This window comes from Colletes latitarsis, unplaced genomic scaffold (genome assembly GCF_051014445.1).
Source record: "Colletes latitarsis isolate SP2378_abdomen unplaced genomic scaffold, iyColLati1 scaffold0013, whole genome shotgun sequence".
Taxonomy (NCBI): Eukaryota; Metazoa; Arthropoda; class Insecta; order Hymenoptera; family Colletidae; genus Colletes; species Colletes latitarsis.
This window is the reverse complement of record NW_027488368.1, coordinates 4,271,458-4,343,546: the sequence shown is the minus strand read 5'-3', so window position 1 is coordinate 4,343,546 and position 72,089 is coordinate 4,271,458.

The window sequence follows — 72,089 nt, the reverse complement described above, 5'->3', positions numbered from 1 at the left end:
GCGTTATCCTCTAAAATATTGATTGTAACCAGGTTTAATTGACTGCTTCAGCGTGGTACCACATTACTACGTGATAAAATCCAAAAACAGCCCAGGATCTAGCCATGAAGTATGAGAAATATGCGAAAGTATGAGCCTGATGAGAGCAAATCCCAGACCTAACCTAGACCTAACATGAATTATTCTCTAAAATATTGATCGAAACCAGGTTTAATTGACTGCTTCAGCGTGGTACCACATTACTACGTGATACAATCCAGAAACAGCCCAGGATCTAGCCATGAAGTATGAGAAATATGCGAAAGTATGAGCCTGATGAGAGCAAATCCCAGACCTAACCTAGACCTAACATGAATTATTCTCTAAAATATTGATCGAAACCTGGTTTAATCGACTGTTTCAGTGTGGTACCACATTACTATGTGATCCAAACCAGAAAATAACCCAGGATCTGTTCAACGAGTATGTGAAGTGTGCGAAAGTATGAGTCTGATGAGGTCAAATCCCAGACCTATCCCAGACCTAACTTGCGTTATCCTCTAAAATATTGATCGAAACCAGGTTTAATCGACTGTTCCAGTGTGGTACCACATTACTACGTGATCCAAACCAGAAAAAACCCAGGATCCGTTCAACAAGTATGTGAAGAATGCGAAAGTATGAGTCTGATGAGTGAAAATCCCAGGCCTAACCTAGACCTAGCATGCGTTATCCTCTAAAATATTTATCAAGACCAGGTTTAATTGATTGTTTCGGTGCGGTTCCTCATTACTACGTGATCCAAACCAGAAAAAACCCAGGATCTGTTCAACGAGTATGTGAAGAATGCGAAAGTATGAGTCTGATCAGTGAAAATCTCAGGCCTTACCTAGACCTAACTTGCGTTGTCCTCTAAAATATTGATGGAAACCAGGTTTCATTGACTGTTTCAGTGTGGTACTTCATTACTACGTGATGCAATCCAGAAAAAGCCCAGGATCTAGCCATCAAGTATTAGAAATATGCGAAAGTATGAGCCTGATGAGGGCAAATCCTTGACCTAACCCAGACCTAACTTGCGTTATCCTCTAAAATATTGATCGAAACCTGGTTTAATCGACTGTTTCAGCGTGGTACCACATTACTACGTGATACAATCCAGGTACAGCCCAGGATCTAGCCATGAAGTATGAGAAATATGCGAAAGAATGAGCCTGATGAGGGCAAATCCTAGACCTAACCCAAACCTAACATGCGTTATCCTCTATAATATTTATCAAGACCAGGTTTAATTGACTGTTTCAGTGTGGTACCACATTACTACGTGATCCAATCCAGAAATAGCCCAGGATCTAGCCATCAAGTATGAGAAATATGCGAAAGAATGAGCCTGATGAGAGCAAATCCCAGACCTAACCTAGACCTAACATGAATTATTCTCTAAAATATTCATCGAAACTAGGTTTAATTGACTGTTTCAGTGTGGTACCACATTACTACGTGATCCAATCCAGAAATAGCCCAGGATCTAGCCATGAAGTATGAGAAATATGCGAAAGTATGAGCCTGATGAGGGCAAATCCTAGACCTAACCCAGACCTAACATGCGTTATTCTCTAAAATATATATCAAGACCAGGTTTAATTGAATGTTTCAGTGTGGTACCACATTACTACGTGATCAAAACCAGAAAAAACCCAGGATCCGTTCAACAAGTATGTGAAGAATGCGAAAGTATGAGTCTGATCAGTGAAAATCTCAGGCCTTACCTAGACCTAACTTGCGTTGTCCTCTAAAATATTGATGGAAACCAGGTTTCATTGACTGTTTCAGTGTGGTACTTCATTACTACGTGATGCAATCCAGAAAAAGCCCAGGATCTAGCCATCAAGTATGAGAAATATGCGAAAGAATGAGCCTGATGAGAGCAAATCCCAGACCTAACCTAGACCTAACATGCGTTATCCTCTAAAATATTGAGCGAAACCAGGTTTAATGGACTGCTTCAGTGTGGTACCACACTACTTCGTGATCCAAACCAGACAAAACCCAGGATCTGTTCAACAAGTATGTGAAAAACGCGAAACTGTGAGCCTGATGGGGGCAAATCTTAGACCTAACCCAGACCTAAGCTGCGTTATCCTCTAAAATATTTGTCCAGACCAGATTTCATTGAATGTTTCAGTGTGGTACCACTTTACTACGTGATCCAATCCAGAAATAGCCCAGGATCTAGCCATGAAGTATCAGAAATATGCGAAAGTATGAGACTGATGAGGGCAAATCCTAGACCTAACCCAGACCGAACATGCGTTATCCTCTAAAATATTTATCAAGACCAGGTTTAATTGATTGTTTCAGTGTGGTCCCACATTACTACGTGATCCAAACCAGAAAAAACCCACGATCTGTTCAACAAGTATGTGAAAAACGCGAAAGTATGAGTCTGATGAGGTCAAATCCCAGACCTATCCCAGACTTAACTTGCGTTACCCTCTAAAATATTGATCGAAACCAGGTTTAATCGACTGTTTCAGCGTGGTACCACATTACTACGTGAACCAAACCAGAAGAAACCCAGGATCCGTTCAACAAGTATGTTAAAACTGCGACAGTATGACCCTGATGAGGGCAAATCCCAGGCCTAACCTAGACCTAACATGCGTTGTCCTCTAAAATATTGATGGAAACCAGGTTTAATTGACTGTTTCAGTGTTGTACCACATTGCTACGTGAACCAAACCAGAAAAAACCCAGGATCCGTTCAACAAGTATGTTAAAACTGCGACAGTATGACCCTGATGAGTTGCAAATCCCAGGCCTAACCTAGACCTAACATGCGTTGTCCTCTAAAATATTGATCAAAACCAGGTTTAATTGACTGTTTCAGTGTGGTACCACATTACTACGTGATCCAATCCAGAAATAGCCCAGGATCTAGCCATGAAGTATGAGAAATATGCGAAAGAATGAGCCTGATGAGAGCAAATCGCAGACCTAACCTAGACCTAACATGCGTTATCCTCTAAAATATTGAGCGAAACCAGGTTTAATGGACTGTTTCAGTGTGGTACCACACTACTTCGTGATCCAAACCAGAAAAAACCCAGGATCTGTTCAACAAGAATGTGAAAAACGCTAAACTGTGAGCCTGATGAGGGCAAATCTTAGACCTAACCCAGACCTAAGATGCGTTATCCTCTAAAATATTTATCCAGACCAGGTTTCATTGAATGTTTCAGTGTGGTACCACTTTACTACGTGATGCAATCCAGAAATAGCCCAGGATCTAGCCATGAAGTATGAGAAATATGCGAAAGTAAGTGTCTGATGAGGGCAAATCCAAGACCTATCCCAGACCTAAGTTGCGTTATCCTCTAAAATATTGATCGAAACCAGGTTTAATTGACTGTTTCAGCGTGGTACCACATTACTACGTGATACAATCCAGAAACAGCCCAGGATCTAGCCATGAAGTATCAGAAATATGCGAAAGTATGAGCCTGATGAGGGCAAATCCTAGACCTAACCCAGACCGAGCATGCGTTATCCTCTAAAATATTTATCAAGACCAGGTTTAATTGATTGTTTCAGTGTGGTCCCACATTACTACGTGATCCAAACCAGAAAAAACCCAGGATCTGTTCAACAAGTATGTGAAAAACGCGAAAGTATGAGCCTGATGAGGGCAAATCCTAGACCTAACCCAAACCTAACATGCGTTATCCTCTAAAATATTTATCAAGACCAGATTTAGTTGAATGTTTCAGTGTGGTACCACATTACTACGTGATCCAAACCAGAAAAAACCCAGGATCTGTTCAACAAGTATGTGAAAAACGCGAAAGTATGAGCCTGATGAGGGCAAATCCTAGACCTAACCCAAACCTAACATGCGTTATCCTCTAAAATATTTATCAAGACCAGATTTAATTGAATGTTTCAGTGTGGTACCACATTACTACGTGATCCAATCCAGAAATAGCCCAGGATCTAGCCATGAAGTATGAGAAATATGCGAAAGTATGAGCCTGACGAGAGCAAATCCTTGACCTAACCCTGACCTAACATGCGTTATCATCAAAAGTATTGATCGAAACCTGGTTTAATCGACTGTTTCAGTGTGGTGCCACATTACTATGTGATCCAAACCAGAAAATATCCCAGGATCTGTTCAACGAGTATGTGAAGTGTGCGAAAGTTTGAGTCTGATAAGGGCAAATCACAGACCTATCCCAGACCTAACATGCGCTATCCTCTAAAATATTTATAAAGACCAGGTTTAATTGATTGTTTCAGTGTGGTCCCACATTACTACGTGATCCAATCCAGAAAAAGCCCAGGATCTAGCCATCAAGTATGAGTAATATGCGAAAGAATGAGCCTGATGAGAGTAAATCCCAGACCTAACCTAGACCTAACATGAATTATTCTCTAAAATATTGATCGAAACCAGGTTTAATTGACTGTTTCAGTGTGGTACCACATTACTACGTGATACAATCCAGAAACAGCCCAGGATCTAGTCATGAAGTATGAGAAATATGCGAAGGTATGAGCCTGATGAGGGCAAATCCCAGACCTAACCTAGACCTAACATGAATTATTCTCTAAAATATTGATCGAAACCAGGCTTAATTGACTGTTTCAGTGTGCTCCCACATTACTACGTGATCCAAACCAGATAAAACCTAGGATCCGTTCAACAAGTATGTGAAGAATGCGAAAGTATGAGTCTGATGAGTGAAAATCCCAGGCCTAACCTAGACCTAGCATGCGTTATCCTCTAAAATATTGATCGAAACCAGGTTTAATTGATTGTTTCAGTGTGGTCCCACATTACTACGTGATGCAATCCAGAAAAAGCCCAGGATCTAGCCATCAAGTATGAGAAATGTGCGAAAGTATGAGCCTGATGAGGGCAAATCCCAGACCTAACCCAGACCTAACATGAATTATTCTCTAAAATATTTATCAAGACCAGGTTTAATTGAATGTTTCAGTGTGGTACCACATTACTATGTGATCCAAACCAGAAAATATCCCAGGATCTGTTCAACGAGTATGTGAAGTGTGCGAAAGTTTGAGTCTGATGAGGTCAAATCCCAGACCATTCCCAGACTTAACTTGTGTTATCCTCTAAAATATTGATCGAAACCAGGTTTCATCGACTGTTTCAGTGTGGTACCACATTACTACGTGACCCTAACCAGAAAAAACCCAGGATCAGTTCAACAAGTATGTGAAGAATGCGAAAGTATGAGTCTGATGAGTGAAAATCCCAGGGCTAACCTAGACCTAACATGCGTTATCCTCTAAAATATTGATCGAAACCAGGTTTAATCGACTGTTTCAGTGTGGTACCACATTACTACGTGATCCAAACCAGAAAAAACCCAGGATCAGTTCAACAAGTATGTGAAGAATGCGAAAGTATGAGTCTGATGAGTGAGAATCCCAGGGCTAACCTAGACCTAACATGCGTTATCCTCTAAAATATTGATCGAAACCAGGTTTAATCGACTGTTTCAGTGTGGTATCACACTACTACGTGACCCAAACCAGAAAAAACCCATGATCTGTTCAACAAGTATGTGAAAAACGCGAAAGTATGAGCCTGATGAGGGCAAATCCCAGACCTATCCCAGACCTAAGTTGCGTTATCCTCTAAAATATTGATCGAAACCAGGTTTAATTGACCGTTTCAGTGTGGTACCACATTACTACGTGATCCAAACCAGAAAAAACCCAGGATCCGTTCAACAAGTATGAGAAGAATGCGAAAGTATGAGTCTGATCAGTGAAAATCTCAGGCCTTACCTAGACCTAACTTGCGTTGTACTCTAAAATATTGATGAAAACCAGGTTTCATTGACTGTTTCAGTGTGGTACTACATTACTACGTGAAGCAATCCAGAAAAAGCCCAGGATCTAGCCATCAAGTATGAGAAATATGCGAAAGAATGAGCCTGATGAGAGCAAATCCCAGACCTAACCTAGACCTAACATGCGTTTTCCTCTAAAATATTGAGCGAAACCAGGTTTAATGAACTGTTTCAGTGTGGTCCCACATTACTACGTGATCCAAACCAGAAAAAACCCAGGATCCGTTCAACAAGTATGTGAAGAATGCGAAAGTATGAGTCTGATGAGTGAAAATCCCAGACCTAACCTAGGCCTAACATGCGTTATCCTCTAAAATATTGATTGTAACCAGGTTTAATTGACTGCTTCAGCGTGGTACCACATTACTACGTGATACAATCCAGAAACAGCCCAGGATCTAGCCATGAAGTATGAGAAATATGCGAAAGTATGAGCCTGATGAGGGCAAATCCTAGACCTAACCCAGACCTAACATGCGCTATCCTCTAAAATATTTATCAAGACCAGGTTTAATTGATTGTTTCAGTGTGGTCCCACATTACTACGTGATCCAAACCAGAAAAAACCCAGGATCTGTTCAACATGTATGAGAAATATGCGAAAGAATGAGCCTGATGAGAGCAAATCCCAGACCTAACCTAGACCTAACATGAATTATTCTCTAAAATATTGATCGAAACCTGGTTTAATCGACTGTTTCAGTGTGGTACCACATTACTATGTGATCCAAACCAGAAAATAACCCAGGATCTGTTCAACGAGTATGTGAAGTGCGCGAAAGTATGAGTCTGATGAGGTCAAATCCCAGACCTATGCCAGACCTAACTTGCGTTATCCTCTAAAATATTGATCGAAACCAGGTTTAATTGACTGCTTCAGCGTGGTACCACATTACTACGTGATACAATCCAGAAAAAACCCAGGATCCGTTCAACAAGTATGTGAAGAATGCGAAAGTATGAGTCTGATGAGTGAAAATCCCAGGCCTAACCTAGACCTAGCATGCGTTATCCTCTAAAATATTTATCAAGACCAGGTTTAATTGATTGTTTCGGTGCGGTTCCTCATTACTACGTGATCCAAACCAGAAAAAACCCAGGATCTGTTCAACGAGTATGTGAAGTGTGCGAAAGTATGAGTCTGACGAGGGCAAATCCCCGACCGTTCCCAGACCTAACATGCGTTATCCTCTAAAATATTTATCAAGACCAGGTTTAATTGATTGTTTCAGTGTGGTCCCACATTACTACGTGATCCAAACCAGAAAAAACCCATGATCCGTTCAACAAGTATGTTAAAACTGCGAAAGTATGACCCTGATGTGGGCAAATCACAGACGTAACCCAGACCTAACATGCGTTATCCTCTAAAATATTTACCAAGACCAGGTTTAATTGAATGTTTCAGTGTGGTACCACATTACTACGTGATCCAATCCAGAAAAAACCCAGGATCTGTTCAACAAGTATGTGAAAAACCCGAAAATGTGAGCCTGCTCAGGGCAAATCTTAGACCTAACCTAGACCTAACATGCGTTATCCTCTAAAATATTAATCCAAACCAGGTTTAATGGACTGTTTCAGTGTTGTACTTCATTACTACGTGGTCCAATCCAGAAATAGCCCGGGATCTAGCCATGAAGTATGAGAAATATGCGAAAGTATGAGCCTGACGAGAGCAAATCCTTGACCTAACCCAGACCTAACATGCGCTATCCTCTAAAATATTTATCAAGACCAGGTTTAATTGAATGTTTCAGTGTGGTACCACATTACTACGTGATGCAATCTAGACAAAGCCCAGGATCTAGCCATCAAGTATGAGAAATATGCGAAAGAATGAGCCTGATGACAGCAAATCCCAGACCTAACCTAGACCTAACATGCGTTATCCTCTAAAGTATTGATCGAAACTAGGTTTAATTGACTGTTTCAGCGTGGTACCACATTACTACGTGATCCAATCCAGAAAAAGCCCAGGATCTAGCCATCAAGTATGAGTAATATGCGATAGTATGAGCCTGATGAGAGTAAATCCCAGACCTAACCTAGACCTAACATGAATTATTCTCTAAAATATTGATCCAAACCAGGTTTAATTGACTGTTTCAGTGTGGTCCCACATTACTACGTGATCCAAACCAGAAAAAACCCAGGATCTGTTCAACAAGTATGTGAAAAACCCGAAAATGTGAGCCTGCTGAGGGTAAATCTTAGACCTAACCTTGACCTAACATGCGTTATCCTCTAAAATATTTATCCAGACCAGGTTTCATTGAGTGTTTCAGTGTGGTACTACTTTACTACGTGATCCAATCCAGAAATAGCCCAGGATCTAGCCATGAAGTATTAGAAATATGCGAAAGTATGAGCCCGATGAGGGCAAATCCTAGACCTAACTCAAACCTAACATGCGTTATCCTCTAAAGTATTGATCCAAACCTGGTTTAATCGACTGTTTCAGTGTGGTACCACATTACTATGTGATCCAAACCAGAAAATTACCCAGGATCTGTTCAAGGAGTATGTGAGTGTGCGAAAGTATGAGCCTGGTGAGGGCAAATCCTAGACCTAACTCAAACCTAACATGCGTTATCCTCTAAAATATTTATCCAGACCAGGTTTCATTGAGTGTTTCAGTGTGGTACCACTTTACTACGTGATCCAATCCAGAAATAGCCCAGGATCTAGCCATGAAGTATTAGAAATATGCGAAAGTATGAGCCTGATGAGAGTAAATCCCAGACCTAACCTAGACCTAACATGAATTATTCTCTAAAATATTGATCCAAACCAGGTTTAATTGACTGTTTCAGTGTGGTCCCACATTACTACGTGATCCAAACCAGAAGAAACCCAGGATCCGTTCAACAAGTATGTGAAGAATGCGAAAGTATGAGTCTGATGAGTGAAAATCCCAGGCCTAACCTAGACCTAACATTCGTTATCCTCTAAAATATTGATCGAAACCAGGTTTAATTGACTGTTTTAGTGTGGTACCACTTTACTACGTGATCCAAAGCAAAGAAAACACTCGATCAGGTCAACATGCATGTTAAAACTGCGAAAGTATGACACTGATGTGGGCAAATCATAGACGTAACCCAGACCTAACATGCGAAATCCTCTAAAATATTTATCAAGACCAGGTTTAATAGAATGTTTCAGTGCGGTACCACATTACTACGTGATCCAAACCAGAAAAAACCCAGGATCTGTTCAACAAGTATGTGAAAAACCCGAAAATGTGAGCCTGCTGAGGGTAAATCTTAGACCTAACCTTGACCTAACATGCGTTATCCTCTAAAATATTTATCCAGACCAGGTTTCATTGAGTGTTTCAGTGTGGTACCACTTTACTACGTGATCCAATCCAGAAATAGCCCAGGATCTAGCCATGAAGTATTAGAAATATGCGAAAGTATGAGCCCGATGAGGGCAAATCCTAGACCTAACCCGAGACCTAACATGCGTTGTTGTCTAAAATATTTATCAAGACCAGGTTTAATTGAATGTTTCAGTGTGGTACCACTTTACTACGTGATCCAATCCAGAAATAGCCCAGGATCTAGCCATGAAGTATTACAAATATGCGAAAGTATGAGCCTGATGAGGGCAAATCCTAGACCTAACCCAGACCTAACATGCGTTATTCTCTAAAATATTTATCAAGACCAGGTTTAATTGAATGTTTCAGTGTGGTACCACATTACTACGTGATCCAAACCAGAAAAAACCCAGGATCTGTTCAACAAGTATGTGAAAAACCCGAAAATGTGAGCCTGATGAGGGCAAATCCCAGACCTAACTCAAACCTAACATGCGTTATCCTCTAAAATATTTATCAAGACCAGGTTTAATTGATTGTTTCAGTGTGGTCCCACATTACTACGTGATCCAATCCAGAAAAAGTCCAGGATCTAGCCATCTAGTACGAGAAATATGCGAAAGAATGAGCCTGATGAGAGCAAATCCCAGACCTAACCTAGACCTAACATGAATTGTTCTCTAAAATATTGATCGAAACCAGGTTTAATTGACTGTTTCAGTGTGGTCCCACATTACTACGTGATCCAGACCAGAAAAAACCCAGGATCCGTTCAACAAGTATGTGAAGAATGCGAAAGTATGAGTCTGATGAGTGAAAATCCCAGGCCTAACCAAGACCTAACATGCGTTATCCTCAAAAATATTGATCGAACCCTGGTTTAATCGACTGTTTCAGTGTGGTACCACATTACTATGTGATCCAAACCAGAAAATAACCCAGGATCTGTTCAACGAGTATGTGAAGTGTGCGAAAGTATGAGCCTGATGAGGGCAAATCCCAGACCTAACTCAAACCTAACATGCGTTATCCTCTAAAATATTTATCGAGACCAGGTTTAATTGATTGTTTCAGTGTGGTCCCACATTACTACGTGATCCAATCCAGAAAAAGTCCAGGATCTAGCCATCTAGTACGAGAAATATGCGAAAGAATGAGCCTGATGAGAGCAAATCCCAGACCTAACCTAGACCTAACATGAATTGTTCTCTAAAATATTGATCGAAACCAGGTTTAATTGACTGTTTCAGTGTGGTCCCACATTACTACGTGATCCAGACCAGAAAAAACCCAGGATCCGTTCAACAAGTATGTGAAGAATGCGAAAGTATGAGTCTGATGAGTGAAAATCCCAGGCCTAACCAAGACCTAACATGCGTTATCCTCAAAAATATTGATCGAAGCCTGGTTTAATCGACTGTTTCATTGTGGTACCACATTACTATGTGATCCAAACCAGAAAATAACCCAGGATCTGTTCAACGAGTATGTGAAGTGTGCGAAAGTATGAGCCTGATGAGGGCAAATCCCAGACCTAACTCAAACCTAACATGCGTTATCCTCTAAAATATTTATCGAGACCAGGTTTAATTGATTGTTTCAGTGTGGTCCCACATTACTACGTGATCCAATCCAGAAAAAGCCCAGGATCTAGCCATCAAGTATGAGTAATATGCGAAAGTATGAGCCTGATGAGAGTAAATCCCAGACCTAACCTAGACCTAACATGCGTTATCCTCTAAAGTATTGATCCAAACCTGGTTTAATCGACTGTTTCAGTGTGGTACCACATTACTATGTGATCCAAACCAGAAAATTACCCAGGATCTGTTCAAGGAGTATGTGAGTGTGCGAAAGTATGAGCCTGGTGAGGGCAAATCCTAGACCTAACTCAAACCTAACATGCGTTATCCTCTAAAATATTTATCAAGACCAGGTTTAATTGACTGTTTCAGCGTGGTACCACATTACTACGTGATACAATCCAGAAACAGCCCAGGATCTAGCCATGAAGTATGAGAAATATGCGAAAGTACGAGCCTGATGAGGGCAAATCCTAGACCTAACCCAGACCTAACATGCGTTATCCTCTAAAATATTTATCGAAACCAGGTTTAATTGACTGTTTCAGTGTTGTACTTCATTACTACGTGATGCAATCCAGAAAAAGCCCAGGATCTAGCCATCAAGTATGAGAAATATGCGAAAGAATGAGCCTGATGAGGGCAAATCCTAGACCTAACCCAGACCTAACATGCGTTATCCTCTAAAATATTTATCAAGACCAGGTTTAATTGAATGGTTCAGTGTGGTTCCACATTACTACGTGATCCAAACCAGTAAGAACCCAGGATCCGTTCAACAAGTATGTGAAGAATGCGAAAGTATGAGCCTGATGAGAGCAAATCCCAGACATAACCTAGACCTAACTTGCGTTGTCCTCTAAGATATTGATGGAAGCCTGGTTTAATTGACTGTTTCAGTGTTGTACTTCATTACTACGTGATCCAAACCAGAAAAAACCCAGGATCTGTTCAACAAGTATGTGAAAAACGCGAAAGTATGAGTCTGATGAGTGAAAATCCAAGACCTAGCCTAGACCTAACATGCGTTATCCTCTAAAATATTTATCGAAACCAGGTTTAATTGACTGTTTCAGTGTTGTACTTCATTACTACGTGATGCAATCCAGAAAAAGCCCAGGATCTAGCCATCAAGTATGAGAAATATGCGAAAGAATGAGCCTGATGAGGGCAAATCCTAGACCTAACCCAGACCTAACATGCGTTATCCTCTAAAATATTTATCAAGACCAGGTTTAATTGAATGGTTCAGTGTGGTTCCACATTACTACGTGATCCAAACCAGTAAGAACCCAGGATCCGTTCAACAAGTATGTGAAAAATGCGAAAGTATGAGTCTGATGAGTGAAAATCCAAGACCTAGCCTAGACCTAACATGCGTTATCCTCTAAAATATTGATCCAAACCAGGTATAATGGACTGTTTCAGTGTGGTACCACACTACTACGTGATCCAAACCAGAAAAAACCCAGGATCTGTTCAACAAGTATGTGAAAAACGCGAAAGTATGAGTCTGATGAGGTCAAATCCCAGACCAATCCCAGACTTAACTTGCGTTATCCTCTAAAATATTGATCGAAACCAGGTTTAATCGTCTGTTTCGGCGTGGTACCACATTACTACGAGATACAATCCAGAAAAAGCCCAGGATCTAGCCATCAAGTTTGAGAAATATGCGAAAGAATGAGCCTGATGAGGGCAAATCCTAGACCTAACCTAGACCTAACATGCGTTGTCCTCTAAAATATTGATGGAAACCAGGTTTAATTGACTGTTTCAGTGTTCTACTTCATTACTACGTGATGCAATCCAGAAAAAGCCCAGGATCTAGCCATCAAGTATGAGAAATATGCGAAAGAATGAGCCTGATGAGGGCAAATCCTAGACCTAACCCACACCTAACATGCGTTATCCTCTAAAATATTTATCAAGACCAGGTTTAATTGAATGTTTCAGTGTGGTACCACATTACTACGTGATGCAATCCAGAAAAAGCCCAGGATCTAGCCATCAAGTATGAGAAATATGCGAAAGAATGAGCCTGATGAGAGCAAATCCCAGACCTAACCTAGACCTAACATGAATTATACTCTAAAATATTGATCGAAACCAGGTTTAGTTGACTGTTTCAGTGTTGTACTTCATTACTACGTGATGCAATCCTGAAAAAGCCCAGGATCTAGCCATCAAGTATGAGAAATATGCGAAAGAATGAGCCTGATGAGAGCAAATCCCTGACCTAAGCTAGACCTAACATGAATTATTCTCTAAAATATTGATCAAAAGCAGGTTTAATTGACTGTTTCAGTGTGGTACCACATTACTACGTGATACAATCCAGAAACAGCCCAGGATCTAGCCATCAAGTATGAGAAATATGCGAAAGAATGAGCCTGATGAGAGCAAATCCCTGACCTAACCTAGACCTAACATGAATTATTCTCTAAAATATTGATCGAAACCAGGTTTAATTGACTGTTTCAGTGTTGTACTTCATTACTACGTTGTGCAATCCAGAAAAAGCCCAGGATCTAGCCATCAAGTATGAGAAATATGCGAAAGAATGAGCCTGATGAGGGCAAATCCTAGACCTAACCCAGACCTAACATGCGTTATCCTCTAAAATATTTATCAAGACCAGGTTTAATTGGATGTTTCAGTGTGGTACCACATTACTACGTGATCCAAACCAGTAAGAACCCAGGATCCGTTCAACAAGTATGTGAAGAATGCGAAAGTATGAGCCTGATGAGAGCAAATCCCAGACATAACCTAGACCTAACTTGCGTTGTCCTCTAAGATATTGATGGAAGCCTGGTTTAATTGACTGTTTCAGTGTTGTACTTCATTACTACGTGATGCAATCCAGAAAAAACCCAGGATCCGTTCAACAAGTATGTGAAGAATGCGAAAGTATGAGTCTGATCAGTGAAAATCTCAGGCCTTACCTAGACCTAACTTGCGTTGTACTCTAAAATATTGATGAAAACCAGGTTTCATTGACTGTTTCAGTGTGGTACTACATTACTACGTGATGCAATCCAGAAAAAGCCCAGGATCTAGCCATCAAGTATGAGAAATATGCGAAAGAATGAGCCTGATGAGAGCAAGTCCCAGACCTAACCTAGACCTAACATGCGTTATCCTCTAAAATATTGAGCGAAACCAGGTTTAATGAACTGTTTCAGTGTGGTCCCACATTACTACGTGATCCAAACCAGAAAAAACCCAGGATCTGTTCAACGAGTATGTGAAGTGTGTGAAAGTATGAGTCTCATGAGGGCAAATCCCCGACCTATCCCAGACCTAACATGCGTTATCCTCTAAAATATTTATCAAGACCAGGTTTAATTGATTGTTTCAGTGTGGTCCCACATTACTACGTGATCCAAACCAGAAAAAACCCATGATCCGTTCAACAAGTATGTGAAGAATGCGAAAGTATGAGTCTGATGAGTGAAAATCCCAGACCTAACCAAGACATAACATGCGTCATCCTCAAAAATATTGATCGAAACCAGGTTTAATCGACTGTTTCAGTGTGGTACCACATTACTATGTGATCCAAACCAGAAAAAACCCAGGATCAGTTCAACAAGTATGTGAAGAATGCGAAAGTATGAGTCTGATGAGTGAAAATCCCAGGCCTAACCTAGACCTAACATGCGTTATCCTCAAAAATATTGATCGAAACCAGGTTTAATCGACTGTTTCAGTGTGGTACCACATTACTATGTGATCCAAACCAGAAAATAACCCAGGATCTGTTCAACAAGTATGTGAAAAACGCGGAAAGCATGAGCCTGATGAGGGCAAATCCCAGACCTATCCCAGACCTAACTTGCGTTGTCCTCTAAGATATTGATGGAAACCAGGTTTAATTGATTGTTTCAGTGTAGTACTTAAATTACTACGTGATCCAATCCAGAAAATAACCCAGGATCTGCCAAACGAGTATGTGAAGTGTGCGAAAGTATGAGCCTGATGAGAGCAAATCCCAGACCTAACCTAGACCTAACATGCGTTATTCTCTAAAATATTGATCGCAACCAGGTTTAATTGACTGTTTCAGTGTGGTCCCACATTACTACGTGATCCAAACCAGAAAAAACCCAGGATCCGTTCAACAAGTATGTGAAGAATGCGAAAGTATGAGTCTGATGAGTGAAAATCCCAGGCCTAACCTAGACCTAGCATGCGTTATCCTCTAAAATATTGATCGAAACCAGGTTTAATCGACTGTTTCAGCGTGGTACCACATTACTACGTGATACAATCCAGAAACAGCCCAGGATCTAGCCATGAAGTATGAGAAATATGCGAAAGTATGAGCCTGATGAGGGCAAATCCTAGACCTAACCCAAACCTAACATGCGTTATCCTCTAAAATATTTATCAAGACCAGGTTTAATTGAATGTTTCAGTGTGGTACCACATTACTACGTGAACCAAACCAGAAAAAACCCAGGATCCGTTCAACAAGTATGTGAAGAATGCGAAAGTATGAGTCTGATGAGTGAAAATCCCAGGCCTAATCTAGACCTAACATGCGTTATCCTCAAAAATATTGATCGAAACCAGGTTTAATCGACTGTTTCAGTGTGGTACCACATTACCATGTGATCCAAACCAGAAAATAACCCAGGATCTGTTCAACGAGTATGTGAAGTGTGCGAAAGTATGAGTCTGATGAGGTCAAATCCCAGACCAATCCCAGACTTAACTTGCGTTATCCTCTAAAATATTGATCGAAACCAGGTTTAATCGACTGTTTCAGTGTGGTACCACATTACTACGTGATCCAAACCAGAAAAAACCCAGGATCAGTTCAACAAGTATGTGAAGAATGCGAAAATATGAGTCTGATGAGTGAAAATCCCAGGGCTAACCTAGACCTAACATGCGTTATCCTCTAAAATATTGATCGAAACCAGCTTTAATCGACTGTTTCAGTGTGGTATCACACTACTACGTGACCCAAACCAGAAAAAACCCATGATCTGTTCAACAAGTATGAGAAATATGCGAAAGAATGAGCCTGATGAGAGCAAATCCCAGACCTAACCTAGACCTAACATGCGTTATCCTCTAAAATATTGAGCGAAACCAGGTTTAATGTACTGTTTCAGTGTGGTCCCACATTACTACGTGATCCAAACCAGAAAAAACCCAGGATCCGTTCAACAAGTATGTGAAGAATGCGAAAGTATGAGTCTGATGAGTGAAAATCTCAGACCTAACCTAGGCCTAACATGTGTTATCCTCTAAAATATTGATTGAAACCAGGTTTAATTGACTGCTTCAGCGTGGTACCACATTACTACGTGATACAATCCAGAAACAGCCCAGGATCTAGCCATGAAGTATGAGAAACATGCGAAAGTATGAGCCTGATGAGGGCAAATCCTAGACCTAACCCAGACCTAACATGCGTTATCCTCTATAATATTTATCAAGACCAGGTTTAATTGATTGTTTCGGTGTGGTTCCACATTACTACGTGATCCAAACCAGAAAAAACTCAGGATCTGTTCAACGAGTATGTGAAGTGTGTGAAAGTATGAGTCTCATGAGGGCAAATCCCCGACCTATCCCAGACTTAACTTGCGTTATCCTCTAAAATATTGATCGAAACCAGGTTTAATCGACTGTTTCAGTGTGGTACCACATTACTACGTGATCCAAACCAGAAAAAACCCAGGATCAGTTCAACAAGTATGTGAAGAATGCGAAAGTATGAGTCTGATGAGTGAAAATCCCAGGGCTAACCTAGATCTAACATGCGTCATCCTCAAAAATATTGATCGAAACCTGGTTTAATCGACTGTTTCAGTGTGGTACCACATTACTATGTGATCCAAACCAGAAAATAACCCAGGATCTGTTCAACGAGTATGTGAAGTGTGCGAAAGTATGAGTCTGATGAGGGCAAATCCCAGACCTATCCCAGACCTAACATGCGTTATCCTCAAAAATATTGATCGAAACCAGGTTTAATCGACTGTTTCAGTGTGGTACCACATTACTATGTGATCCAAACCAGAAAAAACCCAGGATCTGTTCAACAAGTATGTGAAAAACGCGAAAGTATGAGTCTGATGTGGTCAAATCCCAGACCTATCCCAGACTTAACTTGCGTTATCCTCTAAAATATTGATCGAAACCAGGTTTAATCGACTGTTTCAGCGTGGTACCACATTACTACGTGATACAATCCAGAAAAAGCCCAGGATCTAGCCATCAAGTTTGACAAATATGCGAAAGAATGAGCCTGATGAGGGCAAATCCTAGACCTAATCCAGACCTAACATGCCTTATCCTCTAAAATATTGATCGAAACCAGGTTTAATCGACTGTTTCAGCGTGGTACCACATTACTACGTGATACAATCCAGAAAAAGCCCAGGATCTAGCCATCAAGTTTGACAAATATGCGAAAGAATGAGCCTGATGAGGGCAAATCCTAGACCTAACCTATTCCTAGCATGCGTTATCCTCTAAAATATTGATCGAAACCAGGTTTAATTGATTGTTTCAGTGTGGTCCCACATTACTACGTGATCCAATCCAGAAAAAGCCCAGGATCTAGCCATCAAGTATGAGAAATATGCGAAAGTATGAGCCTGACGAGGGCTAATCCTAGACCTAACCTAGACCTAACATGAATTATTTTCTAAAATATTTATCAAGACCAGGTTTAATTGAATGTTTCAGTGTGGTACCACATTACTACGTGATCCAAACCAGAAAAAACCCAGGATCTGTTCAACAAGTATGTGAAAAACGCGAAAGTATGAGTCTGATGAGGTCAAATCCCAGACCTATCCCAGACTTAACTTGCGTTATCCTCTAAAATATTGTTATAAACCAGGTTTAATCGACTGTTGCAGCGTGGTACCACATTACTACGTGATACAATCCAGAAACAGCCCAGGATCTAGCCATGAAGTATGAGAAATATGCGAAAGTATGAGCCTGATGAGGGCAAATCCTAGACCTAACCCAGACCTAACATGCGTTATCCTCTAAAATATTTATCAAGACCAGGTTTAATTGGATGTTTCAGTGTGGTACCACATTACTACGTGATCCAAACCAGTAAGAACCCAGGATCCGTTCAACAAGTATGTGAAGAATGCGAAAGTATGAGCCTGATGAGAGCAAATCCCAGACATAACCTAGACCTAACTTGCGTTGTCCTCTAAGATATTGATGGAAGCCTGGTTTAATTGACTGTTTCAGTGTTGTACTTCATTACTACGTGATGCAATCCAGAAAAAACCCAGGATCCGTTCAACAAGTATGTGAAGAATGCGAAAGTATGAGTCTGATCAGTGAAAATCTCAGGCCTTACCTAGACCTAACTTGCGTTGTACTCTAAAATATTGATGAAAACCAGGTTTCATTGACTGTTTCAGTGTGGTACTACATTACTACGTGATGCAATCCAGAAAAAGCCCAGGATCTAGCCATCAAGTATGAGAAATATGCGAAAGAATGAGCCTGATGAGAGCAAATCCCAGACCTAACCTAGACCTAACATGCGTTATCCTCTAAAATATTGAGCGAAACCAGGTTTAATGAACTGTTTCAGTGTGGTCCCACATTACTACGTGATCCAAACCAGAAAAAACCCAGGATCTGTTCAACGAGTATGTGAAGTGTGTGAAAGTATGAGTCTCATGAGGGCAAATCCCCGACCTATCCCAGACCTAACATGCGTTATCCTCTAAAATATTTATCAAGACCAGGTTTAATTGATTGTTTCAGTGTGGTCCCACATTACTACGTGATCCAAACCAGAAAAAACCCATGATCCGTTCAACAAGTATGTGAAGAATGCGAAAGTATGAGTCTGATGAGTGAAAATCCCAGACCTAACCAAGACATAACATGCGTCATCCTCAAAAATATTGATCGAAACCAGGTTTAATCGACTGTTTCAGTGTGGTACCACATTACTATGTGATCCAAACCAGAAAAAACCCAGGATCAGTTCAACAAGTATGTGAAGAATGCGAAAGTATGAGTCTGATGAGTGAAAATCCCAGGCCTAACCTAGACCTAACATGCGTTATCCTCAAAAATATTGATCGAAACCAGGTTTAATCGACTGTTTCAGTGTGGTACCACATTACTATGTGATCCAAACCAGAAAATAACCCAGGATCTGTTCAACAAGTATGTGAAAAACGCGGAAAGTATGAGCCTGATGAGGGCAAATCCCAGACCTATCCCAGACCTAACTTGCGTTGTCCTCTAAGATATTGATGGAAACCAGGTTTAATTGATTGTTTCAGTGTAGTACTTAAATTACTACGTGATCCAATCCAGAAAATAACCCAGGATCTGCCAAACGAGTATGTGAAGTGTGCGAAAGTATGAGCCTGATGAGAGCAAATCCCAGACCTAACCTAGACCTAACATGCGTTATTCTCTAAAATATTGATCGCAACCAGGTTTAATTGACTGTTTCAGTGTGGTCCCACATTACTACGTGATCCAAACCAGAAAAAACCCAGGATCCGTTCAACAAGTATGTGAAGAATGCGAAAGTATGAGTCTGATGAGTGAAAATCCCAGGCCTAACCTAGACCTAGCATGCGTTATCCTCTAAAATATTGATCGAAACCAGGTTTAATCGACTGTTTCAGCGTGGTACCACATTACTACGTGATACAATCCAGAAACAGCCCAGGATCTAGCCATGAAGTATGAGAAATATGCGAAAGTATGAGCCTGATGAGGGCAAATCCTAGACCTAACCCAAACCTAACATGCGTTATCCTCTAAAATATTTATCAAGACCAGGTTTAATTGAATGTTTCAGTGTGGTACCACATTACTACGTGAACCAAACCAGAAAAAACCCAGGATCCGTTCAACAAGTATGTGAAGAATGCGAAAGTATGAGTCTGATGAGTGAAAATCCCAGGCCTAATCTAGACCTAACATGCGTTATCCTCAAAAATATTGATCGAAACCAGGTTTAATCGACTGTTTCAGTGTGGTACCACATTACCATGTGATCCAAACCAGAAAATAACCCAGGATCTGTTCAACGAGTATGTGAAGTGTGCGAAAGTATGAGTCTGATGAGGTCAAATCCCAGACCAATCCCAGACTTAACTTGCGTTATCCTCTAAAATATTGATCGAAACCAGGTTTAATCGACTGTTTCAGTGTGGTACCACATTACTACGTGATCCAAACCAGAAAAAACCCAGGATCAGTTCAACAAGTATGTGAAGAATGCGAAAATATGAGTCTGATGAGTGAAAATCCCAGGGCTAACCTAGACCTAACATGCGTTATCCTCTAAAATATTGATCGAAACCAGCTTTAATCGACTGTTTCAGTGTGGTATCACACTACTACGTGACCCAAACCAGAAAAAACCCATGATCTGTTCAACAAGTATGAGAAATATGCGAAAGAATGAGCCTGATGAGAGCAAATCCCAGACCTAACCTAGACCTAACATGCGTTATCCTCTAAAATATTGAGCGAAACCAGGTTTAATGAACTGTTTCAGTGTGGTCCCACATTACTACGTGATCCAAACCAGAAAAAACCCAGGATCCGTTCAACAAGTATGTGAAGAATGCGAAAGTATGAGTCTGATGAGTGAAAATCTCAGACCTAACCTAGGCCTAACATGTGTTATCCTCTAAAATATTGATTGAAACCAGGTTTAATTGACTGCTTCAGCGTGGTACCACATTACTACGTGATACAATCCAGAAACAGCCCAGGATCTAGCCATGAAGTATGAGAAATATGCGAAAGTATGAGCCTGATGAGGGCAAATCCTAGACCTAACCCAGACCTAACATGCGTTATCCTCTATAATATTTATCAAGACCAGGTTTAATTGATTGTTTCGGTGTGGTTCCACATTACTACGTGATCCAAACCAGAAAAAACTCAGGATCTGTTCAACGAGTATGTGAAGTGTGTGAAAGTATGAGTCTCATGAGGGCAAATCCCCGACCTATCCCAGACTTAACTTGCGTTATCCTCTAAAATATTGATCGAAACCAGGTTTAATCGACTGTTTCAGTGTGGTACCACATTACTATGTGATCCAAACCAGAAAAAACCCAGGATCTGTTCAACAAGTATGTGAAAAACGCGAAAGTATGAGTCTGATGTGGTCAAATCCCAGACCTATCCCAGACTTAACTTGCGTTATCCTCTAAAATATTGATCGAAACCAGGTTTAATCGACTGTTTCAGCGTGGTACCACATTACTACGTGATACAATCCAGAAAAAGCCCAGGATCTAGCCATCAAGTTTGACAAATATGCGAAAGAATGAGCCTGATGAGGGCAAATCCTAGACCTAATCCAGACCTAACATGCGTTATCCTCTAAAATATTGATCGAAACCAGGTTTAATCGACTGTTTGAGCGTGGTACCACATTACTACGTGATACAATCCAGAAAAAGCCCAGGATCTAGCCATCAAGTTTGACAAATATGCGAAAGAATGAGCCTGATGAGGGCAAATCCTAGACCTAACCTATTCCTAGCATGCGTTATCCTCTAAAATATTGATCGAAACCAGGTTTAATTGATTGTTTCAGTGTGGTCCCACATTACTACGTGATCCAATCCAGAAAAAGCCCAGGATCTAGCCATCAAGTATGAGAAATATGCGAAAGTATGAGCCTGACGAAGGCTAATCCTAGACCTAACCTAGACCTAACATGAATTATTTTCTAAAATATTTATCAAGACCAGGTTTAATTGAATGTTTCAGTGTGGTACCACATTACTACGTGAACCAAACCAGAAAAAACCCAGGATCCGTTCAACAAGTATGTTAAAACTGCACAGTATGACCCTGATGAGGGCAAATCCCAGGCCCAACCTAGACCTAACATGCGTTGTCCTCTAAAATATTGATGGAAACCAGGTTTAATTGACTGTTTCAGTGTTGTACTTCATTACTACGTGATGCAATCCAGAAAAAGCCCAGGATCTAGCCATCAAGTATGAGAAATATGCGAAAGAATGAGCCTGATGAGAGCAAATCCCAGACCTAACCTAGACCTAACATGAATTATTCTCTAAAATATTGATCGAAAACAGGTTTAATTGACTGTTCCAGTGTTATACCACATTACTATGTGATCCAAACCAGAAAATAACTCAGGATCTGTTCAACGAGTATGTGAAGTGTGCGAAAGTATGAGTCTGATGAGGTCAAATCCCAGACCAAACCTAGACCTAACATGAATTATTCTCTAAAATATTTATCAAGACCAGGTTTAATCGACTGTTTCAGCGTGGTACCACATTACCACGTGATACAATCCAGAAACAGCCCAGGATCTAGCCATGAAGTATGAGAAATATGCGAAAGTATGAGCCTGATGAGGGCAAATCCTAGACCTAACCCAAACCTAACATGCGATATCCTCTAAAATATTTATCAAGACCAGGTTTAATTGAATGTTTCAGTGTGGTACCACATTACTACGTGAACCAAACCAGAAAAAACCCAGGATCCGTTCAACAAGTATGTTAAAACTGCGACAGTATGACCCTGATGAGGGCAAATCCCAGGCCTAACCTAGACCTAACATGCGTTGTCCTCTAAAATATTGATGGAAACCAGGTTTAATTGACTGTTTCAGTGTTGTACTTCATTACTACGTGATGCAATCCAGTAAAAGCCCAGGATCTAGCCATCAAGTATGAGAAATATGCGAAAGAATGAGCCTGATGAGAGCAAATCCCAGACCTAACCTAGACCTAACATGAATTATTCTCTAAAATATTGATCGAAAACAGGTTTAATTGACTGTTTCAGTGTTGTACCACATTACTATGTGATCCAAACCAGAAAATAACCCAGGATCTGTTCAACGAGTATGTGAAGTGTGCGAAAGTTTGAGTCTGATGAGGTCAAATCCCAGACCTATCCCAGACCTAAATTGCGTTATCCTCTAAGATATTGATCGAAACCAGGTTTAATCGACTGTTTCAGTGTGGTACCACATTACTACGTGATCCAAACCAGAAAAAAGCCAGGATCTGTTCAACAAGTATGTGAAAAACGCGAAAGTATGAGTCTGATGAGGTCAAATCCCAGACCTATCCCAGACTTAACTTGCGTTATCCACTAAAATATTGATCGAAACCAGGTTTAATCGACTGTTTCAGCGTGGTACCACATTACTACGTGATACACTCCAGAAACAGCCCAGGATCTAGCCATGAAGTATGAGAAATATGCGAAAGTATGAGCCTGATGAGGGCAAATCCTAGACCTAACCCAAACCTAACATGCGTTATCCTCTAAAATATTTATCAAGACCAGGTTTAATTGAATGTTTCAGTGTGGTACCACATTACTACGTGATCCAATCCAGAAAAAACTCAGGATCTGTTCAACGAGTATGTGAAGTGTGTGAAAGTATGAGTCTCATGAGGGCAAATCCCCGACCTATCCCAGACTTAACTTGCGTTATCCTCTAAAATATTGATCGAAACCAGGTTTAATCGACTGTTTCAGTGTGGTACCTCATTACTACGTGATCCAAACCAGAAAAAACCCAGGATCAGTTCAACAAGTATGTGAAGAATGCGAAAGTATGAGTCTGATGAGTGAAAATCCCAGGGCTAACCTAGATCTAACATGCGTCATCCTCAAAAATATTGATCGAAACCTGGTTTAATCGACTGTTTCAGTGTGGTACCACACTACTATGTCATCCAAACCAGAAAATAACCCAGGATCTGTTCAACGAGTATGTGAAGTGTGCGAAAGTATGAGTCTGATGAGGGCAAATCCCAGACCTATCCCAGACCTAACATGCGTTATCCTCAAAAATATTGATCGAAACCAGGTTTAATCGACTGTTTCAGTGTGGTACCACATTACTATGTGATCCAAACCAGAAAAAACCCAGGATCTGTTCAACAAGTATGTGAAAAACGCGAAAGTATGAGTCTGATGTGGTCAAATCCCAGACCTATCCCAGACTTAACTTGCGTTATCCTCTAAAATATTGATCGAAACCAGGTTTAATCGACTGTTTCAGCGTGGTACCACATTACTACGTGATACAATCCAGAAAAAGCCCAGGATCTAGCCATCAAGTTTGACAAATATGCGAAAGAATGAGCCTGATGAGGGCAAATCCTAGACCTAATCCAGACCTAACATGCGTTATCCTCTAAAATATTGATCGAAACCAGGTTTAATCGACTGTTTCAGCGTGGTACCACATTACTACGTGATACAATCCAGAAAAAGCCCAGGATCTAGCCATCAAGTTTGACAAATATGCGAAAGAATGAGCCTGATGAGGGCAAATCCTAGACCTAACCTATTCCTAGCATGCGTTATCCTCTAAAATATTGATCGAAACCAGGTTTAATTGATTGTTTCAGTGTGGTCCCACATTACTACGTGATCCAATCCAGAAAAAGCCCAGGATCTAGCCATCAAGTATGAGAAATATGCGAAAGTATGAGCCTGACGAGGGCTAATCCTAGACCTAACCTAGACCTAACATGAATTATTTTCTAAAATATTTATCAAGACCAGGTTTAATTGAATGTTTCAGTGTGGTACCACATTACTACGTGATCCAAACCAGAAAAAACCCAGGATCTGTTCAACAAGTATGTGAAAAACGCGAAAGTATGAGTCTGATGAGGTCAAATCCCAGACCTATCCCAGACTTAACTTGCGTTATCCTCTAAAATATTGTTATAAACCAGGTTTAATCGACTGTTGCAGCGTGGTACCACATTACTACGTGATACAATCCAGAAACAGCCCAGGATCTAGCCATGAAGTATGAGAAATATGCGAAAGTATGAGCCTGATGAGGGCAAATCCTAGACCTAACCCAAACCTAACATGCGTTATCCTCTAAAATATTTATCAAGACCAGGTTTAATTGAATGTTTCAGTGTGGTACCACATTACTACGTGAACCAAACCAGAAAAAACCCAGGATCCGTTCAACAAGTATGTTAAAACTGCAACAGTATGACCCTGATGAGGGCAAATCCCAGGCCCAACCTAGACCTAACATGCGTTGTCCTCTAAAATATTGATGGAAACCAGGTTTAATTGACTGTTTCAGTGTTGTACTTCATTACTACGTGATGCAATCCAGAAAAAGCCCAGGATCTAGCCATCAAGTATGAGAAATATGCGAAAGAATGAGCCTGATGAGAGCAAATCCCAGACCTAACCTAGACCTAACATGAATTATTCTCTAAAATATTGATCGAAAACAGGTTTAATTGACTGTTCCAGTGTTATACCACATTACTATGTGATCCAAACCAGAAAATAACCCAGGATCTGTTCAACGAGTATGTGAAGTGTGCGAAAGTATGAGTCTGATGAGGTCAAATCCCAGACCAAACCTAGACCTAACATGAATTATTCTCTAAAATATTTATCAAGACCAGGTTTAATCGACTGTTTCAGCGTGGTACCACATTACCACGTGATACAATCCAGATACAGCCCAGGATCTAGCCATGAAGTATGAGAAATATGCGAAAGTATGAGCCTGATGAGGGCAAATCCTAGACCTAACCCAAACCTAACATGCGTTATCCTCTAAAATATTTATCAAGACCAGGTTTAATTAAATGTTTCAGTGTGGTACCACATTACTACGTGAACCAAACCAGAAAAAACCCAGGATCCGTTCAACAAGTATGTTAAAACTGCGACAGTATGACCCTGATGAGGGCAAATCCCAGGCCTAACCTAGACCTAACATGCGTTGTCCTCTAAAATATTGATGGAAACCAGGTTTAATTGACTGTTTCAGTGTTGTACTTCATTACTACGTGATGCAATCCAGTAAAAGCCCAGGATCTAGCCATCAAGTATGAGAAATATGCGAAAGAATGAGCCTGATGAGAGCAAATCCCAGACCTAACCTAGACCTAACATGAATTATTCTCTAAAATATTGATCGAAAACAGGTTTAATTGACTGTTTCAGTGTTGTACCACATTACTATGTGATCCAAACCAGAAAATAACCCAGGATCTGTTCAACGAGTATGTGAAGTGTGCGAAAGTTTGAGTCTGATGAGGTCAAATCCCAGACCTATCCCAGACCTAACTTGCGTTATCCTCTAAGATATTGATCGAAACCAGGTTTAATCGACTGTTTCAGTGTGGTACCACATTACTACGTGATCCAAACCAGAAAAAAGCCAGGATCTGTTCAACAAGTATGTGAAAAACGCGAAAGTATGAGTCTGATGAGGTCAAATCCCAGACCTATCCCAGACCTAACTTGCGTTATCCACTAAAATATTGATCGAAACCAGGTTTAATCGACTGTTTCAGCGTGGTACCACATTACTACGTGATACACTCCAGAAACAGCCCAGGATCTAGCCATGAAGTATGAGAAATATGCGAAAGTATGAGCCTGATGAGGGCAAATCGTAGACCTAACCCAAACCTAACATGCGTTATCCTCTAAAATATTCATCAAGACCAGGTTTAATTGAATGTTTCAGTGTGGTACCACATTACTACGTGATCCAATCCAGAAAAAGCCCAGGATCTAGCCATCAAGTATGAGAAATATGCGAAAGCATTAGCCTGATAAGGGCAAATCCCAGACCTTACCTAGACCTAACATGAATTATTCTCTAAAATATTTATCAAGACCAGGTTTAATTGAATGTCTCAGTGTGGTACCACATTACTACGTGATCCAAACCAGAAAAAACCCAGGATCTGTTCAACAAGTATGTGAAAAACGCGAAAGTATGAGTCTGATGAGGTCAAATCCCAGACCTATCCCAGACTTAACTTGCGTTATCCACTAAAATATTGATCGAAACCAGGTTTAATCGACTGTTTCAGCGTGGTACCACGTTACTACGTGATACAATCCAGAAACAGCCCAGGATCTAGCCATGAAGTATGAGAAATATGCGAAAGTATGAGCCTGATGAGGGCAAATCCTAGACCTAACCCAAACCTAACATGCGTTATCCTCTAAAATATTTATCAAGACCAGGTTTAATTGAATGTTTCAGTGAGGTACCACATTACTACGTGAACCAAACCAGAAAAAACCCAGGATCCGTTCAACAAGTATGTTAAAACTGCGACAGTATGACCCTGATGAGGGCAAATCCCAGGCCTAACCTAGACCTAACATGCGTTGTCCTCTAAAATATTGATGGAAACCAGGTTTAATTGACTGTTTCAGTGTTGTACTTCATTACTACGTGATGCAATCCAGAAAAAGCCCAGGATCTAGCCATCAAGTATGAGAAATATGCGAAAGAATGAGCCTGATGAGAGCAAATCCCAGACCTAACCTAGACCTAACATGAATTATTCTCTAAAATATTGATCGAAAACAGGTTTAATTGACTGTTTCAGTGTTGTACCACATTACAATGTGATCCAAACCAGAAAATAACCCAGGATCTGTTCAACGAGTATGTGAAGTGTGCGAAAGTATGAGTCTGATGAGGTCAAATCCCAGACCTATCCCAGACCTAACTTGCGTTATCCTCTAAAATATTGATCGAAACCAGGTTTAATCGACTGTTTCAGTGTGGTACCACATTACTACGTGATCCAAACCAGAAATAGCCCAGGATCTAGCCATGAAGTATGAGAAATATGCGAAAGTATGAGCCTGACGAGGGCTAATCCTAGACCTAACCCAGACCTAACATGCGTTATCCTCAAAAATATTGATCGAAACCTGGTTTAATCGACTGCTTCAGTGTGGTACCACATTACTATGTGATCCAAACCAGAAAATAACCCAGGATCTGTTCAACGAGTATGTGAAGTGTGCGAAAGTATGAGCCTGATGAGGGCAAATCCCAGACCTACCCCAGACCTAACTTGCGTTGTCCTCTAAGATATTGATGGAAACCAGGTTTAATTGACTGTTTCAGTGTTGTACTTCATTACTACGTGATGCAATCGAGAAAAAGCCCAGGATCTAGCCATCAAGTATGAGAAATATGCGAATGAATGAGCCTGATGAGAGCAAATCCCAGACCTAACCTAGACCTAACATGAATTATTCTCTAAAATATTGATCGAAAACAGGTTTAATTGACTGTTTCAGTGTTATACCACATTACTATGTGATCCAAACCAGAAAATAACCCAGGATCTGTTCAACGAGTATGTGAAGTGTGCGAAAGTATGAGTCTGATGAGGTCAAATCCCAGACCAATCCCAGACTTAACTTGCGTTATCCTCTAAAATATTGATCGAAACCAGGTTTAATCGACTGTTTCAGTGTGGTACCACATTACTACGTGATCCAAACCAGAAAAAACCCAGGATCAGTTCAACAAGTATGTGAAAAACGCGAAAGTATGAGTCTGATGTGGTCAAATCCCAGACCTATCCCAGACTTAACTTGCGTTATCCTCTAAAATATTGATCGAAACCAGGTTTAATCGACTGTTTCAGCGTGGTACCACATTACTACGTGATCCAAACCAGAAAAAACCCAGGATCCGTTCAACAAGTATGTGAAGAATGCGAAAGTATGAGTCTGATGAGTGAAAATCCCAGACCTAACTTAGGCCTAACATGTGTTATCCTCTAAAATATTGATTGAAACCAGGTTTAATTGACTGCTTCAGCGTGGTACCACATTACTACGTGATACAATCCAGAAACAGCCCAGGATCTAGCCATGAAGTATGAGAAATATGCGAAAGTATGAGCCTGATGAGGGCAAATCCTAGACCTAACCCAGACCTAACATGCGTAATCCTCTATAATATTTATCAAGACCAGGTTTAATTGATTGTTTCGGTGTGGTTCCACATTACTACGTGATCCAAACCAGAAAAAACCCAGGATCTGTTCAACGAGTATGTGAAGTGTGTGAAAGTATGAGTCTCATGAGGGCAAATCCCCGAACTATCCCAGACTTAACTTGCGTTATCCTCTAAAATATTGATCGAAACCAGGTTTAATCGACTGTTTCAGTGTGGTACCACATTACTACGTGATCCAAACCAGAAAAAACCCAGGATCAGTTCAACAAGTATGTGAAGAATGCGAAAGTATGAGTCTGATGAGTGAAAATCCCAGGGCTAACCTAGATCTAACATGCGTCATCCTCAAAAATATTGATCGAAACCTGGTTTAATCGACTGTTTCAGTGTGGTACCACATTACTATGTGATCCAAACCAGAAAATAACCCAGGATCTGTTCAACGAGTATTTGAAGTGTGCGAAAGTATGAGTCTGATGAGGGCAAATCCCAGACCTATCCCAGACCTAACATGCGTTATCCTCAAAAATATTGATCGAAACCAGGTTTAATCGACTGTTTCAGTGTGGTACCACATTACTATGTGATCCAAACCAGAAAAAACCCAGGATCTGTTCAACAAGTATGTGAAAAACGCGAAAGTATGAGTCTGATGTGGTCAAATCCCAGACCTATCCCAGACTTAACTTGCGTTATCCTCTAAAATATTGATCGAAACCAGGTTTAATCGACTGTTTCAGCGTGGTACCACATTACTACGTGATACAATCCAGAAAAAGCCCAGGATCTAGCCATCAAGTTTGACAAATATGCGAAAGAATGAGCCTGATGAGGGCAAATCCTAGACCTAATCCAGACCTAACATGCGTTATCCTCTAAAATATTGATCGAAACCAGGTTTAATCGACTGTTTCAGCGTGGTACCACATTACTACGTGATACAATCCAGAAAAAGCCCAGGATCTAGCCATCAAGTTTGACAAATATGCGAAAGAATGAGCCTGACGAGGGCTAATCCTAGACCTAACCTAGACCTAACATGAATTATTTTCTAAAATATTTATCAAGACCAGGTTTAATTGAATGTTTCAGTGTGGTACCACATTACTACGTGATCCAAACCAGAAAAAACCCAGGATCTGTTCAACAAGTATGTGAAAAACGCGAAAGTATGAGTCTGATGAGGTCAAATCCCAGACCTATCCCAGACTTAACTTGCGTTATCCTCTAAAATATTGTTATAAACCAGGTTTAATCGACTGTTGCAGCGTGGTACCACATTACTACGTGATACAATCCAGAAACAGCCCAGGATCTAGCCATGAAGTATGAGAAATATGCGAAAGTATGAGCCTGATGAGGGCAAATCCTAGACCTAACCCAAACCTAACATGCGTTATCCTCTAAAATATTTATCAAGACCAGGTTTAATTGAATGTTTCAGTGTGGTACCACATTACTACGTGAACCAAACCAGAAAAAACCCAGGATCCGTTCAACAAGTATGTTAAAACTGCAACAGTATGACCCTGATGAGGGCAAATCCCAGGCCCAACCTAGACCTAACATGCGTTGTCCTCTAAAATATTGGTGGAAACCAGGTTTAATTGACTGTTTCAGTGTTGTACTTCATTACTACGTGATGCAATCCAGAAAAAGCCCAGGATCTAGCCATCAAGTATGAGAGATATGCGAAAGAATGAGCCTGATGAGAGCAAATCCCAGACCTAACCTAGACCTAACATGAATTATTCTCTAAAATATTGATCGAAAACAGGTTTAATTGACTGTTCCAGTGTTATACCACATTACTATGTGATCCAAACCAGAAAATAACCCAGGATCTGTTCAACGAGTATGTGAAGTGTGCGAAAGTATGAGTCTGATGAGGTCAAATCCCAGACCAAACCTAGACCTAACATGAATTATTCTCTAAAATATTTATCAAGACCAGGTTTAATCGACTGTTTCAGCGTGGTACCACATTACCACGTGATACAATCCAGAAACCGCCCAGGATCTAGCCATGAAGTATGAGAAATATGCGAAAGTATGAGCCTGATGAGGGCAAATCCCAGACCTATCCCAGACCTAACTTGCGTTGTCCTCTAAGATATTGATGGAAACCAGGTTTAATTGACTGTTTCAGCGTGGTACCACATTACTACGTGATACAATCCAGGAAAAGCTCAGTATCTAGCCATGAAGTATCAGAAATATGCGAAAGTATGAGCCTGACGAGGGCTAATCCTAAACCTAACCCAGACCTAACTTGCGTTATCCTCTAAAATATTGATCGAAACCTGGTTTAATCGACTGTTTCAGTGTGCTACCACATTACTATGTGATCCAAACCAGAAAATAACCCAGGATCTGTTCAACGAGTATGTGAAGTGTGCGAAAGTATGAGTCTGATGAGGTCAAATCCCAGACCTATCCCAGACCTAACTTGCGTTATCCTCTAAAATATCGATCGAAACCAGGTTTAATCGACTGTTTCAGTGAGGTACCACATTACTACGTGATCCAAACCAGAAATAGCCCAGGATCTAGCCATGAAGTATGAGAAATATGCGAAAGTATGAGCCTGATGAGGGCTAATCCTAGACCTAACCCAGACCTAACATGCGTTATCCTATAAAATATTTATCAAGACCAGGTTTAATTGATTGTTTCAGTGTGGTTCCACATTACTACGTGATCCAAACCAGAAAAAACCCAGGATCTGTTCAACGAGTATGTGAAGTGTGCGAAAGTATGAGTCTGATGAGGGCAAATCCCCGACCTACCCCAGACCTAACATGCGTTATCCTCTAAAATATTTATCAAGACCAGGTTTAATTGATTGTTTCTGTGTGGTCCCACATTACTACGTGATCCAAACCAGAAAAAACCCATGATCCGTTCACAAGTATGTGAAGAATGCGAAAGTATGAGTCTGATGGGTGAAAATCCCAGACCTAACCTAGACCTAACTTGCGTTATCCTCTAAAATATTGATCGAAACCTGGTTTAATCGACTGTTTCAGTGTGCTACCACATTACTATGTGATCCAAACCAGAAAATAACCCAGGATCTGTTCAACGAGTATGTGAAGTGTGCGAAAGTATGAGTCTGATGAGGTCAAATCCCAGACCTATCCCAGACCTAACTTGCGTTATCCTCTAAAATATCGATCGAAACCAGGTTTAATCGACTGTTTCAGTGAGGTACCACATTACTACGTGATCCAAACCAGAAATAGCCCAGGATCTAGCCATGAAGTATGAGAAATATGCGAAAGTATGAGCCTGATGAGGGCTAATCCTAGACCTAACCCAGACCTAACATGCGTTATCCTCTAAAATATTTATCAAGACCAGGTTTAATTGATTGTTTCAGTGTGGTTCCACATTACTACGTGATCCAAACCAGAAAAAACCCAGGATCTGTTCAACGAGTATGTGAAGTGTGCGAAAGTATGAGTCTGATGAGGGCAAATCCCCGACCTATCCCAGACCTAACATGCGGTATCCTCTAAAATATTTATCAAGACCAGGTTTAATCGACTGTTTCAGTGAGGTACCACATTACTACGTGATCCAAACCAGAAATAGCCCAGGATCTAGCCATGAAGTATGAGAAATATGCGAAAGTATGAGCCTGATGAGGGCTAATCCTAGACCTAACCCAGACCTAACATGCGTTATCCTCAAAAATATTGATCGAAACCTGGTTTAATCGACTGTTTCAGTGTGGTACCACATTACTATGTGATCCAAACCAGAAAATAACCCAGGATCTGTTCAACGAGTATGTGAAGTGTGCGAAAGTATGAGCCTGATGAGGGCAAATCCCAGACCTATCCCAGACCTAACTTGCGTTGTCCTCTAAGATATTGATGGAAACCAGGTTTAATTGACTGTTTCAGTGTTGTACTTCATTACTTCGTGATGCAATGCAGAAAGAGCCCAGCATCTAGCCATCAAGTATGAGAAATATGCGAAAGAATGAGCCTGATGAGAGCAAATCCCAGAACTAACCTAGACCTAACATGAATTATTCTCTAAAATATTGATCGAAACCAGGTTTAATTGACTGTTTCAGTGTGGTCCCACATTATTACGTGATCCAAACCAGAAAAAACCCAGGATCCGTTCAACAAGTATGTGAAGAATGCGAAAGTATGAGTCTGATGAGTGAAAATCCCAGGCCTAACCTAGAGCTAACATGAATTATCCTCAAAAATATTGATCGAAACTTGGTTTAATCGACAGTTTCAGTGTGGCACCACATTACTATGCGATCCAAACCAGAAAATAATCCAGGATCCGTTCAACAAGTATGTGAAGAATGCGAAAGTATGAGTCTGATGAGTGAAAATCCCAGACCTAACCAAGACCTAACATGCGTTATCCTCGAAAATATTGACCGAAACCTGGTTTAATCGACTGTTTCAGTGTGGTACCACATTACTATGTGATCCAAACCATAAAATAACCCAGGATCTGTTCAACGAGTATGTGAAGTTTGCGAAAGTATGAGCCTGATGAGGGCAAATCCCAGACCTATCCCAGACCTAACTTGCGTTGTCCTCTAAGATATTGATGGAAACCAGGTTTAATTGACTGTTTCAGTGTTGTACTTCATTACTACGTGATGCAATCCAGAAAAAGCCCAGCATCTAGCCATCAAGTATGAGAAATATGCGAAAGAATGAGCCTGATGAGTGAAAATCCCAGGGCTAACCTAGACCTAACATGCGTTATCCTCTATAATATTGATCCAAACCCGGTTTAATGGACTGTTTCAGTGTGGTACCACACTACTACGTGATCCAAACCAGAAAAAACCCAGGATCCGTTCAACAAGTATGTGAAGAATGCGAAACTATGAGCCTGATGAGGTCAAATCCCAGACCTATTCCAGACCTAACTTGCGTGATCCTCTAAAATATTGATCGAAACCAGGTTCAATCGACTGTTTCTGTGTGGTACCACATTACTATGTGATCCAAACCAGAAAATAACCCAGGATCTGTTCAACGAGTATGTGAAGTGTGCGAAAGTATCAGTCTGATGAGGGCAAATCCCCGACCTATCCCAGACCTAACATGCGTTGTCCTCTAAAATATTTATCAAGACCAGGTTTAATTGATTGTTTCAGTGTGGTCCTACATTACTATGTGATCCAAACCGGAAAATAACCCAGGATCTGTTCAACAAGTATGTGAAGAATGCGAAAGTATGAGTCTGATGAGTGAAAATCCCAGGCCTAACCTAGAGCTAACATGCGTTATCCTCAAAAATATTGATCGAAACTTGGTTTAATCGACTGTTTCAGTGTGGCACCACATTACTATGCGATCCAAACCAGAAAATAATCCAGGATCCGTTCAACAAGTATGTGAAGAATGCGAAAGTATGAGTCTGATGAGTGAAAATCCCAGACCTAACCAAGACCTAACATGCGTTATCCTCAAAAATATTGATCGAAACCTGGTTTAATCGACTGTTTCAGTGTGGTACCACATTACTACATGATCCAAACCAGAAAAAACCCAGGATCAGTTCAACATGTATGTGAAGAATGCGAAAGTATGAGTCTGATGAGTGAAAATCCCAGACCTAACCAAGACCTAACATGCGTTATCCTCAAAAATATTGATCGAAACCTGGTTTAATCGACTGTTTCAGTATGGTACCACATTACTATGTGATCCAAACCAGAAAATAACCCAGGATCTGTTCAACGAGTATGTGAAGTGTGCGAAAGTATGAGTCTGATGAGGGCAAATCCCCGACCTATCCCAGACCTAACATGCGTTATCCTCTAAAATATTTATCAAGACCAGGTTTAATTGACTGTTTCAGTGTGGTCCTACATTACTATGTGATCCAAACCGGAAAATAACCCAGGATCTGTTCAACGAGTATGTGAAGTGTGCGAAAGTATGAGTCTGATGAGGTCAAATCCCAGACCTATCCCAGACCTAACTTGCGTTATCCTCTAAAATATTGATCGAAACCAGCTTCAATCGACAGTTTCTGTGTGGTACCACATTACTACATGATCCAAACCAGAAAAAACCCAGGATCAGTTCAACATGTATGTGAAGAATGCGAAAGTATGAGTCTGATGAGTGAAAATCCCAGGGCTAACCTAGACCTAACATGCGTCATCCTCTAAAATATTGATCCAAACCCGGTTTAATGGACTGTTTCAGTGTGGTACCACACTACTACGTGATACAAACCAGAAAAAACCCAGGATCTAGCCATCAAGTTTGACAAATATGCGAAAGAATGAGCCTGATGAGGGCAAATCCTAGACCTAATCCAGACCTAACATGCGTTATCCTCTAAGATATTGATCGCAACCAGGTTTAATTGACTGTTTCAGTGTGGTCCCACATTACTACGTGATCCAAACCAGAAAAAACCCAGGATCCGTTCAACAAGTATGTGAAGAATACGAAAGTATGAGTCTGATGAGTGAAAATCCCAGGCCTAACCTATTCCTAGCATGCGTTATCCTCTAAAATATTGATCGAAACCAGGTTTAATTGATTGTTTCAGTGTGGTCCCACGTTACTACGTGATCCAATCCAGAAAAAGCCCAGGATCTAGCCATCAAGTATGAGAAATATGCGAAAGAATGAGCCTGACGAGGGCTAATCCTAGACCTAACCTAGACCTAACTTGAATTATTTTCTAAAATATTTATCAAGACCAGGTTTAATTGAATGTTTCAGTGTGGTACCACATTACTACGTGAACCAAACCAGAAAAAACCCAGGATGCGTTCAACAAGTATGTTAAAACTGCGACAGTATGACCCTGATGAGGGCAAATCCCAGGCCTAACCTAGACCTAACATGCGTTGTCCTCTAAAATATTGATGGAAACCAGGTTTAATTGACTGTTTCAGTGTTGTACTTCATTACTACGTGATGCAATCCAGAAAAAGCCCAGGATCTAGCCATCAAGTATGAGAAATATGCGAAAGAATGAGCCTGATGAGAGCAAATCCCAGACCTAACCTAGACCTAACATGAATTATTCTCTAAAATATTGATCGAAAACAGGTTTAATTGACTGTTTCAGTGTTATACCACATTACTATGTGATCCAAGCCAGAAAATAACCCAGGATCTGTTCAACGAGTATGTGAAGTGTGCGAAAGTATGAGTCTGATGAGGTCAAATCCCAGACCTAACCTAGACCTAACATGAATTATTCTCTAAAATATTTATCAAGACCAGGTTTAATTGAATGTCTCAGTGTGGTACCACATTACTACGTGATCCAAACCAGAAAAAAGCCAGGATCTGTTCAACAAGTATGTGAAAAACGCGAAAGTATGAGTCTGATGAGGTCAAATCCCAGACCTATCCCAGACTTAACTTGCGTTATCCACTAAAATATTGATCGAAACCAGGTTTAATCGACTGTTTCAGCGTGGTACCACATTACTACGTGATACAATCCAGAAACAGCCCAGGATCTAGCCATGAAGTATGAGAAATATGCGAAAGTATGAGCCTGATGAGGGCAAATCCTAGACCTAACCCAAACCTAACATGCGTTATCCTCTAAAATATTTATCAAGACCAGGTTTAATTGAATGTTTCAGTGTGGTACCACATTACTACGTGAACCAAACCAGAAAAAACCCAGGATGCGTTCAACAAGTATGTTAAAACTGCGACAGTATGACCCTGATGAGGGCAAATCCCAGGCCTAACCTAGACCTAACATGCGTTGTCCTCTAAAATATTGATGGAAACCAGGTTTAATTGACTGTTTCAGTGTTGTACTTCATTACTACGTGATGCAATCCAGAAAAAGCCCAGGATCTAGCCATCAAGTATGAGAAATATGCGAAAGAATGAGCCTGATGAGAGCAAATCCCAGACCTAACCTAGACCTAACATGAATTATTCTCTAAAATATTGATCGAAAACAGGTTTAATTGACTGTTTCAGTGTTATACCACATTACTATGTGATCCAAGCCAGAAAATAACCCAGGATCTGTTCAACGAGTATGTGAAGTGTGCGAAAGTATGAGTCTGATGAGGTCAAATCCCAGACCTAACCTAGACCTAACATGAATTATTCTCTAAAATATTTATCAAGACCAGGTTTAATTGAATGTCTCAGTGTGGTACCACATTACTACGTGATCCAAACCAGAAAAAAGCCAGGATCTGTTCAACAAGTATGTGAAAAACGCGAAAGTATGAGTCTGATGAGGTCAAATCCCAGACCTATCCCAGACTTAACTTGCGTTATCCACTAAAATATTGATCGAAACCAGGTTTAATCGACTGTTTCAGCGTGGTACCACATTACTACGTGATACAATCCAGAAACAGCCCAGGATCTAGCCATGAAGTATGAGAAATATGCGAAAGTATGAGCCTGATGAGGGCAAATCCTAGACCTAACCCAAACCTAACATGCGTTATCCTCTAAAATATTTATCAAGACCAGGTTTAATTGAATGTTTCAGTGTGGTACCACATTACTACGTGAACCAAACCAGAAAAAACCCAGGATGCGTTCAACAAGTATGTTAAAACTGCGACAGTATGACCCTGATGAGGGCAAATCCCAGGCCTAACCTAGACCTAACATGCGTTGTCCTCTAAAATATTGATGGAAACCAGGTTTAATTGACTGTTTCAGTGTTGTACTTCATTACTACGTGATGCAATCCAGAAAAAGCCCAGGATCTAGCCATCAAGTATGAGAAATATGCGAAAGAATGAGCCTGATGAGAGCAAATCCCAGACCTAACCTAGACCTAACATGAATTATTCTCTAAAATATTGATCGAAAACAGGTTTAATTGACTGTTTCAGTGTTGTACCACATTACTATGTGATCCAAACCAGAAAATAACCCAGGATCTGTTCAACGAGTATGTGAAGTGTGCGAAAGTATGAGTCTGATGAGGTCAAATCCCAGACCTATCCCAGACCTAACTTGCGTTATCCTCTAAAATATTGATCGAAACCAGGTTTAATCGACTGTTTCAGTGAGGTACCACATTACTACGTGATCCAAACCAGAAATAGCCCAGGATCTAGCCATGAAGTATGAGAAATATGCGAAAGTATGAGCCTGATGAGGGCTAATCCTAGACCTAACCCAGACCTAACATGCGTTATCCTCTAAAATATTTATCAAGACCAGGTTTAATTGATTGTTTCAGTGTGGTTCCACATTACTACGTGATCCAAACCAGAAAAAACCCAGGATCTGTTCAACGAGTATGTGAAGTGTGCGAAAGTATGAGTCTGATGAGGGCAAATCCCCGACCTATCCCAGACCTAACATGCGTTATCCTCTAAAATATTTATCAAGACCAGGTTTAATTGATTGTTTCAGTGTGGTCCCACATTACTACGTGATCCAAACCAGAAAAAACCCATGATCCGTTCAACAAGTATGTGAAGAATGCGAAAGTATGTGTCTGATGAGTGACAATCCCAGACCTAACCAAGACCTAACATGCGTTATCCTCAAAAATATTGATCGAAACCTGGTTTAATCGACTGTTTCAGTGTGGTACCACATTACTATGTGATCCAAACCAGAAAATAACCCAGGATCTGTTCAACGAGTATGTGAAGTGTGCGAAAGTATGAGCCTGATGAGGGCAAATCCCAGACCTATCCCAGACCTAACTTGCGTTGTCCTCTAAGATATTGATGGAAACCAGGTTTAATTGACTGTTTCAGTGTTGAACTTCATTACTACGTGATGCAATGGAGAAAAAGCCCAGCATCTAGCCATCAAGTATGAGAAATATGCGAAAGAATGAGCCTGATGAGAGCAAATCCCAGACCTAACCTAGACCTAACATGAATTATTCTCCAAAATATTGTTCGAAACCAGGTTTAATTGACTGTTTCAGTGTGGTCCCACATTACTACGTGATCCAAACCAGAAAAAACCCAGGATCCGTTCAACAAGTATGTGAAGAATGCGAAAGTATGAGTCTGATGAGTGAAAATCCCAGGCCTAACCTAGAGCTAACATGAATTATCCTCAAAAATATTGATCGAAACTTGGTTTAATCGACTGTTTCAGTGTGGCACCACATTACTATGCGATCCAAACCAGAAAATAATCCAGGATCCGTTCAACGAGTATGTGAAGTGTGCGAAAGTATGAGCCTGATGAGGGCAAATCCCAGACCTATCCCAGACCTAACTTGCGTTGTCCTCTAAGATATTGATGGAAACCAGGTTTAATTGACTGTTTCAGTGTTGTACTTCATTACTACGTGATGCAATCCAGAAGAAGCCCAGCATCTAGCCATCAAGTATGAGAAATATGCGAAAGAATGAGCCTGATGAGGGCAAATCCCAGACCTATCCCAGACCTAACTTGCGTTGTCCTCTAAGATATTGATGGAAACCAGGTTTAATTGACTGTTTCAGTGTTGTACTTCATTACTACGTGATGCAATCCAGAAAAAGCCCAGCATCTAGCCATCAAGTATGAGAAATATGCGAAAGAATTAGCCTGATAAGTGAAAATCCCAGGTCTAACCTAGACCTAACATGCGTTATCCTCTAAAATATTGATCCAAACCCGGTTTAATGGACTGTTTCAGTGTGGTACGACACTACTACGTGATCCAAACCAGAAAAAACCCAGGATCCGTTCAACAAGTATGTGAAGAATGCGAAAGTATGAGCCTGATGAGGTCAAATCCCAGACCTATCCCAGACCTAACTTGCGTGATCCTCTAAAATATTGATCGAAACCAGGTTCAATCGACTGTTTCTGTGTGGTACCACATTACTATGTGATCCAAACCAGAAAATAACCCAGGATCTGTTCAACGAGTATGTGAAGTGTGCGAAAGTATCAGTCTGATGAGGGCAAATCCCCGACCTATCCCAGACCTAACATGCGTTGTCCTCTAAAATATTTATCAAGACCAGGTTTAATTGATTGTTTCAGTGTGGTCCTACATTGCTATGTGATCCAAACCGGAAAATAACCCAGGATCTGTTCAACAAGTATGTGAAGAATGCGAAAGTATGAGTCTGATGAGTGAAAATCCCAGGCCTAACCTAGAGCTAACATGCGTTATCCTCAAAAATATTGATCGAAACTTGGTTTAATCGACTGTTTCAGTGTGGCACCACATTACTATGCGATCCAAACCAGAAAATAATCCAGGATCCGTTCAACAAGTATGTGAAGAATGCGAAAGTATGAGTCTGATGAGTGAAAATCCCAGACCTAACCAAGACCTAACATGCGTTATCCTCAAAAATATTGATCGAAACCTGGTTTAATCGACTGTTTCAGTGTGGTACCACATTACTATGTGATCCAAACCAGAAAATAACCCAGGATCTGTTCAACGAGTATGTGAAGTGTGCGAAAGTATGAGTCTGATGAGGGCAAATCCCCGACCTATCCCAGACCTAACATGCGTTATCCTCTAAAATATTTATCAAGACCAGGTTTAATTGACTCTTTCAGTGTGGTCCCACATTACTACGTGATACAATCCAGAAACAGCCCAGGATCTAGCCATGAAGTATGAGAAATATGCGAAAGTATGAGCCAGGTGAGGGCAAATCCTAGACCTAACCCAGACCTAACATGCGTTATCCTCTAAAATATTTATCAAGACCAGGTTTAATTGATTGTTTCAGTGTGGTCCTACATTACTATGTGATCCAAACCGGAAAATAACCCAGGATCTGTTCAACGAGTATGTGAAGTGTGCGAAAGTATGAGTCTGATGAGGACAAATCCCAGACCTATCCCAGACCTAACTTGCGTTATCCTCTAAAATATTCATCGAAACCAGGTTCAATCGACTGTTTCTGTGTGGTACCACATTACTACATGATCCAAACCAGAAAAAACCCAGGATCAGTTCAACATGTATGTGAAGAATGCGAAAGTATGAGTCTGATGAGTGAAAATCCCAGGGCTAACCTAGACCTAACATGCGTTATCCTCTAAAATATTTATCAAGATCAGGTTTAATTGAATGTTTCAGTGTGGTACCACATTACTACGTGAACCAAACCAGAAAAAACCCAGGATCCGTTCAGCAAGTAAGATAAAATTGCGACAGTATGAGCCTGATGAGGGCAAATCCCAGACCTATCCCAGACCTAACTTGCGTTGTCCTCTAAGATATTGATGGAAACCAGGTTTAATTGACTGTTTCAGTGTTGTACTTCATTACTACGTGATGCAATCCAGAAATAGCCCAGGATCTAGCCATCAAGTATGAGAAATATGCGAAAGAATGAGCCTGATGAGAGCAAATCCCAGACCTAACCTAGACCTAACATGAATTATTCTCTAAAATATTGATCGAAAACAGGTTTAATTGACTGTTTCAGTGTTGTACCACATTACTATGTGATCCAAACCAGAAAATAACCCAGGATCTGTTCAACGAGTATGTGAAGTGTGCGAAAGTATGAGTCTGATGAGGTCAAATCCCAGACCTATCCCAGACCTAACTTGCGTTGTCCTCTAAGATATTGATGGAAACCAGGTTTAATTGACTGTTTCAGTGTTCTACTTCATTACTACGTGATGTAATCCAGAAATAGCCCAGGATCTAGCCATCAAGTATGAGAAATATGCGAAAGAATGAGCCTGATGAGAGCAAATCCCAGACCTAACCTAGACCTAACATGAATTATTCTCTAAAATATAGATCGAAACCAGGTTTAATTGACTGTTTCAGTGTGGTACCACATTACTACGTGATCCAAACCAGAAAAAGCCTAGGATCAGTTCAACATGTATGTGAAAAACGCGAAAGTATGAGTCTGATGAGGGCGAATCCCAGACCTATGCCAGACATAACTTGCGTTATCCTGTAAAATATTGATCGAAACCTGGTTTAATCGACTGTTTCAGTGTGGTACCACATTACTATGTGATCGAAACCAGAAAATAACCCAGGATCTGTTCAACGAGTATGTGAAGTGTGCGAAAGTATGAGTCTGATGAGGTCAAATCCCAGACCAATCCCAGACTTAACTTGCGTTATCCTCTAAAATATTGATCGAAACCAGGTTTAATCGACTGTTTCAGTGTGGTACCACATTACTACGTGATCCAAACCAGAAAAAACCCAGGATCAGTTCAACAAGTATGTGAAGAATGCGAAAGTATGAGTCTGATGAGTGAAAATCCCAGGGCTAACCTAGACCTAACATGCGTTATCCTCTAAAATATTGATCGAAACCAGGTTTAATCGACTGTTTCAGTGTGGTACCACATTACTACGTGATCCAAACCAGAAAAAACCCAGGATCAGTTCAACAAGTATGTGAAGAATGCGAAAGTATGAGTCTGATGAGTGAAAATCGCAGGGCTAACCTAGACCTAACATGCGTTATCCTCTAAAATATTGATCGAAACCAGGTTTAATCGACTGTTTCAGTGTGGTATCACACTACTACGTGACCCAAACCAGAAAAAACCCATGATCTGTTCAACAAGTATGTGAAAAACGCGAAAGTATGAGCCTGATGAGGGCAAATCCCAGACCTATCCCAGACCTAACTTGCGTTATCCTCTAAAATATTGATCGAAACCAGGTTCAATCGACTGTTTCAGTGTGGTACCACATTACTGCGTGATCCAAACCAGAAAAAACCCAGGATCAGTTCAACATGTATGTGAAGAATGCGAAAGTATGAGTCTGATGACTGAAAATCCCAGGGCTAACCTAGACCTAACATGCGTTATCCTCTAAAATATTGATCCAAACCCGGTTTAATGGACTGTTTCAGTGTGGTACCACACTACTACGTGATACAAACCAGAAAAAACCAAGGATCTGTTCAACAAGTATGTGAAAAACGCGAAAGTATGAGCCTGATGAGGGCAAATCCCAGACCTATCCCAGACCTAACTTGCGTTGTCCTCTAAGATATTGCTGGAAACCAGGTTTAATTGACTGTTTCAGTGTGGTACCACATTACTACGTGATCTAATCCAGAAATAGCCCAGGATCTAGCCATGAAGTATGAGAAATATGCGAAAGTATGAGCCTGACGAGGGCAAATCCTAGACCTAACCCAGACCTAACCCAGACCTAACATGCGTTATCCTCTAAAATATTTATCAAGACCAGGTTTAATTGATTGTTTCAGTGTAGTTCCACATTACTACGTGATCCAAACCAGTAAAACCACAGGATCTGTTGAACGAGTATGTGAAGTGTGCGAAAGTATGAGTCTGATGAGGGCAAATCCCCGACTTATCCCAGACCTAACATGCGTTATCCTCTAAAATATTTATCAAGACCAGGTTTAGTTGATTGTTTCAGTGTGGTCCCACATTACTACGTGATCCAAACCAGTAAAAACCCAGGATCTGTTGAACGAGTATGTGAAGAATGCGAAAGTATGAGTCTGATGAGTGAAAATCCCAGACCTAACCAAGACCTAACATGCGTTATCCTCAAAAAGATTGATCGAAACCTGGTTTAATCGACTGTTTCAGTGTGGTACCACATTACTATGTGATCCAATCCAGAAAATAACCCAGGATCTGTTCAACGAGTATGTGAAGTGTGCGAAAGTATGAGCCTGATGAGGGCAAATCCCAGACCTATCCCAGATCTAACTTGCGTTGTCCTCTAAGATATTGATGGAAACCAGGTTTAATTGACTGTTTCAGTGTTGTACTTCATTACTACGTGATGCAATCCAGAAGAAGCCCAGCATCTAGCCATCAAGTATGAGAAATATGCGAAAGAATGAGCCTGATGACAGCAAATCCCAGACCTAACCTAGACCTAACATGAATTATTCTCTAAAATATTGATCGAAACCAGGTTTAATTGACTGTTTCAGTGTGGTCCCACATTACTACGTGATCCAAACCAGAAAAAACCCAGGATCCGTTCAACAAGTATGTGAAGAATGCGAAAGTATGAGTCTGATGAGTGAAAATCCCAGGCCTAACCTAGAGCTAACATGGGTTATCCTCAAAAATATTGATCGAAACTTGGTTTAATCGACTGTTTCAGTGTGGCACCACATTACTATGCGATCCAAACCAGAAAATAATCCAGGATCTGTCAAACGAGTATGTGAAGTGTGCGAAGGTATGACCCTGATGAGAGCAAATCCCAGGCCTAACCTAGACCTAACATGCGTTGTCCTCTAAAATATTGATGGAAACCAGGTTTAATTGATTGTTTCACTGTGGTCCCACATTACTACGTGATCCAAACCAGAAAAAACCCATGATCCGTTCAGCAAGTAAGATAAAACTGCGACAGTATGACCCTTATGAGAGCAAATCCCAGACCTAACCTAGACCTGACATGCGTTGTCCTCTAAAATATTGATGGAAACCAGGTTTAATTTACTGTTTCAGTGTTGTACTTCATTACTACGTGTTGCAATCCAGAAAAAGCCCAGGATCTAGCCATCAAGTATGACAAATATCCGAAAGAATGAGCCTGATGGGAGCAAATCCCAGACCTAACCTAGACCTAACATGAATTATTCTCTAAAATATTGATCGAAACCAGGTTTAATTGACTGTTTCAGTGTTGTACTTCATTGCTACGTGATGCAATTCAGAAAAAGCCCAGGATCTAGCCATCAAGTATGAGAAATATGCGAAAGAATAAGCCTGATGTGGGCAAATCCTAGACCTAACCCAGACCTAACATGCGTTATCCTCTAAAATATTGATCGCAACCAGGTTTAATGGACTGTTTCAGTGTGGTACCACACTACTACGTGATCCAAACCAGAAAAAACCCAGGATCTGTTCAACAAGTAAGTGAAAAATGCGAAAGTATGAGTCTGATGAGGTCAAATCCCAGACCTATCCCAGACTTAACTTGCGTTATCCTCTAAAATATTGACCGAAACCAGGTTTAATCGACTGTTTCAGCGTGGTACCACATTACTATGTGATACAATCCAGAAACAACCCAGGATCTAGCCATGAAGTGTGAGAGATATGCGAAAGTATGAGCCTGATGAGGGCAAATCCTAGACCTAACCCAAACGTAACATGCGTTATCCTCTAAAATATTTATCAAGACCAGGTTTAATTGAATGTTTCAGTGTGGTACCACATTACTACGTGAACCAAGCCAGAAAAAACCCAGGATCCGTTCAACAAGCAAGTTAAAACTGCGACAGTATGACCCCTATGAGAGCAAATCCCAGACCTAACCTAGACCTGACATGCGTTGTCCTCTAAAATATTGATGGAAACCAGGTTTAATTGACTGTTTCAGTGTTGTACTTCATTACTACGTGTTGCAATCCAGAAAAAGCCCAGCATCTAGCCATCAAGTATGAGAAATATGCGAAAGAATGAGCCTGATGAGAGCAAATCCCTGACCTAACCTAGACCTAACATGAATTATTCTCTAAAATATTGATCAAAACCAGGTTTAATTGACTGTTTCAGTGTGGTACCACATTACTATGTGATCCAATCCAGAAATAGCCCAGGATCCAGCCATGAAGTATGAGAAATATGCGAAAGGAGGAGCCTGATGTGGGCAAATCCTAGACCTAACCCAGACCTAACATGCGTTATCCTCTAAAATATTTATCAAGACCAGGTTTAATTGAATGTTTCAGTGTGGTACCACATTACTATGTGATCCAAACCAGAAAATAACCCAGGATCTGTTCAACGAGTATGTGAATTGTGCGAAAGTTTGAGTCTGATGAGGGCATATCCCAGACCTAACCTAGACCTAACTTGCGTTATCCTCTAAAATATTTATCAAGCCCAGGTTTAATTGAATGTTTCAGTGTGGTACCACATTACTACGTGTACCAAACCGGAAAAAACCCAGGATCCGTTGAACAAGTATGTGAAGAATGCGAAAGTATGAGTCTGAAGAGTGAAAATCCCAGGCCTAACCTAGACCTAACATGCGTTACCCTCTAAAATATTGATCGATACCAGGTTTAATGGACTGTTTCAGTGTGGTACCACTTTACTACGTGATCCAAAGCAGAAAAAACCCTCGATCAGGTCAACATGTATGTTAAAACTGCGAAAGTATGGCCCTGATGAGAGCAAATCCCAGGCCTATCCTAGACCTAACATGCGTTGTCCTCTAAAATATTGATGGAAACCAGGTTTAATTGACTGTTTCAGTGTTGTACTTCATTACTACGTGATGCAATCCAGAGAAAGCCCAGGATCTAGCCGTCAAGTATGAAAAATATGCGAAAGAATGAGCCTGATGAGAGCGAATCCCAGACCTAACCTTGACCTAACATGAATTATTCTCTAAAATATTCATCAAAACCAGGTTTAATTGACTGTTTCAGTGTGGTACCACATTACTACGTGATCCAAACCAGAAAAAAGCCAGGATCTGTTCAACAAGTATGTGAAAAACGCGAAAGTATGAGTCTGATGAGGTCAAATCCCAGACCTATCCCAGACTTAACTTGCGTTATCCACTAAAATATTGATCGAAACCAGGTTTAATCGACTGTTTCAGCGTGGTACCACATTACTACGTGATACAATCCAGAAACAGCCCAGGATCTAGCCATGAAGTATGAGAAATATGCGAAAGTATGAGCCTGATGAGGGCAAATCCTAGACCTAACCCAAACCTAACATGCGTTATCCTCTAAAATATTTATCAAGACCAGGTTTAATTGAATGTTTCAGTGTGGTACCACATTACTACGTGAACCAAACCAGAAAAAACCCAGGATTCGTTCAACAAGTATGTTAAAACTGCGACAGTATGACCCTGATGAGGGCAAATCCCAGGCCTAACCTAGACCTAACATGCGTTGTCCTCTAAAATATTGATGGAAACCAGGTTTAATTGACTGTTTCAGTGTTGTACTTCATTACTACGTGATGCAATCCAGAAAAAGCCCAGGATCTAGCCATCAAGTATGAGAAATATGCGAAAGAATGAGCCTGATGAGAGCAAATCCCAGACCTAACCTAGACCTAACATGAATTATTCTCTAAAATATTGATCGAAAACAGGTTTAATTGACTGTTTCACTGTTGTACCACATTACTATGTGATCCAAACCAGAAAATAACCCAGGATCTGTTCAACGAGTATGTGAAGTGTGCGAAAGTATGAGCCTGATGAGTGAAAATCCCAGGGCTAACCTAGACCTAACATGCGTTATCCTCTGTAATATTGATCCAAACCCGGTTTAATGGACTGTTTCAGTGTGGTACCACACTACAACGTGATCCAAACCAGAAAAAACCCAGGATCCGTTCAACAAGTATGTGAAGAATGCGAAAGTATGAGCCTGATGAGGTCAAATCCCAGACCTATCCCAGACCTATCTTGCGTGATCCTCTAAAATATTGATCGAAACCAGGTTCAATCGACTGTTTCTGTGTGGTACCACATTACTATGTGATCCAAACCAGAAAATAACCCAGGATCTGTTCAACGAGTATGTGAAGTGTGCGAAAGTATCAGTCTGATGAGGGCAAATCCCCGACCTATCCCAGACCTAACCCAGACCTAACATGCGTTATCCTCTAAAATATTTATCAAGACCAGGTTTAATTGATTGTTTCAGTGTAGTTCCACATTACTACGTGATCCAAACCAGTAAAAACCCAGGATCTGTTCAACGAGTATGTGAAGTGTGCGAAAGTATGAGTCTGATGAGTGAAAATCCCAGACCTAACCTAGACCTAACATGCGTTATCCTCTAAAATATTGATCCAAACCAGGTTTAATGGACTGTTTCAGTGAGCTACCACACTACTACGTGATCCAAACCAGAAACCCAGGATCTGTTCAAAAAGTATGTGAAAAACGCGAAAGTATGAGCCTGATGAGGGCAAATCCAAGACCTATCCCAGACCTAACTTGCGTTGTCCTCTAAGATATTGATGGAAACCAGGTTTAATTGACTGTTTCAGTGTGGTACCACTTTGCTACGTGATCTAATCCAGAAATAGCCCAGGATCTAGCCATGAAGTATGAGAAATATGCGAAAGTATGAGCCTGACGAGGGCAAATCCTAGACCTAACCCAGACCTAACCCAGACCTAACATGCGTTATCCTCTAAAATATTTATCAAGACCAGGTTTAATTGATTGTTTCAGTGTAGTTCCACATTACTACGTGATCCAAACCAGTAAAAACCCAGGATCTGTTCAACGAGTATGTGAAGTGTGCGAAAGTATGAGTCTGATGAGGGCAAATCCCCGACTTATCCCAGACCTAACATGCGTTATCCTCTAAAATATTTATCAAGACCAGGTTTAATTGATTGTTTCAGTGTGGTCCCACATTACTACGTGATCCAAACCAGAAAAAACCCATGATCCGTTCAACAAGTATGTGAAGAATGCGAAAGTATGAGTCTGATGAGTGAAAATCCCAGACCCAACCAAGACCTAACATGCGTTATCCTCAAAAATATTGATCGAAGCCAGGTTTAATCGACTGTTTCAGTGTGGTACCACATTACTATGTGATCCAAACCAGAAAATAACCCAGGATCTGTTCAACGAGTATGTGAAGTGTGCGAAAGTATGAGTCTGATGAGGTCAAATCCCAGACCAATCCCAGACTTAACTTGCGTTATCCTCTAAAATATTGATCGAAACCAGGTTTAATCGACTGTTTCAGTGTGGTACCACATTACTACGTGATCCAAACCAGAAAAAACCCAGGATCAGTTCAACAAGTATGTGAAGAATGGGAAAGTATGAGTCTGATGAGTGAAAATCCCAGGGCTAACCTAGACGTAACATGCGTTATCCTCTAAAATATTGATCGAAACCAGGTTTAATCAACTGTTTCAGTGTGGTATCACACTACTACGTGACCCAAACCAGAAAAAACCCATGATCTGTTCAACAAGTATGTGAAAAACGCGAAAGTATGAGCCTGATGAGGGCAAATCCCAGACCTATCCCTGACCTAACATGCGTTATCCTCTAAAATATTGAGCGAAACCAGGTTTAGTGAACTGTTTCAGTGTGGTCCCACATTACTACGTGCTCCAAACCAGAAAAAACCCAGGGTCCGTTCAACAAGTATGTGAAGAATGCGAAAGTATGAGTCTGATGAGTGAAAATCCCAGACCTAGCCTAGACCTAACATGCGTTATCCTCTAAAATATTGATCCAAACCAGGTATAATGGACTGTTTCAGTGTGGTACCACATTACTATGTGATCCAATCCAGAAAATAACCCAGGATCTGTTCAACGAGTATGTGAAGTGTGCGAAAGTATGAGCCTGATGAGGGCAAATCCCAGACCTATCCCAGATCTAACTTGCGTTGTCCTCTAAAATATTGATGGAAACCAGGTTTAATTGACTGTTTCAGTGTTGTACTACATTACTACGTGATGCAATCCAGAAAAAGCCCAGGATCTAGCCATCAAGTATGAGAAATATGCGAAAGAATGAGCCTGATGAGAGCAAATCCCAGACCTAACCTAGACCTAACATGAATTATTCTCTAAAATATTGATCGAAAACAGGTTTAATTGACTGTTTCAGTGTTATACCACATTACTATGTGATCCAAGCCAGAAAATAACCCAGGATCTGTTCAACGAGTATGTGAAGTGTGCGAAAGTATGAGTCTGATGAGGTCAAATCCCAGACCTAACCTAGACCTAACATGAATTATTCTCTAAAATATTTATCAAGACCAGGTTTAATTGAATGTCTCAGTGTGGTACCACATTACTACGTGATCCAAACCAGAAAAAAGCCAGGATCTGTTCAACAAGTATGTGAAAAACGCGAAAGTATGAGTCTGATGAGGTCAAATCCCAGACCTATCCCAGACTTAACTTGCGTTATCCACTAAAATATTGATCGAAACCAGGTTTAATCGACTGTTTCAGCGTGGTACCACATTACTACGTGATACAATCCAGAAACAGCCCAGGATCTAGCCATGAAGTATGAGAAATATGCGAAAGTATGAGCCTGATGAGGGCAAATCCTAGACCTAACCCAAACCTAACATGCGTTATCCTCTAAAATATTTATCAAGACCAGGTTTAATTGAATGTTTCAGTGTGGCACCACATTACTACGTGAACCAAACCAGAAAAAACCCAGGATCCGTTCAACAAGTATGTTAAAACTGCGACAGTATGACCCTGATGAGGGCAAATCCCAGGCCTAACCTAGACCTAACATGCGTTGTCCTCTAAAATATTGATGGAAACCAGGTTTAATTGACTGTTTCAGTGTTGTACTTCATTACTACGTGATGCAATCCAGAAAAAGCCCAGGATCTAGCCATCAAGTATGAGAAATATGCGAAAGAATGAGCCTGATGAGGTCAAATCCCAGACCTATCCCAGACCTAACTTGCGTGATCCTCTAAAATATTGATCGAAAACAGGTTCAATCGACTGTTTCTGTGTGGTACCACATTACTATGTGATCCAAACCAGAAAATAACCCAGGATCTGTTCAACGAGTATGTGAAGTGTGCGAAAGTATCAGTCTGATGAGGGCAAATCCCCGACCTATCCCAGACCTAACATGCGTTGTCCTCTAAAATATTTATCAAGACCAGGTTTAATTGATTGTTTCAGTGTGGTCCTACATTGCTATGTGATCCAAACCGGAAAATAACCCAGGATCTGTTCAACAAGTATGTGAAGAATGCGAAAGTATGAGTCTGATGAGTGAAAATCCCAGGCCTAACCTAGAGCTAACATGCGTTATCCTCAAAAATATTGATCGAAACTTGGTTTAATCGACTGTTTCAGTGTGGCACCACATTACTATGCGATCCAAACCAGAAAATAATCCAGGATCCGTTCAACAAGTATGTGAAGAATGCGAAAGTATGAGTCTGATGAGTGAAAATCCCAGACCTAACCAAGACCTAACATGCGTTATCCTCAAAAATATTGATCGAAACCTGGTTTAATCGACTGTTTCAGTGTGGTACCACATTACTATGTGATCCAAACCAGAAAAAACCCAGGATCTGTTCAACAAGTATGTGAAAAACGCGAAAGTATGAGTCTGATGAGGGCAAATCCGAGACCTAACCTAGACCTAACATGCGTTATCCTCTAAAATATAGATCCAAACCAGGTTTAATGGACTGTTTCAGTGTGGTACCACACTACTACGTGATCCAAACCAGAAACAGCCCAGGATCTAGCCATCAAGTATGAGAAATATGCGAAAGAATGAGCCTGATGAGAGCAAATCCCAGACATAACCTAGACCTAACATGAATTATTCTCTAAAATATAGATCGAAGCCAGGTTTAATTGACTGTTTCAGCGTGGTACCACATTACTACGTGATACAACCCAGAAACAGCCCAGGATCTAGCCATGAAGTATGAGAAATATGCGAAAGTATGAGCCTGATGAGGGCAAATCCTAGACTTAACCCAAACTTAACATGCGTTGTCCTCTAAAATATTTATCAAGATCAGGTTTAATTGAATGTTTCAGTGTGGTACCACATTACTACGTGAACCAAACCAGAAAAAACCCAGGATCCGTTCAGCAAGTAAGATAAAACTGCGACAGTTTGACCCTTATGAGAGCAAATCCCAGACCTAACCTAGACCTGACATGCGTTGTCCTCTAAAATATTGATGGAAACCAGGTTTAATTGACTGTTTCAGTGTTGTACTTCATTACTACGTGTTGCAATCCAGAGAAAGCCCAGGATCTAGCCGTCAAGTATGAGAAATATGCGAAAGAATGAGCCTGATGAGAGCGAATCCCAGACCTAACCCAGACCTAACATGAATTATTCTCTAAAATATTCATCAAAACCAGGTTTAATTGACTGTTTCAGTGTGGTACCACATTACTACGTGATAGAATCCAGAAATAGCCCAGGATCTAGCCATGAAGTATGAGAAATATGCGAAAGTATGAGCCTGACGAGGGCAAATCCTAGACCTAACCCAGACCTAACATGCGTTAGCCTCTAAAATATTTATCAAGACCAGGTTTAATTGATTGTTTCTGTGTGGTCCCACATTACAACGTGATCCAAACCAGAAAAAACCCAGGATCCGTTCAACATGTATCAGAAGAATGTGAAAGTATGAGTCTGACGAGTGAAAATCCCGGGCCTCACCTAGACCTAACATGCGTTATACTCAAAAATATTGATCGAAACCTGGTTTAATCGACTGTTTCAGTGTGGTACCACATTACTATGTGATCCAAACCAGAAAATAACCCAGGATCTGTTCAACGAGTATGTGAAGTGTGCGAAAGTATGAGTCTGATGAGGGTAAATACCAGACCTATCCCAGACCTAACATGCGTTATCCTCTAAAATATATATCAAGACCAGGTTCAATTGATTGTTTCGGTGTGGCCCCACATTACTACGTGATCCGAACCAGAAAAAACCCAGGATCCGTTCAACAAGTATGTGAAGAATGCGAAAGTATGAGTCTGATGAGTGAAAATCCCAGACCTAACATGCGTTATCCTCTAAAATATTGATCGAAACCAGGTTTAATAGACTGTTTCAGTGTGGTACCACATTACTACGTGATCCAAACCAGAAAAAACCCAGGATCAGTTCAACAAGTATGTGGAAAACGCGATAGTATGAGCCTGATGAGGGCGAATCCCAGGCCTATCTCAGACCTAACTTGCGCTATCCTCTAAAATATTGGTCGAAACCAGGTTTAATTGACTGTTTCAGCGTGGTACCACATTACTACGTGATCCAAACCAGAAAAAAACCCAGGATCTGTTCAACGAGTATGTGAAGTGTGCGAAAGTATGAGTCTGATGAGGCCAAATCTCAGACCTATCCCGGACCTAACTTGCGTTATCCTCTAAAATATTGATCGAAACCAGGTTTAATTGACTGTTTCAGTGTGGTACCACTTTCCTACGTGATCCAAAGCAGAAAGAACCCACGATCAGGTCAACATGCATGTTAAGACTGCAAAAGTATGACCCTGATGAGGGCAAATCCCAGGCCTAACCTAGACCTAACATGCGTTATCTTCTAAAATATTGAGCGAAACCGGTTTAATGGACTGTTTCAGTTTGGTACCACAGCACTTCGTGATCCAAACCAGAAAAAACCCAGGATCTGTTCAACAAGTATGTGAAAAACACGAAACTGTGAGCCTGATGAGGGCAAATCTTAGACCTAACCCAGACCTAAGATGCGTTATCCTCTAAAATATATATCCAGACCAGGTTTTATTGAATGTTTCAGTGTGGTACCACTTTACTACGTGATCCAATCCAGAAATAGCCCAGGATCCAGCCATGAAGTATGAGAAATATGCGAAAGTATGAGCCTGATGAGAGCAAATCCCAGACCTAACCCAGACCTAACATGCGTTATCCTCTAAAATATTGATCGAAACCAGGTTTAATGGACAGTTTCAGTGTGGTACCACACTACTACGTAATCCAAACCAGAAAAAAACCCAGGATCTGTTCAACAAGTATGTGAAAAACGCGAAAGGATGAGTCCGATGAGTGAAAATCCCAGGACTAACCTAGACCTAACATGCGTTATCCTCAAAAATATTGATCGAAACCTGGTTTAATTGATTGTTTCGATGTGGTCCCACATTACTACGTGATCCAAACCAGAAAAAACCCAGGATCCGTTCAACAAGTATGTGAAGAATGCGAAAGTATGAGTCTGATGAGTGAAAATCCCAGACCTAACCTAGGCCTAACATGCGTTATCCTCTATAATATTGATCCAAACCAGGTTTAATCGACTGTTTCAGTGTGGTACCACATTACTATGTGATCCAAACCAGAAAATAACCCAGGATCTGTTCAACGAGTATGTGAAGTGTGCGAAAGTATGAGCCTGATGAGGGCAAGTCCCAGACCTATACCAGACCTAACTTGCGTTATCCTCTAAAATATTGATCGGAACCAGGTTTAATTGATTGTTTCAGTGTGGTCCCACATTACTACGTGATCCAAACCAGAAAAAACCCAGGGTCCGTTCAACAAGTATGTGAAGAATGCGAAAGTATGAGTCTGATGAGTGAAAATCCCAGACCTAACCTAGACCTAACATGCGTTATCCTCTAGAATATTGATCGATACCAGGTTTAATGGACTGTTTCAGTATGGCACCACTTTGCTACGTGATCCAAAGCAGAAAAAACCCTCGATCAGGTCAACATGTATGTTAAAACTGCGAAAGTATGACCCTCATGTGGGCAAATCCCAGGGCTAACCTAGACCTAACATGCGTTGTCCTCTACAATATTGATGGAAACCAGGTTTAATTGACTGTTTCAGTGTCGTACATCATTACTACGTGAAGCAATCCAGAAAAAGCCCCGGATCTAGCCATCAAGTATGAGAAATGTGGGAAAGAATGAGCCTGATGAGAGCAAATCCCAGACCTATACCAGACATAACTTGCGTTATCTTCTAAAATATTGATCGAAACCAGGTTTAATTGACTGTTTCGGTGTGGTACAACATTACTACGTGATCCAATCCAGAAATAGCCCAGGATCTATACATGAAGTATAAGAAATATGCGAAAGTATGAGCCTGATGAGGGCAAATCCTAGACCTAACCCAGTCCTAACATGCGTTATCCTCTAAAATATTGATCGAAACCAGGTTAAATGGACAGTTTCAGTGTGGTACCACACTACTACGTGATCCAAACCAGAAAAAAACCCAGGATCTGTTCAACAAGTATGTGAAAAACGCGAAAGTATTAGTCTGATGAGTGAAAATCCCAGGCCTAACCTAGACCTAACATGCGTTATCCTCAAAAATATTGATCGAAACCTGGTTTAATCGACTGTTTCAGTGTGGTACCACATTACTATGCGTTCCAAACCAGAAAATAACCCAGGATCTGACAAACGAGTATGTGAAGTGTGCGAAAGTATGAGCCTGATGAGAGCAAATCCCAGACCTAACCTAGACCTAACATGAATTATTCTCTAAAATATAGATCGAAACCAGGTTTAATTGACTGTTTCAGTGTGGTACCACATTACTACGTGATCCAAACCAGAAAAAGCCCAGGATCAGTTCAACAAGTATGTGAAAAACGCGAAAGTATGAGCCTGATGATGTCGAATCCCAGACCAATGCCAGACCTAACTTGCGTTATCCTCTAAAATATTGATCGAAACCGGGTTCAATTGACTGTTTCTGCGTGGTACCACGTCGCTACGTGATACAATCCAGAAGCAGCCCAGGATCTAGCCATGAAGTATGAGAAATATGCGAAAGTATGAGCCTGATGAGGGCAAATCCTAGACTTAACCCAGCCCTAAAACATGCGTTATCCTCAAAAATATTTATCAAGACCAGGTTTAACTGAATGTTTCAGTGTGGTACCACATTACTACGTTATCCATACAAGAAAAAACCCAGGATCTGTTCAACAAGTATGTGAAAAATGCGAAAGCATGAGTCTGATGAGGGCAAATCCCAGGCCTAACCTAGACATAACTTTCGTTACCCTCTAAAATATTGATCGAAACCAGGTTTAGTGGGCTGTTTCAGTGTGGTACCATATTACTGCGCGATCCAAACCAGAAAAAACCCAGGATCTGTTCATCAAGTATGTGAAAAATGCGAAAGTATGACCCTGATGTGGGCAAATCCCAGAACTAACCCAGACCTAACATGAATTATTCTCTAAAATATTGATCGAAACCAGGTTTAATTGACTGTTTCAGTGTGGTACCACATTACTACGTGATCCAATCCAGTAATAGCCCAGGATCCAGCCATGAAGTATGAGAAATATACGAAAGCATGAGCCTGATGTGGGCAAATCCTAGACCTAACCCAGACCTAACATGCGTTATCCTCTAAAATATTTATCAACACCAGGTTTAATTGATTGTTTCAGTGTGGTACCACATTACTACGTGATCCACACCAGAGAAAACCCAAGATCCGTTCAAAAAGTATGTGAAGAATGCGAAAGTATGAGTGTGATGAGTGAAAATCCCAGGCCTAACCTAGACCTAACGTGCGTTATCCTCTAAAATATTGATCGAAACCAGGTTTAATCGTCTGTTTCAGCGTGGTACCACATTACTATGTGATACAATCCAGAAACAGCCCAGGATCTAGCCATGAAGTAGGAGAAATATGCGAAAGTGTGAGCCTGATGAGGGCAAATCCTAGATCTAACCCGGACCTAACATGCGTTATCCTCTAAAATATTTATCAACCAGGTTTAATTGAATGTTACAGCGTGGTACCACATTACTACGTGAACCAAACCAGAAAAAACCCAGAATCCGTTCAAAAAGTAAGTTAAAGCTGCGACAGTATGACCCTGATGAGAGCAAATTCCAGACCTAACGTAGACCTGACATGCGTTGTCCTCTGAAATATTGATGGAAACCAGGTTTAATTGACTGTTTCAGTGTTGCACTTCATTACTACGTGATGCAATCCAGAAAAAGCCCAGGATCTAGCCATCAAGTATGAGAAATATGCGAAAGAAAGAGCCTGATGAGAGCAAATCCCAGACCTAACCTAGACCAAACATGAATTATTCTCTAAAATATTGATCAAAACCAGGTTTAATTGACTGTTTCAGCGTGGTACCACATTACTACGTGATCCACTCCAGAAAAAACTCAGGATCTAGCCGTCAAGTATGAGATATATGCGAAAGAATGAGCCTGATGAGAGCAAATCCCGGACCAAACCTAAACCTAACATGAATTATTCTCTAAAATATTCATCAAAACCAGGTTTAATTGACCGTTTCAGTGTGGTACCACATTACTACGTGATGCAATCCAGAAATAGCCCAGGATCCGTTCAACAAGTATGAGAAGTATGCGGAAGTATGAGTCTGATGAGTGAAAATCCCCGGCCTAACCTAGACCTAACATGCGTTATCCTCAAAAATATTGATCGAAACCTGGTTTAATCGACAGTTTCAGTGTGGTACCACATTACTACGTGACCGAAACCAGAAAAAACCCAGGACCTGTTCAACGAGTATGTGAAGTGTGCGAAAGTATGAGTCTGATGAGGGCAAATCCCAGACCTATCCCAGACCTAACATGCGTTATCCTCGAAAATATTTATCAAGACCAGGTTTAACTGAATGTTTCAGTGTGGTCCCACATTACTACGTGATCCATACCAGAAAAAACCCAGGATCTGTTCAACAAGTATGTGAAAAATGCGAAAGCATGAGTCTGATGAGGGCAAATCCCAGGCCTAACCTAGACAAAACTTTCGTTATCCTCTATAATATTGATCGAAACCAGGTTTAGTGGGCTGTTTCAGTGTGGCACCACACTACTGCGCGATCCAAACCAGAAAAAACCCAGGATCTGTTCAACAAGTATGTGAAAAATGCGAAAGTATGACCCTGATGTGGGCAAATCCCAGACCTATCCCAGACCTAACATGCGTTATCCTCTAAAATATTTATCAAGACCAGGTTTAATTGATTGTTTCAGTTTGGTCCCACATTACTACGTGATCCAAACCAGAAAAAACCCAGGATCCGTTCAACAAGTATGTGAAGAATGCGAAAGAATGAGTCTGATGAGTGAAAATCCCAGGCCTAACCTAGACCTAACATGCGTTATCCGCAAAAATATTGATCGAAACCTGGTTTAATCGACTGTTTCATTGTGGTACCACATTACCATGTGATCCAAACCAGAAAATAGCCCAGGATCTATCCATGAAGTATAAGAAATATGCGAAAGTATGACCCTGATGAGGGCAAATCCCAGGACTAACCCAGACCTAACATGCATTATCCTCTAAGATATTGATGGAAACCAGGTTTAATTGACTGTTTCAGTGTTGTACTTCATTACTACGTGATGCGATCCAGAAAAAGCCCAGGATCTAGCCATCAAGTTTGAGAAATATGCGAAAGTATGAGCCTGACGAGAGCAAATCCTAGACCTAACCCAGACCTAACATGCGTTATCCTCTAAAATATTTATCAAGACCAGGTTTAATTGATTGTTTCAGTGTAGTCCCACATTACTACGTGATCCAAACCAGAAAAAACCCAGGATCCGTTCAACAGGTATGTGAAGAATGCGAAAGAATGAGTCTGATGAGTGAAAATCCCAGGCCTTACCTAGACCTAACATGCGTTATCCTCAAGAATATTGATCGAAACCAGGTTTAGTGGGCTGTTTCAGTGTGGTACCACATTACTGCCCGATCCAAACCAGAAAAAACCCAGGATCTCTACAACAAGTATGTGAAAAACGCGAAAGTATGAGCCTGATGAGGGCGAATCCCAGACCTATCCCAGACCTAACATGCGTTATCCTCTCAAAAATTTATCAAGACCAGGTTTAATTGATTGTTTCAGTGTGGTCCCACATTACTACGTGATCCAAACCAGAAAAAACCCAGGATCCGCCCAACAAGTATGTGAAGAATGCGAAAGAATGAGTCTAATGAGTGAAAATCCCAGGCCTAACCTTGACCTAACATGCGTTATCCGCAAAAATATTGATCGAAACCTGGTTTAATCGACTGTTTCATTGTGGTACCACATTACTATGTGATCCAAACCAGAAAAAACCCAGGATCTGTTCAACAAGTATGTGAAAAATGCGAAAGCATGAGTCTGATGAGGGCAAATCCCAGGCCTAACCTAGACATAACTTTCGTTATCCTCTAAAATATTGATCGAAACCAGGTTTAGTGGGCTGTTTCAGTGTGGTACCATATTACTGCGCGATCCAAACCAGAAAAAACCCAGGATCTGTTCAACAAGTATGTGAAAAATGCGAAAGTATGAGTCTGATGAGTGAAAATCTCAGGGCTAACCTAGACCTAACATGCATTATCCTCTAAAATATTGATCCAAACCAGGTTTAGTGGGCTGTTTCAGTGTGGTACCACTTTACTACGTGATCCAAAGCAGAAAAAACCCTCGATCAGGACAACATGTATGTTAGAACTGCCAAAGTATGACCCTGATGAGGGCAAATCCCAGGCCTAACCCAGACCTAATATGCGTTATCCTCAAAAATATTTATCAAGACCTGGTTTAACTGAATGTTTCAGTATGGTACCACATTACTACGTGAACCATACCAGAAAAAACCCAGGATCCGTTCAACAGGTATCTGAAGAATGCGAAAGTATGAGTCTGATGAGTGAAAATCTCAGGGCTAACCTAGACCTAACATGCATTATCCTCTAAAATATTGATCCAAACCAGGTTTAGTGGACTGTTTCAGTGTCGTACCACTTTACTACGTGATCCAAAGCAGAAAAAACCCTCGATCAGGTCAACATGTATGTTAGAACTGCGAAAGTATGACCCTGATGAGGGCAAATCCCAGGCCTAACCCAGACCTAACATGCGTTATCCTCTAAAATATTTATCAAGACCAGGTTTAATTGATTGTTTCAGTGTGGTCCCACATTACTACGTGATCCAAACCAGAAAAAACCAGGATCCGTTCAACAGGTATGTGAAGAATGCGAAAGAATGAGCCTGACGAGGGCAAATCCTAGACCTAACCCAGACCTAACATGCGTTATCCTCAAAAATATTTATCAAGACCAGGTTTAACTCAATGTTTCAGTATGGTACCACATTACTACGTGATTCATACCAGAAAAAACCCAGGATCTGTTCAACAAGTATGTGAAAAATGCGAAAGCATGAGTCTGATGGGGGCAAATCCCAGACCTATCCCAGACCTAACTTGCGTTATCCTCTAAAATATTGATCGAAACAAGGTTTAATTGACTGATTCAGCGTGGTACCATATTACTACGTGATACAATCCAGAAACAGCCCAGGATCTAGCCATGAAGTATGAGAAATATGCGAACGTATGAGCCTGATGTGGGCAAATCCTAGACCTAACCCAAACCTAACATGCGTTATCCTCTAAAATATTTATCAAGACCAGGTTTATTTGAATGTTTCAGTGTGGTACCACATTACTACGTGATCCAAACTAGAAAAAACCCAGGTTCCGTTCAACAAGTATGTGAAAAACGAAACGTATGAGTCTGATGAGGGCAAATCCCAGACCTATCCCAGACCTAACTTGCGTTGTCCTCTAAGATATTGATGGAAACCAGGTTTAATTGACTGATTCAGCGTGGTACCACATTACTACGTGATACAATCCAGAAACAGCGCAGGATCTAGCCATGAAGTATGAGAAATATGCGAAAGTATGAGCCTGACGAGAGCAAATCCTAGACCTAACCCAGACCTAACATGCGTTATCCTCTAAAATATTTATCAAGACCAGGTTTAATTGATTGTTTCTGCGTGGTCCCACATTACTACGTGATCCAAACCAGAAAAAACCCAGGATCCGTTCAACAAGTATGTGAAGAATGCGAAAGTATGAGTCTGATGAGTGAAAATCCCCGGCCTAACCTAGACCTAACATGCGTTATCCTCAAAAATATTGATCCAAACCAGGTTTAATGGACTGTTTCAGTGTGGTACCACTTTACTACGTGATCCAAAGCAGAAAAAACCCTCGATCAGGTCAACATGTATGTTAAAACTGCGAAAGCATGACCCTGATGAGAGCAAATCCCAGGCCTAACCTAGACCTAACATGCGTTGTCCTCTAAAATATTGATGGAAACCTGGTTTAATTGACTGTTTCTGTGTTGTACTTCATTACTACGTGATGCAATCCAGAGAAAGCCCAGGATCTAGCTATCAAGTATGAGAAATATGCGAAAGAATGAGCCTGATGAGAGCAAATCCCAGACCTAACCTAGACCTAACATGAATTATTCTTTAAAATATTGATCGAAACCAGGTTTAATTGACTGCTTCAGTGTTGTACTTCATTACTACGTGATGCAATCCAGAAAAAGCCCAGGATCTAGCCATGAAGTATGAGAAATATGCGAAAGTGTGAGCCTGACGAGGGCAAATCCTAGACCTAACCCAGAGCTAACATGCGTTATCCTCTAAAATATTTATCAAGACCAGGTTTAATTGATTGTTTCTGCGTGGTCCCACATTACTACGTGATCCAAACCAGAAAAAACCCAGGATCCGTTCAACAAGTATGTGAAGAATGCGAAAGTATGAGTCTGATGAGTGAAAATCCCAGACCTAACATGCGTTATCCTCTAAAATATTGATCGAAACCTGGTTTAATCGACTGTTTCAGTGTGGTACCACATTACTATGTGATCCAAACCAGAAAATAACCCAGGATCTGTTCAACGAGTATGTGAAGTGTGCGGAAGTATGAGTCTGATGAGGGCAAATCCCAGACCTATCCCAGACCTAACATGCGTTATCCTCTAAAATATATATCAAGACCAGGTTCAATTGATTGCTTCGGTGTGGCCCCACATTACTACGTGATCCAAACCAGAAAAAACCCAGGATCCGTTCAACAAGTATGTGAAGAATGCGAAAGTATGAGTCTGATGAGTGAAAATCCCAGACCTAACATGCGTTATCCTCTAAAATATTGATCCAAATCAGGTTTAATGGACTGTCTCAGTGTGGTACCACACTACTACGTGATCAAAACCAGAAAAAACCCAGGATCTGTTCAACAAGTATGTGGAAAACGCGAAAGTATGAGCCTGATGTGGGCAAATCCCAGACCTATCCCAGACCTAACTTGCGTTGTCCTCTAAGATATTGATGGAAACCAGGTTGAGTTGACTGTTTCAGTGTTGTACTTCATTACTACGTGATGCAATCCAGAAAAAGCCCAGGATCTAGCCATCAAGTATGAGAAATATGCGAAAGAATGAGCCAGAAGAGAGCAAATCCCAGACCTAACCTAGACCTAACATGCGTTATCCTCAAAAATATTGATCGAAAGCTGGTTTAATCGACTGTTTCAGTGTGGTACCACATTACTATGTGATCCAAACCAGAAAATAACCCAGGATCTGTTCAACGAGTATGTGAATTGTGCGAAAGTTTGAGTCTGATGAGGGCATATCCCAGACCTAACCTAGACCTAACTTGCGTTATCCTCTAAAATATTGATCGAAACCAGGTTTAATAGACTGTTTCAGTGTGGTACCACATTACTACGTGATCCAAACCAGAAAAAACCCAGGATCAGTTCAACATGTATGTGGAAAACGCGATAGTATGAGCCTGATGAGGGCGAATCCCAGGCTTATCTCAGACCTAACTTGCGCTATCCTCTAAAATATTGATCGAAACCAGGTTTAATTGACTGTTTCAGCGTGGTACCACATTACTACGTGATCCAAACCAGAAAAAACCCAGGATCCGTTCAACAAGTAAGTTAAAACTGCGACAGTATGACCCTGATGAGAGCAAATTCCAGACCTAACCTAGACCTGACATGCGTTGTCCTCTAAAATATTGATGGAAACCAGGTTTAATTGACTGTTTCAGTGTTGCACTTCATTACTACGTGATGCAATCCAGAAAAAGCCCAGGATCTAGCCATCAAGTATGAGAAATATGCGAACGAATGAGCCTGATGAGAGGAAATCCCAGACCTAACCTAGACCAAACATGAATTATTCTCTAAAATATTGATCAAAACCAGGTTTAATTGACTGTTTCAGTGTGGTACCACATTACTACGTGATCCAAACCAGAAATAGCCCAGGATCCAGCCATGAAGTATGAGAAGTATGCGAAAGTGGAGCCTGATGAGGGCAAATCCTAGATCTAACCCAAACCTAACATGCGTTATCCTCTAAAATATTTATCAAGACCAGGTTTAATTGAGTGTTTCAGTGTTGTACTTCATTACTACGTGATGCAATCCAGAGAAAGCCCAGGATCCGTTCAACAGGTATGTGAAGAATGCGAAAGAATGAGTCTGATGAGTGAAAATCCCAGGCCTTCCCTAGACCTAACATGCGTTATCCTCAAGAATATTGATCGAAACCTGGTTTAATCGACTGTTTCAGTGTGGTACCACATTACTGTATGATCCAAACCAGAAAATAGCCCAGGATCTATCCATGAAGTATAAGAAATATGCGAAAGTATGAGCCTGATGAGGGCAAATCCTAGACCTAACCCAGACCTAACATGCGTTATCCTCTAAAATATTTATCAAGACCAGGTTTAACTGAATGTTTCAGTGTGGTACCACGTTACTACGTGATCCATACCAGAAAAAACCCAGGATCTGTTCAACAAGTATGTGAAAAATGCGACAGCACGAGTCTGATGAGAGCAAATCCCAGGCGTAACCTAGACATAACTTTCGCTATCCTCTAAAATATTGATCGAAACCAGGTTTAGTGGGCTGTTTCAGTGTGGTACCACATTTCTGCCCGATCCAAACCAGAAAAAACCCAGGATCTGTTCAACAAGTATGTGAAAAATGCGAAAGTATGACCCTGATGTGGGCAAATCCCAGACCTATCCCAGACCTAACTTGCATTGACCTCTAACATATTGATCGAAACCAGGTTTAATTGACTGTTTCAGTGTGGTACCACATTACTACGTGATGCAATCCAGAAATAGCCCAGGATCTAGCCATGAAGTATGAGAAATATGAGAAAGTATGAGCCTGATGAGGGCAAATCCTAGACCTAACCCAGACCTAACCAGCGTTATCATCTAAAATATTTATCAAGACCTGGTTTAATTGATTGTTTCAGTGTGGTACCACATTACTACGTGCACCATACCGGAAAAAACCCAGGATCCGTTCAACAGGTATCTGTAGAATGCGAAAGTATGAGTCTGATGAGTGAAAATCTCAGGGCTAACCTAGACCTAACATACATTATCCTCTAAAATATTGATCCAAACCAGGTTTAGTGGACTGTTTTAGTGTGGTACCACACTACTACGTGATCCAATCCAGAAATAGCCCAGGATCTAGCCATGAGGTATGAGAAATATGCGAAAGTATGAGCCTGACGAGAGCAAATCCTAGACCTAACCCAGACCTAACATGCGTTATCCTCTAAAATATTTATCAAGACCAGGTTTAACTGAATGTTTCAGTGTGGTCCCACATTACTACGTGATCCATACCAGAAAAAACCCAGGATCTGTTCATCAAGTATGTGAAAAATGCGAAAGCATGAGTCTGATGAGGACAAATCCCAGGCCTAACCTAGACATAACTTTCGTTATCCTCTAAAATATTGATCGAAACCAGGTTTAGTGGGCTGTTTCAGTGTGGTACCACATTACTGCGCGATCCAAACCAGAAAAAACCCAGGATCTGTTCAACAAGTATGTGAAAAATGCGAAAGTATGACCCTGATGTGGGCAAATCCCAGACCTATCCCAGACCTAACTTGCATTGTCCTCTAAAATATTGATCGAAACCAGGTTTAATTGACTGTTTCAGTGTGGTACCACATTACTACGTGATCCAATCCAGAAATAGCCCAGGATCTAGCCATGAAGTATGAGAAATATGCGAAAGTATGAGCCTGATGAGGGCAAATCCTAGACCTAACCCAGACCTAACCTGCGTTATCATCTAAAATATTTATCAAGACCTGGTTTAATTGATTGTTTCAGTGTGGTACCACATTACTACGTGAACCATACCGGAAAAACCCCAGGATCCGTTCGACAGGTATCTGTAGAATGCGAAAGTATGAGTCTGATGAGTGAAAATCTCAGGGCTAACCTAGACCTAACATACATTATCCTCTAAAATATTGATCCAAACCAGGTTTAGTGGACTGTTTTAGTGTGGTACCACATTACTACGTGATCCAATCCAGAAATAGCCCAGGATCTAGCCATGAAGTATGAGAAATATGCGAAAGTATGAGCCTGATGAGGGCAAATCCTAGACCTAACCCAGACCTAACATGCGTTATCATCTAAAATATTTATCAAGACCTGGTTTAATTGATTGTTTCAGTGTGGTACCACATTACTACGTGAACCATACCAGAAAAAACCCAGGATCCGTTCAACAGGTATCTGTAGAATGCGAAAGTATGAGTCTGATGAGTGAAAATCTCAGGGCTAACCTAGACCTAACATGCATTATCCTCTAAAATATTGATCGAAACAAGGTTCAATTGACTGATCCGGCGTGGTACCACATTACTACGTGATACAATCCAGAAACAGCCCAGGATCTAGCCATGAAGTATGAGAAATATGCGAAAGTATGAGCCTTATGTGGGCAAATCCTAGACCTAACCCAAACCTAACATGCGTTATCCCCTAAAATATTTATCAAGACCAGGTTTATTTGAATGTTTCAGTGTGGTACCACATTACTACGTGATCCAAACCAGAAAAAACCCAGGATCCGTTCAACAAGTATGTGAAGAATGCGAAAGTATGAGTCTGATGAGTGAAAATCCTCGGCCCAACCTAGACCTAACATGCGTTATCCTCAAAAATATTGATCGAAACCAGGTTTAATGGACAGTTTCAGTGTGGTACCACACTACTACGTGATCCAAACCAGAAAAAAACCCAGGATCAGCTCAACAAGTATGTGAAGAATGCGAAAGTATGACCCTGATGTGGGCAAATCCCAGACCTATCCCAGACCTAACTTGCATTGTCCTCTAAAATATTGATCGAAATCAGGTTTAATTGACTGTTTCAGTGTGGTTCCACATTACTACGTGATCCAATCCAGAAATAGCCCAGGATCTAGCCATGAAGTATGAGAAATATGCGAAAGTATGAGCCTGATGAGGGCAAATCCTAAACCTAACCCAGACCTAACATGCGTTATCATCTAAAATATTTATCAAGACCTGGTTTAATTGATTGTTTCAGTGTGGTACCACATTACTACGTGAACCATACCAGAAAAAAACCAGGATCCGTTCAACAGGTATCTGTAGAATGCGAAAGTATGAGTCTGATGAGTGAAAATCTCAGGGCTAACCTAGACCTAACATGCACTATCCTCTAAAATATTGATCCAAACCAGGTTTAGTGGACTGTTTCAGTGTGGTACCACATTACTACGTGATCCAATCCAGAAATAGCCCAGGATCTAGCCATGAGGTATGAGAAATATGCGGAAGTATGAGCCTGACGAGAGCAAATCCTAGACCTAACCCAGACCTAACATGCGTCATCCTCTAAAATATTTATCAAGACCAGGTTTAATTGATTGTTTCAGTGTGGTCCCACATTACTACGTGATCCAAACCAAAAAAAGCCCAGGATCCGTTCAACAAGTATGTGAAAAACGCGAACGTATGAGTCTGATGAGGGCAAATCCCAGGCCTAACCTAGACATAACTTTCGTTATCCTCTAAAATATTGATCGAAACCAGGTTTAATTGACTGTTTCAGTGTGGTACCACATTACTACGTGATCCAATCCAGAAATAGCCCAGGATCTAGCCATGAAGTATGAGAAATATGCGAAAGTATGAGCCTGATGAGGGCAAATCCTAGACCTAACCCAGACCTAACATGCGTTATCATCTAAAATATTTATCAAGACCTGGTTTAATTGATTGTTTCAGTGTGGTACCACATTACTACGTGAACCATACCAGAAAAAACCCAGGATCCGTTCAACAGGTATGTTAAAACTGCGAAAGCATGACCCTGATGAGAGCAAATCCCAGGCCTAACCTAGACCTAACATGCGTTGTCCTCTAAAATATTGATGGAAACCTGGTTTAATTGACTGTTTCTGTGTTGTACTTCATTACTACGTGATGCAATCCAGAGAAAGCCCAGGATCTAGCTATCAAGTATGAGAAATATGCGAAAGAATGAGCCTGATGAGAGCAAATCCCAGACCTAACCTAGACCTAACATGCGTTATCCTCAAAAATATTTATCAAGACCAGGTTTAACTGAATGTTTCAGTGTGGTACCACATTACTACGTGATCCATACCAGAAAAAACCCAGGATCTGTTCAACAAGTATGTGAAAAATGCGAAAGCATGAGTCTGATGAGAGCAAATCCCAGGCCTAACCTAGACATAACTTTCGTTATCCTCTAAAATATTGATCGAAACCAGGTTTAATTGACTGTTTCAGTGTGGTACCACATTACTACGTGATCCAATCCAGAAATTGCCCAGGATCTAGCCATGAAGTATGAGAAATATGCGAAAGTATGAGCCTGATGAGGGCAAATCCTAGACCTAACCCAGACCTAACATGCGTTATCATCTAAAATATTTATCAAGACCTGGTTTAATTGATTGTTTCAGTGTGGTACCACATTACTACCTGAAACATACCAGAAAAAAACCCAGGATCCGTTCAACAAGTATCTGAAGAATGCGAAAGTATGAGTCTGATGAGTGAAAATCTCAGGGCTAACCTAGACCTAACATGCATTATCCTCTAAAATATTGATCCAAACCAGGTTTAGTGTACTGTTTCAGTGTGGTACCACATTACTACGTGATCCAATCCAGAAATAGCCCAGGATCTAGCCATGAAGTATGAGAAATATGCGAAAGTATGAGACTGATGAGGGCAAATCCTAGACCTAACCCAGACCTAACATGCGTTATCATCTAAAATATTTATCAAGACCTGGCTTAATTGATTGTTTCAGTGAGGTACCACATTACTATGTGAACCATACCAGAAAAAACCCAGGATCCGTTCAACAAGTATCTGAAGAATGCGAAAGTATGAGTCTGATGAGTGAAAATCTCAGGGCTAACCTAGACCTAACATGCATTATCCTCTGAAATATTGATCCAAACCAGGTTTAGTGTACTGTTTCAGTGTGGTACCACTTTACTACGTGATCCAAAGCAGAAAAAACCATCGATCAGGTCAACACATATGTTAGAACTGCGATAGTATGATCCTGATGAGGGCAAATCCCAGGCCTAACCTAGACCTAACATGAATTATTCTCTAAAATATTTATCGAAACCTGGTTTAATTGACTGTTGCAGTGTTGTACTTCATTACTACGTGATGCAATCCAGATAAAGCCCAGGTTCTAGCCATGAAGTATGAGAAATATGCGAAAGTATGAACCTGATGAGGGCAAATCCCAGACCTATCCCAGACCAAACTTGCGTTATCCTCTAAAATATTGATCGAAACCAGGTTTAATCGACTGTTTCAGTCTTGTACCAAATTGCTACGTGATCCAAACCAGAAAAAACCCAGGATCAGTTCAACAAGTATGTGAAAAACGCGAAAGTATGAGCCTGATGAGGGCGAATCCCAGACCTATCCCAGACCTAACTTGCGTTATCCTCTAAAATATTGATCGAAACCAGGTTTAATTGACTGTTTCAGTGTGGTACCACATTACTACGTGATCCAATCCAGAAATTGCCCAGGATCTAGCCATGAAGTATGGGAAATATGCGAAAGTATGAGCCTGATGAGGGCAAATCCTAGACCTAACCCAGACCTAACTTGCGTTATCCTCTAAAATATTGATCCAAACCAGGTTTAGTGTACTGTTTCAATGTGGTACCACTTTACTACGTGATCCAAAGCAGAAAAAACCCTCGATCAGGTCAACACGTATGTAAGAACTGCGAAAGTATGACCCTGATGAGGGCAAATCCCAGGCCTAACCTAGACCTAACATGAATTATTCTCTAAAATATTTATCGAAACCAGGTTTAATTGACTGTTTCAGTGTTGTACTTCATTTCTACGTGATGCAATCCAGAAAAAGCCCAGGACCCGTTCAACAAGTATGTGAAGAATGCGAAAGTGTGAGTCTGATGAGTGAAAATCCCAGGCCTAACCTGGACCTAACATGCGTTATCCTCAAAAATATTGATCGAAACCTGGTTTAATCGACTCTTTCAGTGTGGTACCACATTACTACGTGACTCAAACCAGAAAAAACCCAGGATCTGTTCAACAAGTATGTGAAAAACGCGAAAGTATGAGCCTGATGAGGGCGAATCCCAGACCTATCCCAGACCTAACTTGCGTTATCCTCTAAAATATTGATCGAAACCAGGTTTAATTGACTGTTTCAGCGTGGTACCACATTACTACGTGATACAATCCAGAAACAGCCCAGGATCTTGCCATGAAGTATGCGAAATATGCGAAAGTATGAGCCTGATGTGGGCAAATCCTAGACCTAACCCAAACCTAACATGCGTTATCCTCTAAAATATTGATCAAGACCAGGTTTAACTGAATGTTTCAGTGTGGTACCACATTACTACGTGATACAATCCAGAAACAGCCGAGGATCTAGCCATGAAGTATGGGAAATATGCGAAAGTATGAGTCTGATGAGTGAAAATCCCAGGCCTAACCTAGACCTAACATGAATTATTCTCTAAAATATTTATCGAAACCTGGTTTAATTGACTGTTGCAGTGTTGTACTTCATTACTACGTGATGCAATCCAGAAAAAGCCCAGGATCTAGCCATGAAGTATGAGAAATATGCGAAAGTATGAGCCTGATGAGGGCAAATCCTAGACCTAACCCAGACCTAACATGCGATATCCTCTAAAATATTTATCAAGACCAGGTTTAATTGAATGTTTCAGTATGGTACCACATTACTACGTGATCCATACCAGAAAAAACCCAGGATTTGTTCAACAAGTATGTGAAAAATGCGAAAGTATGAGCCTGATGAGGGCAAATCCTAGACCTAACCCAAACCTAACATGCGTTATCCTCTAAAATATTGATCAAGACCAGGTTTAACTGAATGTTTCAGTGTGGTACCACATTACTACGTGATACAATCCAGAAACAGCCGAGGATCTAGCCATGAAGTATGAGAAATATGCGAAAGTATGAGCCTGATGTGGGCAAATCCTAGACCTAACCCAAACCTAACATGCGTTATCCTCTAAAATATATATCAAGACCAGGTTTATTTGAATGTTTCAGTATGGTACCACATTACTACGTGATCCATACCAGAAACAACCCAGGATCTGTTCAACAAGTATGTGAAAAATGCGAAAGCATGAGTCTGATGAAGGCAAATCCCAGGCCTAACCTAGACATAACTTTCGTTATCCTCTAAAATATTGATCGAAACCAGGTTTAGTGGGCTGTTTCAGTGTGGTACCACATTACTGCGCGATCCAAACCAGAAAAAGCCAGGATCTGTTCAACAAGTATGCGAAAAATGCGAAAGTATGAGCCTGATGAGGGCAAATACTAGACCTAACCCAAACCTAACATGCGTTATCCTCTAAAATATTGATCAAGACCAGGTTTAATTGACTGTTTCAGTGTGGTACCACATTACTACGTGATCCATACCAGAAACAACCCAGGATCTGTTCAACAAGTATGTGAAAAATGCGAAAGCATGAGTCTGATGAGGGCAAATCCCAGGCCTAACCTATACATAACTTTCGTTATCCTCTAAAATATTGATCGAAACCAGGTTTAGTGTACTGTTTCAGTGTGGTACCACTTTACTACGTGATCCAAAGCAGAAAAAACCCTCGATCAGGTCAACACGTATGTTAGAACTGCGAAAGTATGACCCTGATGAGGGCAAATCCCAGGCCTAACCTAGACCTAACATGAATTATTCTGTAAAATATTTATCGAAACCAGGTTTAATTGACTGTTTCAGTGTTGTACTTCATTACTACGTGATGCAATCCAGAAAAAGCCCAGGATCTAGACATCAAGTATGAGAAATATGCGAAAGAATGAGCCTGATGAGAGCAAATCCCAGACCTAACCTAGACCTAACATGTATTATTCTCTAAAATATTGATCGAAACCAGGTTTAATTGACTGTTTCAGTGTGGTACCACATTACTACGTGATCCAAACCAGTAAAAACCCAGGATCCGTTCAACAAGTATGTGAAGAATGCGAAAGTATGAGTCTGATGAGTGAAAATCCTCGGCCTAACCTAGACCTAACATGCGTTATCCTCAAAAATATTGATCGAAACCAGGTTTAATCGACTGTTTCGGTGTGGTACCACATTACTACGTGATCCAAACCAGAAAAAAACCCAGGATCTATCCATGAAGTATAAGAAATATGCGAAAGTATGAGCCTGATTAGGGCAAATCCTAGACCTAACCCAGACCTAACATGCGTTATCCTCAAAAATATTTATCAAGACCAGGTTTAACTGAATGTTTCAGTGTGGTACCACATTACTGCGTGATCCATACCAGAAAAAACCCAGGATCTGTTCAACAAGTATGTGAAAAATGCGAAAGTATGACCCTGATGTGGGCAAATCCCAGACCTATCCCAGACCTAACTTGCATTGTCCTCTAAAATATTGATCGAAACCAGGTTTAATTGACTGTTTCAGTGTGGTACCACATTACTACGTGATCCAATCCAGAAATAGCCCAGGATCTAGCCATGAAGTATGAGAAATATGCGAAAGTATGAGCCTGATGTGGGCAAATCCTAGACCTAACCCAGACCTAACATGCGTTATCATCTGAAATATTTATCAAGACCTGGTTTATTTGAATGTTTCAGTGTGGTACCACATTACTACGTGATCCAAACCAGAAAAAACCCAGGATCCGTTCAACAAGTATGTGAAAAACGCGAACGTATGAGTCTCATGAGGGCAAATCCCAGACCTAACCCGGACCTAACATGCGTTATCCTCAAAAATATTTATCAAGACCAGGTTTAACTGAATGTTTCAGTGTGGTACCACATTACTATGTGATCCATACCAGAAAAAACCCAGGATCTGTTCAACAAGTATGTGAAAAATGCGAAAGCATGAGTCTGATGAGAGCAAATCCCAGGCCTAACCTAAACATAACTTTCGTTATCCTCAAAAATATAGATCGAAACCAGGTTTAATTGACTGTTTCAGTGTGGTACCACATTACTACGTGATCCAATCCAGAAATTGCCCAGGATCTAGCCATGAAGTATGAGAAATATGCGAAAGTATGAGCCTGATGAGGGCAAATCCTAGACCTAACCCAGACCTAACATGCGTTATCATCTAAAATATTTATCAAGACCTGGTTAAATTGATTGTTTCAGTGTGGTACCACATTACTAAGTGAACCATACCAGAAAAAAACCCAGGATCCGTTCAACAAGTATCTGAAGAATGCGAAAGTATGAGTCTGATGAGTGAAAATCTCAGGGCTAACCTAGACCTAACATGCATTATCCTCTAAAATAGTGATCCAAACTAGGTTTAGTGAACTGTTTCAGTGTGGTACCACTTTACTACGTGATCCAAAGCAGAAAAAACCCTCGATCAGGTCAACACGTATGTAAGAACTGCGAAAGTATGACCCTGATGAGGGCAAATCCCAGGCCTAACCTAGACCTAACATGAATTATTTTCTAAAATATTTATCGAAACCAGGTTTAATTGACTGTTTCAGTGTTGTACTTCATTACTACGTGATGCAATCCAGAAAAAGCCCAGGATCCGTTCAACAAGTATGTGAAGAATGCGAAAGTATGAGTCTGATGAGTGAAAATCCCAGGCCTAACCTGGACCTAACATGCGTTATCCTAAAAAATATTGATCGAAACCTGGTTTAATCGACTCTTTCAGTGTGGTACCACATTACTACGTGACTCAAACCAGAAAAAACCCAGGATCTGTTCAACAAGTATGTGAAAAACGCGAAAGTATGAGCCTGATGGGGGCAAATCCCAGACCTATCCCAGACCAAACTTGCGTTAACCTCTAAAATATTGATCGAAACCAGGTTTAAT